The 72,089-nt window shown below is 42.9% G+C and overlaps 3 protein-coding genes across 3 annotated transcripts in view; all 3 read left to right on the forward strand.

The window, feature by feature from the left end:
* Positions 1-4,489: 4,489 nt before the first annotated feature.
* LOC115193068 (unconventional myosin-Vc) lies at positions 4,490-36,916 on the forward strand. Its single transcript, XM_029752053.1, has 43 exons — positions 4,490-4,702; positions 5,210-5,320; positions 5,996-6,167; positions 7,372-7,516; positions 7,817-7,973; positions 8,264-8,407; positions 8,642-8,723; positions 8,939-9,046; positions 10,269-10,375; positions 10,942-11,207; positions 11,386-11,467; positions 13,274-13,414; positions 13,738-13,860; positions 14,231-14,314; positions 15,326-15,457; positions 16,821-16,918; positions 17,059-17,145; positions 17,374-17,485; positions 19,138-19,349; positions 22,772-22,937; positions 23,068-23,214; positions 23,470-23,728; positions 24,111-24,174; positions 25,917-26,130; positions 26,732-26,825; positions 27,265-27,328; positions 27,418-27,498; positions 28,369-28,643; positions 28,900-28,963; positions 29,279-29,336; positions 29,553-29,687; positions 29,876-29,960; positions 30,058-30,156; positions 30,717-30,871; positions 31,115-31,204; positions 31,510-31,660; positions 31,883-32,061; positions 32,432-32,529; positions 35,161-35,332; positions 35,545-35,625; positions 35,797-35,910; positions 36,007-36,090; positions 36,165-36,916. The coding sequence occupies exons 1-42, from the start codon at positions 4,676-4,678 to the stop codon at positions 36,046-36,048; spliced, it is 5,277 nt and encodes a 1,758-aa protein (XP_029607913.1). The 5' UTR covers positions 4,490-4,675; the 3' UTR covers positions 36,049-36,090; positions 36,165-36,916.
* Positions 36,917-37,856: 940 nt separating this feature from the next.
* LOC115192893 (guanine nucleotide-binding protein subunit beta-5a) lies at positions 37,857-47,551 on the forward strand. The gene is made up of 11 exons (XM_029751824.1): positions 37,857-38,086; positions 41,082-41,218; positions 41,681-41,722; positions 42,513-42,589; positions 43,051-43,183; positions 44,770-44,913; positions 45,334-45,425; positions 45,573-45,621; positions 45,818-45,914; positions 46,158-46,324; positions 47,259-47,551. The coding sequence occupies exons 1-11, from the start codon at positions 37,951-37,953 to the stop codon at positions 47,268-47,270; spliced, it is 1,086 nt and encodes a 361-aa protein (XP_029607684.1). The 5' UTR covers positions 37,857-37,950; the 3' UTR covers positions 47,271-47,551.
* Positions 47,552-58,684: 11,133 nt separating this feature from the next.
* ap4e1 (adaptor related protein complex 4 subunit epsilon 1) overlaps positions 58,685-72,089 on the forward strand; it is an 18,607-nt gene continuing 5,202 nt past the window's right edge. The window contains exons 1-17 of the mRNA XM_029751826.1: positions 58,685-59,040; positions 61,979-62,050; positions 62,370-62,493; positions 64,519-64,592; positions 64,712-64,833; positions 65,205-65,364; positions 65,853-66,019; positions 66,292-66,365; positions 66,491-66,613; positions 66,777-66,886; positions 67,363-67,502; positions 68,462-68,574; positions 69,203-69,318; positions 69,573-69,757; positions 70,200-70,320; positions 70,536-70,647; positions 71,349-71,499. Of these exons, the coding sequence (XP_029607686.1) occupies positions 58,900-59,040; positions 61,979-62,050; positions 62,370-62,493; positions 64,519-64,592; positions 64,712-64,833; positions 65,205-65,364; positions 65,853-66,019; positions 66,292-66,365; positions 66,491-66,613; positions 66,777-66,886; positions 67,363-67,502; positions 68,462-68,574; positions 69,203-69,318; positions 69,573-69,757; positions 70,200-70,320; positions 70,536-70,647; positions 71,349-71,499 (2,105 nt within the window). The 5' untranslated portion in view covers positions 58,685-58,899. The remainder of the gene's footprint in view (positions 59,041-61,978; positions 62,051-62,369; positions 62,494-64,518; positions 64,593-64,711; positions 64,834-65,204; positions 65,365-65,852; positions 66,020-66,291; positions 66,366-66,490; positions 66,614-66,776; positions 66,887-67,362; positions 67,503-68,461; positions 68,575-69,202; positions 69,319-69,572; positions 69,758-70,199; positions 70,321-70,535; positions 70,648-71,348; positions 71,500-72,089) is intronic.

A 72,089-nucleotide genomic window follows, 5' to 3' on the forward strand; every position in this document is an offset into this window, starting at 1 on the left:
CATCTCCCAATTTTTTTGTGAGGTTTGCCCCACCATGATTTACATGCTAAAATCGCCACTGGTTGTTTTTTGGCTTACATATTCATTTGTAGATGGTGAAAATTAGCAATACTTTTGATTGACATGACAATCAAATAGTCTGGCTCCACCTCCTCAGGGCACTGACGCTGCGAAATGGTGTCAGACGATGCTAACAAGCTTGTAGCTACCTACCTACAGTAAATTGTCAGACCGAAAACATGCAAGGAAACGTGATCAGGTGAAATTATGAAAGCGAATGGAAAGAAAAATACAGCTTAAAAAAAAATATATATATATATAAATAAAAAATATATAAAAATAAATAAAAATAACTAAAGGAAAATACATTTAAAAAAAATAATTATAAAAAAATAACAAACGACTGACTCAAAGACAGTACAGTGTGGTTTATAAACTGTGACTGACTGACATGAGACGCTTGCTGGTACCCGAAAATAACTTATTTTATTTCCCGATCACGGATAATTACAACAACAAAAAATATTCGGATCATAATCGTATCCAGAAAATGTCCCATATCCGTTAGGATATTATTTTTGTCCGACTACTCAGCACACCTCTGCTGAATGTATCTCACCGGGAAAGCATCCGAACGAGTCTCAGTATGTGTAGCCTCCATCTATCTGATGCTGTCTGGTCAAAAACAGTATGACACTGTTGTCGCCCATAGCATTAAATCCACGGGGAGTCAGCGAGCATTTTAGTTGTCACTGTATTAGACTAAGCATAGTTGGTTAGTCCGAAAATGTCGGAAACATTAACGTGCTTGTGTAAAGGATGTCACGCTGCTTGCACCACTGCCTTCGGATTTGTGCCATATACTTGCCGTGAACTCGTAACCTCTGCCTTGCTAGCACACGTGAAGAGTCCTACCACTGCTGCCCCCATGTGCTACACTTTGACCATGCAGCGGCTCACGGAACGATTTATACTTTGTGGACTTCACTGGACAATTTTGTGTTGATACAATGGTGTGGTCGAATTTCTTCTTCTTATTGTCTCAGCCTTTAGGCCTATATATATCACGCTGTCAAGGCATATGAACTAACAGGTTCTAGAGCAAACAACGTAATTATCACAACACATAGATTGTAATATGCCTTCCCTGGTGATGTGAGAGAGAGAGAGAGAGAAGAGAGAGAGAGAGAGAGAGAGAGAGAGAGAGAGAGAGAGAGAGAGAGAGAGAGAGAGAGAGAGAGAGAGAGAGAGAGAGAGAGAGAGAGAGAGAGAGAGAGAGAGAGAGAGAGAGAGAGAGAGAGAGAGAAAAGCGAATGATGCGTGCATATTGTAATGAAACAGCAAGGGAGCAGGCACACGCACTGTCGTGGATGCAAGGTCCGATCACTTCTGACACCAGTGTAATGAAACAGCAGGGAGCAGGTCTCGAACCCTCGACCGAAGTCCAGCGCCCTATCGATTGTGCCCCAAAAGCATGCTCATGCGGCAGACTCGATATCCGTGCTAATAAACTCAGGGTCGTTACAATATCTTCAATAGCAGGTGATTTTATCTTTGTCATTTTTGTATTAATTAAGGCAGTTATATACAATAACAAAAAAAGTGTGTGCCCTCAGGCCACTACTCTACTTCCACATATTTACAATGCAAAATCCACGTGTACGTGTGCGTAGAGTGCGTGTGTCTGTACCTGTGTGTGTGTTTCTTCACAGTCCCCGCAGTCATTTTGTGGGCTGAGCAAGTAGCCTATAAAGGGTTTATACAGACATTAGCAAGAGTGCGAATTACACCATGACGTTCGGGGCTGTCGCGTGCACTTCATTTTTTTTATATGGGCCTAATAATAAGCCGGAATTCAAACGGTAAAAAATATTTACTTTTTAATGAACACAACCAGTTATGATATTTTCATCGGATTGTCATCCAAATCACTTCAAAAAGTAGACTACCTGTGCATGTTCGTCTACTCCAAAACAATTCCAGCATCCAAACTGCATGTATACATGCGCCATTTGTTGAATGGAAAAAAAACTAAAATTCTAATGACGTTTAGCTATTGCTATTGATTAGGCCTACATTAATTGATGCGTCTTGCAGACACATTTAGGGTACTAAGGGGTAACTAGAACAATGTCTATTTGCTGACACCAAAAAAAGCAACATTTGGAAAATAATTAGTATGTGGATGAAGGTCGTGCTTAGACAAATAAACTATAAAGGGAAATAAATGGCTACAGTTAACACTTTCTTGACCCCCCCCCCCCCAAAAAAAAAAGAAAAATCGGTCTTCTCATGAGAACGTCTGTATCACCGGAAAGGTTTGGCCTACTAACTAATATGACCACTCTATAGAAAGGGGAGACTCTTACGAACACGATGGTTGTTCTCCATTTTGCTCTACGGGACTCGTCAGAAGTCGGTGTAACGCTGATGCAAGGGCGCATCCCCCCAAGTTCTGAAATTAAATGTTTGTTCCCCCACCAGTTTTATCATTGCACTGTGATACAAAAAAAAATGTCTTCGGTGTGCTTTAGGACCATGCGGCCGCCTCAGAGCGGTTGAATGGCTGTTTGGAGGTTTCAGGTTTGCTGCTGCTACTGTCTATCCTGTTGCCTAGTCACTTTACCCCTACCTATATTTCTATTTCTACATTTTTATTCAACCTTTATTTAACTAGGCATGTCAGTTAAGAACAAATTCTTATTTATAATGACGGCCTAACCAAAAGGCAAAAGGCCTGCATCAACGGCATCAACGGGAGATGGGATTAAAAATAATACATATATATAAATATTGGACAAAACACACATCACCACAAGAGAGACAACACTACATAAAGAGAGACCTAAGACGACAACATAACAAGGCAGCAACACATGACAACACAGCATGGTAGCAACACAACATGACAACACAGCATGGTAGCAACACAACATGACAACACAGCATGGTAGCAACACAACATGACAACAACATGATAGCAGCACAAAACATGGTACAAACATTATTGGGCACAGACAACAGCACAAAGGGCAAGAAGGTAGAGACAACAATATATCACGCAAAGCAGCCACAACTGTCAGTAAGAGTCTCCATGATTGAGTCATTGAATGAGGAGTCCAGTTTGAGTGTTTGTTGCAGCTCGTTCCAGTCACTAGCTGCAGCGAACAGAAAAGAGGAGTGACCCAGGGATGTGTGTGCTTTGGGGAACTTTAACAGAATGTGACTGGCAGAACGGGTGTTGTATGTGGAGGATGAGGGCTGCAGTAGATCTCACATAGGGGGGAGTGAGGCCTAAGTGTTTTATAAATAAGCATCAACCAGTGGGTCTTGCGACGGGTATACAGAGATGATCAGTTTACAGAGGAGTATAGAGTGCAGTGATGTGTCCTATAAGGAGCATTGGTGGCCGAATTGTGAAGAACATCTAGCCGCTCGAGAGCATCCTTACCTGCCGATCTATAAATGATGTCTCCGTAATCTAGGATTGTCATCTGAATCAGGGTTAGTTTGGCAGCTGCTGAGTTATTCTGACACTGTTGTCCTCAGGCCCCCCCCAGGCAGTGGAGAATATCCAGATACCAAGCTCTCTCAACCTAGGGTTCCTCACATAGGTCTAAACCCTTCTGGGAGGGTATCCGGGAAGGTTTGTCTTGATTTAGGGTTTATTTTTGTTTCCTTCATTATTTATATTTCTGTTTTGATACATCCACTTAGGTTTTTTTTGGTGTGTCCATTCTGTTTAAATGCATGTATGTTAAAAAGGGAGTGAGTTCACCAATCTGATTGTTAACTTGGGCACATGATTATTTTTAACCACAATAAAACCTATTTGAAACATAGTGCGTCACAGTGGTTGTTTTAGTTACTCATGACTTTAATTCAATAAATTTGTTTGTGTTTGTCGACCATGCGGCAGGTAGTCTAGTGGTTGGAGCGTTGGACTAGTAACCGGAAGGTTTCGAGATCGAATCCCTGAGCTGACAAGGTACAAATCTGTCCTTCTGCCCCTGAACAAGGCCGTCATTGAAATTAAGAATTCGTTCTTAACTGACTTGCCTACTTAAATAAAGGTAACATTTGTAAAAAATGACACGTCACCTTAAACAGTGTTTTCTCATGCACCTTTATATTGTGGGTTTGCAGTTGGATATAAAATATGGTGAACGTTATTTGGAAATACAATTTAAATAAATATGCTATAAATACTGAGATCAACTTTTTTTAAAGTGGTGCTTAAGACACGCGTGATGGATTATTATCACACAACCACGTACTATGAAAAAGTTTGGGAGAAATGTAGGCTTCATTTGCGTCTGTGTCCCATGCCCTGAGGAAACGCAAGGCGCATGCGCCGTAGAATCACCCTCACAATTTAAAGCTCGCGGCGGTATAATGTATCCTGTTTATATTATCGTCTTGAGTCTTTGTTCAAATGAACACGCCTGTAAATCTGCTGTCACAAGACTGATGGGCGGGACGAGCAAGACAATGTCCACCTCACCTGAGGAAGTTGTCTACTTTCACAAATCGTTCTGCACCGGCGCACTGGGCTTCAATATGTTGTGGACATAAGGAACCTCATGTTGACAATAAAGGGATGTACAGTATCGATTCGCACTTGACTGTATATAAATATGTTGTAGGCTAAACGCACGGATTATTATGCGTTACCATGGCTTTGTCGGAACTCTATACGAAGGTGAGGAAATTATATGAAAGAAAAAGTGATAACGTGTTTTTAACTCATTTAATCTTCCTACAGAATCTCCATCGCTTTGTTGACACACCTGTTCAAAATGGTGACAGATTCATTTTACACTATACTCTGCTTTCGGTTGAGCGTCTGTTAAACGAATGAATGACCGGCATTTTTAATTCTACATGATGACAATAAAACCCGCATGAAATCCATTACAACTGACGTATGGCACAGTACACACTGTAATGATGACGTCACGTAAACCTTGGGAGAGTTTGGGATATTATTATGGTAAATTAGCTTCACACTTCTCTTTGTTGGACATCTTGAAAATAATACATTGCAAATGCATTACAAACAACTAATACATGACAAAGATGGTGTTACATAATGTAGCCAGTTTGTAGGCTACTGTAATTGTATTTAGCAATTGAAAGGGAATGGGTCACATAAATGTCACATGACATAGAAATGCAAATTCATGCATTAATTAATTTTCTCCTTCAGTACAACAGAGTGTGGATACCGGATGCAGAGCATGTCTGGAAGTCAGCAGAGATCCTGAGAGACTTCAAACCTGGAGATGATACTTTAAAACTGCAGCTTGAGGATGGCACTGTAAGTACTGAACACAGAGACTATTAACTATAGATTATACAGTGCTCTGTCTGCACTGAACACAGAGACTATTAACTATAGACTATACAGTGCTCTGTCTGCACTGTAAGGAACACAGAGACTATTAACTATAGACTATACAGTTCTCTGTCTGCACTGTAAGTACTGAACACAGAGACTATGAACTATAGATTATACAGTACTCTGTCTGCACTGTACTGTATGTGCGATCTCAGTCAGAATGGCGATATACTCTTGCATTATAATTCATTTATTGGGAGAATCTTTAATTTATCTCTGAACTCATTACTTTCATTTACATTTTTTTTTTTTACATTTTAGTAATTTAGCAGACACTCTTATCCAGAGCAACTTACAGTAGTGAATGCATACATTTCATACAATTTCATACATTTTTCTTTTCTGTGCTGGCCCCCCGTGGGAATCGAACCCACAACCCTGGCATTGCAAACACCATGCTCTACCAACTGAGCTACAGGGAAGGCTTTCACACATCTTCTATCTGTCAGTGACAAGAGTAGGAATTGTGAAAGGCCTAAAAGTCAGCATTTCAACATGTTTTTTTTAGTCCAGGACCAGGCTTAGTCTATGTCTGGGAAACTGTCCATAGACCCTTTACATCTCCAGTATCACACTGTTTTTTTTCCTCTGTAGGAGATGGTGTACCCCCTGGACAAATCCAGTCCTAAGCTCCCTCACCTCCGCAACCCTGATATCCTGGTGGGAGAGAATGATCTGACAGCTCTCAGCTATCTCCACGAGCCTGCCGTACTACACAATCTCAAAGTGCGCTTCGTGGAGTCCAACATTATCTACAGCTACTGTGGTACTAAAAAGGAAATGTTTCCCCAGCTGTCTAATGAGGCATCTTTGTTTTACCGTTCGTCTGCTGTCTTTACTGAACGTAGAGAGGGAACTGGAAATGTCATGTCTGGGGGATGAGTTGTGGTTTGGCGTTTGTGTAAAATGCCCATGCCGAGTTGTGAAAAGTAGTATTCTTCTCGGAGTATAATACACCTATTGTATTGTATTGTATTGCATTTTATTGTATTATATGGTATTTTATTGTATTGTATTGTATTGTATTATATTCTATTGTATTCTATTGTATTCTATTCTTTGCTATTCTATTATATTCTCTTATATTCTATTATATTCTATTCAAATCAAATCAAATTTATTTCTATAGCCCTTCTTACATCAGCTGATATCTCAAAGTGCTGTACAGAAACCCAGCCTAAAACCCCAAACAGCAAGCAATGCAGGTGTAGAAGCACGGTGGCTAGGAAAAACTCCCTAGAAAGGCCAAAACCTAGGAAGAAACCTAGAGAGGAACCAAGCTATGAGGGGTGGCATTCTATTCTGTTCTATTGTGTTCTATTATATTCTGTTGTATTCTATTCTATTGTATTCTATTATATTCTGTTGTATTGTATTGTATTCTATTGAATTCTATTCTATTATATTCTATTGTATTATATAGCATTCTATTGTATTCTATTGTAGTATATTCTGTTGTATCCTTTTGTATTCTATTGTATTCTATTGTATTATCTTATATTCTGTTGTATTCTATGCTATTCTATTGTATTCTATTATATTCTATTGTATTCTATTATATTCTATTGTATTCTATGCTATTCTATTGTATTCTATTTTATTATATTGTATTCTATGCTATTCTATTGTATTCTATGCTATTCTATTGTATTATATTCTATTCTATTGTAGTCTAGTGTATTCTATTGTATTGTATTATATTCTATTGTATTCTATTCTGTTGTATTATATTATGCTATATTGTAGTCTAGTGTATTCTATTGTATTGTATTATATTCTATTGTATTCTATTGTATTCTATTATATTATGCTATATTCTATTATATTCTGTCAAATCAAATCAAATTGTATTTGTCACATGAGCCGAATACAACAGGTTATATTGTATATTAGAAAGATACTATGTGAAAGCAAGTAGGATAACTCTGACTGTACTGTATGCCCTGATAGTTTCCTTCACTCCCTTTCAGGAATCATCCTGGTGGCTGTCAACCCATACAAGCAGCTTCACATCTATGGAGATGCAGTCATTCAGGCGTACTCTGGACAGAACATGGGAGCTATGGACCCTCACATATTCGCTGTGGCAGAGGAGGCTTACAAACAGATGGCCAGGTAAGAATGAGACAGACTGTCCCCGGGGGGGGGCTGGTTTTGTGGTAGTGATGCCGTCCCCCGGACCAACGCTATGCTCCTGGAGACAGCGGTTCAATCCCTGAGCCCCCCCCCCCACTAACTTCCTATTCTATAGCCTTTAATCTATCTTACCATCATACATTTTTGCCCTTTGGGCCTATCTGTCAATAGAACTTCTCCTTAAAATGAGATCAACTGTCCAATGTTACACAAATGAGAAGCAACGAGTGTGACTATTCTATATATTCCTACTCAGATACATACATCTTTCTTTCTCAGGAACAATAAGAACCAGTCTATTATAGTGAGTGGTGAGTCTGGAGCTGGAAAGACTGTGTCTGCTAGGTATGTCATGAGGTACTTCGCTATGGTTAGCAAGTCTAGCAGCAAAACACGCGTGGAAGACAAAGTTCTGGCATCCAATCCAATAACTGAGGTATGTTTTTGGAATCCACGAGTCCTAGCAGTGAGTCCACGTTACGTGTAACCTCACAGTATGTCAATGAGTAATCTTAGGTAATCTGTGGATTTGATAATCTGTCGATAAAGAAAAGAAAGGCTCACAGTTCTAACGTGATAATCGGACAGATCATGTCCGGTGTGCCACAGAGTGTTCGAGGCACAGATTGGCCTCATCAGCCACCGTACTTCCCATAAATTTTAATCTACAATGTGTGTTGATTATCATCAACTACGTATGTAACCTGTGTTTTTTGTTGTTGTCAGGCTATAGGAAATGCCAAGACGACCAGGAACGACAACAGCAGTCGCTTTGGGAAGTACACAGAGATCAGCTTCGACAGGAGATATCAGATCATCGGGGCCAACATGAGGACGTATCTCCTGGAGAAATCTAGAGTGGTTTCCCAGGTCATACGTCACACACTTGATTCTCTGATTATATGTGGGGTTGTTAAGCTACCGTATAGTTGGGTCATGTTTAAAATTATCAAGGCTTCAGTGAATCATTCTAGCTTGGTTCCAGATCCGTTTGTGTTGTCTTGCCATCTCCTTGCCATGACAACGACCATAGGAGTTGGCAAGACGACACAAACAGATCTGGGACCAGGCCATCAGACAGTAATACCACATTTTACTTTTCAGTCAGAGAACGAGAGAAACTACCACATCTTCTACCAGATGTGTGCCTGTGCAGAGCAATCTGAGTTCAAGAGCCTGAGATTGTGTGAGTTTCATTGAACCATTCTTTTCTAAAGGTTATTCTCATTGAGGGTTAGACCTGTGTAGTGACTGGAGAAAGAAGGAACAGTCCACTGTTACTGTATTTACACGATAGGCGCATCATACAGCCATAAATAGTCCATGAATGTCATCATCTTATTTATTTAATCTTTATTGAATCAGGTGAGTCAGTTAAGGACTCTTATTGTGTGTGTCCAGTGAGTGCAGATGAGTTCAGGTACACCTGCATGGGCGGGGAGACAGGTATCGAGGGGGTGGACGACAGGAAGGACATGGAAGAGACGCGCAGGACCTTCTCGCTGTTGGGTAAGAGTCATCACTTTGTTCATCCCTCTTTAGGTCAACATACTGCTGTGTGAAGCAAGATCAAGTTTTATTACACATATGTATACACAGTGGTGGAAAAAGTACACAATTGAGTCAAAGTAAACATACGTTAATAGAAATTTACTCAAGTAAAAGTGAAAGTCACCCAGTTAAATACTACTTGAGTAAAAGTCTAAAAGTATTTGGTTTTAAATATAGTTAAGTATCAAAAGATAATGGTATTTGCTAAAGTATACTTAAGTATCAAAGGTAAAAGCAAAAGTATAAATAATTTCAAATTTCTTATATTAAGCAAACCAGACAGCAGAATTTCTTGTTATTTACATTTACAGACAGCCAGGGGCATGCTCCAACACTCAGACATCATTTATAAACGAAACACTTGTGTTTAGTGAGTCTGCCAGATCAGAGGCAGTAGGGATGACCAGGGATGTTCTCTTGATAAGTGTGTGAATTGGACAGTTTTTCTGTCCTGCTAAGTATTCAAAATGTAACGAGTACTTTTGGGCTGTCAGGAAAAATGTATGGAGTAGAAAGTACATTATTTTCTTTAGGAATGTAGTGAAGTAAAAGGAAAAGTTGTCAAAAATATAAATAGTAAAGTACAGATATCAAAAAAAAAAAAAAACTTAAGTAGTACTTTAAAGTATTTATACTTAAGTACTTTACACCACTGTATGTACAGGATGCACATGGTGTACATAGTCCAATGAAATGCACACTTGCAGATTCCCTCTCGATAATTAAACAACAAGTAAGACATAATAAAAGATAAGAATAAACAATACAATTATATTGAAGTCCTACATAAGGACATATTCATAACATGTTGTCGCTACATAAGGACATATTCATAACATGTGGTCGCTACATAAGGACACATTCATAACATGTTGTTGCTACATAAGGACACATTCATAACGCGGTTTCTACATAAGTGTTTATCGAATCCTTATGAATGTGTTATGTCCTTATGTAGGTACGTCTGCAGGATACTGTCTCATCCTCCTGTCCTCTGTCCTATTGTAGGGTTAACGGAGGACTTCCAGTTATGTCTTTATGTAGGGACATCTGCAGGATACTGTCTCATCCTCCTGTCCTCTGTCCTATTGTAGGGTTAACGGAGGACTTCCAGTTATGTCCTTATGTAGGTACGTCTTCAGGATACTGTCTCACCCTCCTGTCCTCTGTCCTATTGTAGGGTTAACGGAGGACTTCCAGTCAGACGTGTTCAAGGTGCTGGCTGGGATTCTACACCTGGGGAATGTAGAGATCAGAAACGTTGGATCAGACAGATCATCAGTTAGTGTATGCAGTACTCAGATTTTACTTTGGTTTAAGTTTTACTAAGGGTTTGACTTGAGCTAGACTGACTACTTCAGATAAGATTGATCATATTAGTAATGGTCCTTCGAGCCAGATTAGGGCATCATATTTTACAGAATAATCTCTCTCTCTCTCTCTCTCTCTCTCTCTCTCTTTCTCTCTCTTTCTCTCTTTCTCTCTTTCTCTCTCTCTCTCTCTCTCTCTCTCTCTCTCTCTCTCTTTCTCTCTTTCTCTCTCTCTCTCTCTCTCTCTCTCTCCCTCTCTCTCTCCCTTTCAATTTAATTTAAGGGCTTTATTGGCATGGAAAACATATGTTAACATTGCCTAAGCAAGTGAAGTAGATAATAAACAAAAGTGAAATAAACAATACAAATTAACAGTAAACATGACACTCACAGAAGTTCTAAAATAATAAAGACATTTCAAATGTCATAATATGTCTATATACAGTGTTGTAACGATGTGCAAATAGTTAAAGTACAAAAGGGAAAATAAATAGACATAAATATGGGTTGTATTTACAATGGTCCCTCCCTCCCTCCCTTCAGTCCAGTGATCAACACCTAGCTGCTTTCTGTGACCTTCTCGGGGTCAGTCCTGATGGTGTTACCCGTTGGCTGTGCCATCGCAGGATAGCCATGGTGGCAGAGACGGTGGTGAAGCCGGTGCCCAGTGAACGGGCTGTGAACGCCAGAGATGCCCTCGCCAAGCAGATCTATGCCCACCTGTTCGACTGCGTCATCCAGAAGATCAATGCAGCCATGCAGGTGCCAGGGAAACAGCACTCCTTCATAGGAGTACTGGACATCTATGGGTAATTTGGATTCATGACATTACTGTACATTTCAGTTGTTTAGTTGTTTGTATATTCAACTATACAATCACATGTTGCGATCACGATCATTGCAAGTAAAAACTTCTTCAAAAATATATTAAACATGAAAATAAAAAACATGTCTGTTCTTTTTGGCTATTTATTCTCCTCCTCTCAGATTTGAAACATTTGACATCAACAGTTTTGAACAGTTTTGCATCAACTATGCCAATGAGAAGCTTCAGCAACAATTCAACTTGGTATGTAACCTCACCAAGTCCAACTTGGTATGTAACCTCACCAAGTCCAAGTCCAACTAGGTATGTAACCTCACCAAGTCCCAGTCCAACTAGGTATGTAACCTCACCAAGTCCAACTAGGTATGTAACCTCACCAAGTCCAACTAGGTATGTAACCTCACCAAGTCCCAGTCCAACTAGGTATGTAACCTCACCAAGTCCAACTTGGTATGTAACCTCACCAAGTCCCAGTCCAACTAGGTATGTAACCTCACCAAGTCCCAGTCCAACTTGGTATGTAACCTCACCAAGTCCCAGTCCAACTAGGTATGTAACCTCACCAAGTCCCAGTCCAACTAGGTATGTAACCTCACCAAGTCCAAGTCCAACTAGGTATGTAACCTCACCAAGTCCCAGTCCAACTTGGTATGTAACCTCACCAAGTCCAACTAGGTATGTAACCTCACCAAGTCCCAGTCCAACTTGGTATGTAACCTCACCAAGTCCAACTAGGTATGTAACCTCACCAAGTCCCAGTCCAACTAGGTATGTAACCTCACCAAGTCCCAGTCCAACTAGGTATGTAACCTCACCAAGTCCCAGTCCAACTAGGTATGTAACCTCACCAAGTCCCAGTCCAACTAGGTATGTAACCTCACCAAGTCCCAGTCCAACTAGGTATGTAACCTCACCAAGTCCAACTTGGTATGTAACCTCACCAAGTCCCAGTCCAACTAGGTATGTAACCTCACCAAGTCCCAGTCCAACTAGGTATGTAACCTCACCAAGTCCAAGTCCAACTAGGTATGTAACCTCACCAAGTCCAAGTCCAACTAGGTATGTAACCTCAACAAGTCCAACTTGGTATGTAACCTCACCAAGTCCAACTTAGTATGTAACCTCACCAAGTCCAACTTGGTATGTAACCTCACCAAGTCCAACTAGGTATGTAACCTCACCAAGTCCAACTAGGTATGTAACCTCACCAAGTCCAACTTAGTATGTAACCTCACCAAGTCCAAGTCCAACTTAGTATGTAACCTCACCAAGTCCAACTAGGTATGTAACCTCACCAAGTCCGAGTCCAACTAGGTATGTAACCTCACCAAGTCCAACTTGGTATGTAACCTCACCAAGTCCCAGTCCAACTAGGTATGTAACCTCACCAAGTCCCAGTCCAACTAGGTATGTAACCTCACCAAGTCCAAGTCCAACTAGGTATGTAACCTCACCAAGTCCAAGTCCAACTAGGTATGTAACCTCAACAAGTCCAACTTGGTATGTAACCTCACCAAGTCCAACTTAGTATGTAACCTCACCAAGTCCAACTTGGTATGTAACCTCACCAAGTCCAACTAGGTATGTAACCTCACCAAGTCCAACTAGGTATGTAACCTCACCAAGTCCAACTTAGTATGTAACCTCACCAAGTCCAAGTCCAACTTAGTATGTAACCTCACCAAGTCCAACTAGGTATGTAACCTCACCAAGTCCGAGTCCAACTAGGTATGCAACCTCACCAAGTCCAACTTAGTATGTAACCTCACCAAGTCCAACTAGGTATGTAACCTCACCAGGTCCAACTAGGTATGTAACCTCACCAAGTCCAACTAGGTATGTAACCTCACCAGGTCCAACTAGGTATGTAACCTCACCAAGTCCCAGTCCAACTAGGTATGTAACCTCAACAAGTCCAACTATATTTGCCGTACTGTATGTACTAAATACATTGGAATCTTACTCACTAGAGCTCTTACAACGAAAACAGCCGTATGGAAAGGTTGAAACAATAAAGATTTGAAAAAAATAAAAATGGTTTCCTCTCAGCATGTGTTCAAGCTGGAGCAGGACGAGTACATGAAAGAGGATATTCCCTGGACTCTGATAGACTTCTATGACAACCAGCCGGTCATTGACCTGATTGAAGCTAAGATGGGCATCCTGGACCTGCTGGATGAAGAATGTCTGGTGAGACCAATGATGTATATAACAAGGATGTTCATAGTTTTTTTTATGACAGGACAGTGGGGATGTAAAATGGATTATATACAAGGTGGAGGGTGTCTCTCACACACACACACACACACACACACACACACACACACACACACACACACACACACACACACACACACACACACACACACACACACACACACACACACACACACACACCCTTCACCGGAGACTTTATGCATTCCAGAGTCGGTAGCTCTACTACTAGGCCAGACCTGTTGTTATGTATTTCTAACACTGTTCATGTATATTGGAATCCATCTCTCTCGCTCCAGTTCCCCCAGGGTACAGATCAGAACTGGCTTCAGAAACTGTTTAACTACCAGGCTGACAACCTTCTGTTCGAGAAGCCCAGGATGTCCAACGAGGCCTTCATCATTCAACACTTTGCTGACAAGGTAAAATCACAGTCACAGACACTGTTGAGTTTTACTCTGGTAAAATCACAGTCACAGGCCCTTTGCGTTACTGTGGAACTCAGTAGGGTTGGACTGAATTCTATTTCAATTCAATCATTTCAGGAAGCAATTGTATTTTGAGTTTTATTTCCCGAATTGACTACATTTCAATGGAATTCAATGGAACCCAACCTTGCTTCTCGATTTTACATCAATGTATAATGTTTTTATAGTTCATAGTTATATTTTCAGGGATTTGTAAAGAAAATATATTTTCTAATAACTGATTTGAACAGTCTAGTACACCTGTTCACCAACACACACCTCAAATCTGTGGCTTTGCTTTGAAATGTGTTTTGTACCGTTACAGGTAGAATATCAATGCTGGGGTTTTCTAGAGAAGAACAGAGACACACTGTATGAAGAGCTGGTGGATACCATGAGAACCAGTAAGGTATTGTCTGCTGTTCCATTCCCATAGTGTTTATTAACACACTGTTGCATGCTTAGTACATTTATATTGTTGTTTAGTACGTGTACATAGAGTGGCAAGAAAATGTATGTGAACCCTTTGGAATTATCTGGATTTCTGCATACATTTTTCATACAATTTGATCTGATCTTCGTCTAAGTCACAACAATAGACAAACACAGTCTGCTTAAACTAATAACACACGAACAATTGTACGTTTTCATGTCTTTATTGAACACACCGTGTAAACATGTCTAGAAATGGCTAGTTAGTTAGCGGTGGTGCGCGCTAATAGCGTTTCAATCAGTGACGTCACTCGCTCTGAGACTTGAAGTAGGGTTTCCCCTTGCGTTGCAAGGGCCGCGGCTTTTGTGGCGCGATGGGTAACGATGCTTCGTGGGGTGTCAGTTGTTGATGTGTGCAAGGGTCCCTGGTTCGAGCCCAGGTTGGGGCGAAGAGAGGGACGGAACCTACACTGTTACACAAGTCAACAATTCTTAATCTTAGGTCTGATATCTCTTTTGTTCGAGACATGGTTCACATCAGGAAATGCTTCTTGTGAATTGCAAACTCAGATTTTGTGAGTGTTTTTTTATAGAGCAAGGCAGCTCTAACCAACTTCTCCAATCTCGTCTCATTGACTGGACTCCAGGTTAACTGACTCCAGACTCCAATTAGATTTTGGAGAAGTCATTTTCCCAACCTACACTGTGAATGTTTTAATGATGTATTCAATATAGACAAGAAAAATACAATAATTTGTGTGCTATTAGTTTAACACACTGTGTTTGTCTATTGTTGTGACTAAGATGAAGATCAGATCAAATGTTATGACCAATTTATGCAGAAATCCAGGTAATTCCAAAGAGTTCACATACTTTTTCTTGCCACTGTATATATGAATAAAGATTAAAATAAATCCTGATTTCTCTTTTCCCTTGTTTGACCCATACTGGACTGTTATGTTTGACTCCTACTCCTGAACTTTATCAGTTTCCTCTCCTGGCCAACTTCTTCCTGGAGGTGGAGCCAGCTGGTTTGGGCACTAAAGGCATCAAAGTGAGGCCTGCCCGGCCTGGGGTGAAACCAGCCAATAAGAACCACAGGACCACTGTGGGAGAGAAGGTAGGTGACCAACCATGTTTACATAGCTAAGAGGTACATAGCTAAGAGGTACATAGCTAAGAGGTACATAGCTAAGAGGTACATAGCTAAGAGGTACAAAGCTAAGAGGTACAGAGCTAAGAGGTACAGAGCTAAGAGGTACATAGCTAAGAGGAACATAGCTAAGAGGTACATAGCTAAGGTACATAGCTACTGCAACTCGCTGTTGGCTGGGCTCCCTGCCTGTGCCATTAAACCCCTACAACTCATCCAGAACGCCGCAGCCCGTCTGGTGTTCAACCTTCCCAAGTTCTCTCACGTCACCCCGCTCCTCCGCTCTCTCCACTGGCTTCCAGTTGAAGCTCGCATCCGCTACAAGACCATGGTGCTTGCCTACGGAGCTGTGAGGGGAACGGCACCTCCGTACCTTCAGGCTCTGATCAGTCCCTACACCCAAACGAGGGCACTGCGTTCATCCACCTCTGGCCTGCTCGCCTCCCTACCTCTGAGGAAGCACAGTTCCCGCTCAGCCCAGTCAAAACTGTTCGCTGCTCTGGCACCCCAATGGTGGAACAAGCTCCCTCACGACGCCAGGACAGCGGAGTCAATCACCACCTTCCAGAGACACCTGAAACCCCACCTCTTTAAGGAATACCTGGGATAGGATAAAGTAATCCTTCTAACCCCCCCTAAAAAGATTTAGATGCACGATTGTAAAGTGGTTGTTCCACTGGATATCATAAGGTGAATGCACCAATTTGTAAGTCGCTCTGGATAAGAGCGTCTGCTAAATGACTTAAATGTAAATGTAAATGCTAAGAGGTACGTAGTTAAGAGATTAGTGATTAGATACTATTTTAGTGACTGTACCCCATTTGCAATCATACGTGTGAAGATTAAAATATATTTAGCAACTCTCGGTAGTGGGACAATGGAAGTTTGCTTAAACAATATATTGTTAAAACACATTTCGCTGATTGTCTTCATCAGGGTTGTGTAATAATGGCATGTATAACAGGGTCTGTATATTGTGTAATGTTTTGTGTATCCCCTCTCTCTCTCTCTCTCTCTCTCTCTCCCTGTGTCTCTCTCTCTCGCTCTCTCCTCTCTCTCTCTCTCTCTCTCTCTCTCCTCTCTCTCTCTCTCTCTCTCTCCCTGTGTCTCTCTCTCTCTCTCTCTCTCTCTCTCTCCCTCTCTCCCTGTGTCTCTCTCTCTCCCTCTCTCCCTCTCTCTCTCTCCCTCTCTCTCTCTCTCTCTCCCTCTCTCCCTCTCTCTCTCTCTCTCTCTCGCTCTCTCTCTCTCTCTCTCTCCCTCTGTCTCTCTCTCTCTCTCTCTCCCTCCCTGTCTTTCCTTCCCTCTCTCTCCCTCCCTGACACTTGTGTAGTTCAGCAGTTCTCTGTACCTGCTGATGGAGACTCTGAACGCCACCACCCCTCACTACGTACGCTGCATCAAGCCCAATGAGAAAAAGATGCCGTTTGAGTAAGTAATCAACCAGGATATCTTGCTAAATGTGTAACATGGGCCTTAATGTATATTACAGTTTCATTCTGAAGTTTCCACTTTGTGTCATTCTGGACCTGGATATTAATAACCCTGAGTGTGCCATTATGTCTCGTCAGCTATGACTCAAAGCGGGTGGTCCAGCAGCTGAGGGCGTGTGGAGTCCTGGAGACCATTCACATCAGCGCTCAGAGCTACCCCTCCAGGTGTTACTGACCAGCATCCACACTTCCATACTTCAACAATAACACAACTCTATTTCAACAATAACACAACTCTACGGGCCAGTTTCCCGGATACAGAGGAATAATTCCTGAACTAAATGTTTTATAGAATCATTACATTTTGTATTGCGGGACTGGGCTTTTATCCGTGTCCAGGAAATCGTCCCTACAAGCTAAACCTTGTATTCACTTACTGTTTTTGATTGTCAGGTGGACGTACATAGAGTTCTACAGCCGGTACAGTATACTGATGAGTCAAGAGGAGCTGGTCCTCAACCACAAGAAACTGGCCTGTAAGACAGTGCTGCAGAGGCTAATTCAGGTGAGGGTGTTAGCCGATGTGTAGCTGGTTCAAATCGCAGTCCGACAGAGGAACATCTGGTGGGGATTGAATGAGCCGGCAATGGGAAAGTTTGTGGACTAAGTAAGGCACTTAACTCCTAAACTCCTCCAGGGGTGTTGCGCTGAATTTAATGATGTTGGTGTTTATAACCAGGTTGATCTGTTGATGTTTATAACCAGGTTGATCTGTTGGTGTTTATAACCAGGTTGATCTGTGGTGTTTATAACCAGGTTGATCTGTGGTGTTCATAACCAGGTTGATCTGTGGTGTTTATAACCAGGTTGATCTGTGGTGTTTATAACCAGGTTGATCTGTGGTGTTTATAACCAGGTTGATCTGTGGTGTTTATAACCAGGTTGATCTGTGGTGTTTATAACCAGGTTGATCTGTGGTGTTCATAACCAGGTTGATCTGTTGGTGTTTATTACCAGGTTGATCTGTGATGTTCATAACCAGGTTGATCTGTGGTGTTCATAACCAGGTTGATCTGTTGGTGTTTATAACCAGGTTGATCTGTGGTGTTTATAACCAGGTTGATCTGTGGTGTTTATAACCAGGTTGATCTGTTGGTGTTTAAAACCAGGTTGATCTGTGGTGTTAATAACCAGGTTGATCTGTTGGTGTTCATAACCAGGTTGATCTGTGGTGTTCATAACCAGGTTGATCTGTGGTGTTTATAACCAGGTTGATCTGTTGGTGTTTATAACCAGGTTGATCTGTGGTGTTCATAACCAGGTTGATCTGTTGGTGTTTATAACCAGGTCGATCTGTGGTGTTTATAACCAGGTTGATCTGTGGTGTTTATAACCAGGTTGATCTGTTGGTGTTCATAACCAGGTTGATCTGTGGTGTTTATAACCAGGTTGATCTGTTGGTGTTCATAACCAGGTTGATCTGTGGTGTTTATAACCAGGTTGATCTGTGGTGTTCATAACCAGGTTGATCTGTTGGTGTTTATAACCAGGTTGATCTGTGCTGTTCATAACCAGGTTGATCTGTTGGTGTTTATAACCAGGTCGATCTGTTGGTGTTCATAACCAGGTTGATCTGTTGGTGTTTATAACCAGGTTGATCTGTTGGTGTTCATAACCAGGTTGATCTGTTGGTGTTTATAACCAGGTTGATCTGTGGTGTTCATAACCAGGTTGATCTGTTGGTGTTTATAACCAGGTTGATCTGTTGGTGTTCATAACCAGGTTTATCTGTTGGTGTTTATAACCAGGTTGATCTGTGGTGTTTATAACCAGGTTGATCTGTGGTGTTTATAACCAGGTTGATCTGTGGTGTTTATAACCAGGTTGATCTGTTGGTGTTTATAACCAGGTTGATCTGTGGTGTTCATAACCAGGTTGATCTGTGGTGTTAATAACCAGGTTGATCTGTTGGTGTTCATAACCAGGTTGATCTGTGGTGTTCATAACCAGGTTGATCTGTTGGTGTTCATAACCAAGTTGATCTGTGGTGTTTATAACCAGGTTGATCTGTGGGGTTTATAACCAGGTTGATCTGTTGATGTTTATAACCAGGTTGATCTGTTGGTGTTCATAACCAGGTTGATCTGTTGGTGTTTATAACCAGGTTGATCTGTACTGATATGGGCTCTTGTCTGATGTCACCCACCTACCCTCCAGGACTCAGACCAGAACAAGTTTGGCCGGACCAAGATCTTCTTCCGAGCGGGTCAGGTGGCCTACCTGGAGAAGCTTCGATTGGACCGTCTCCGAAAGGCATGTCTGACCATCCAGAAGCACGTGAGGGGGTGGAGCCACAGGAGGAAGTTCCTACGCATGAGGGAGGCGGCCATCGTCCTCCAACAGTACGTCCGTGGACAGCGGCAGATATGGTGAGTGGGAATGTACATCTACTACGGCAGGCAGGTACTACTACAGCAGACAGGTACTACTACAGCAGGTACTACTACAGCAGACAGGTACTACTACAGCAGGTACTACTACAGCAGACAGGTACTACTACAGCAGGTACTACTACAGCAGACAGGTACTACTACAGCAGGTACTATTACAGCAGACAGGTACTACTACAGCAGGTACTACTACTACAGGTACTACTACAGCAGATAGGTACTACTACAGCAGACAGGTACTACTACAGCAGACAGGTACTACTACAGCAGACAGGTACTACTACAGCAGACAAGTACTACTACAGCAGACAGGTACTACTACAGCAGACAGGTACTACTACAGCAGGTACTACTACAGCAGACAGGTACTACTACAGCAGGTACTATTACAGCAGACAGGTACTACTACAGCAGACAGGTACTACTACAGCAGATACTATTACAGCAGACAGGTACTACTACAGCAAATAGGTACTACTACAGCAGACAGGTACAATTACAGCAGGTACTACTACTACTACAGGTACTACTACAGCAGGTACTATTACAGCAGACAGGTACTACTACAGCAGGTACTACTACAACAGGTACTACTACAGCAGATACTATTACAGCAGACAGGTACTACTACAGCAGATAGGTACTACTACAGCAGGTACTACTACAGCAGACAGGTACTACTACAGCAGACAGGTACTACTACAGCAGATACTACTACAGCAGACAGGTACTACTACAGCAGGTACTACTACAACAGGTACTATTACAGCAGACAGGTACTACTACAACAGGTACTACTACAGCAGACAGGTACTACTACAACAGGTACTACTACAGCAGACAGGTACTACTACAGTAGATACTACTACAGCAGACGGGTACTACTACAGTAGGTACTACTACAACAGGTACTACTACAGCAGATAGGTACTACTACAACAGGTACTACTACAGCAGACAGGTACTACTACAGTAGGTACTACTACAACAGGTACTACTACAGCAGATAGGTACTACTACAACAGGTACTATTACAGCAGACAGGTACTACTACAGCAGATACTACTACAGCAGATAGGTACTACTACAGCAGACAGGTACTACTACAACAGGTACTACTACAGCAGACAGGTACTACTACAGCAGGTACTACTACAGCAGACAGGTACTACTACAGCAGGTACTACTACAGCAGACAGGTACTACTACAGCAGGTACTACTACAGCAGACAGGTACTACTACAGCAGGTACTATTACAGCAGACAGGTACTACTACAGCAGGTACTACTACTACAGGTACTACTACAGCAGATAGGTACTACTACAGCAGACAGGTACTACTACAGCAGATAGGTACTACTACAGCAGACAGGTACTACTACAGCAGACAGGTACTACTACAGCAGACAGGTACTACTACAGCAGACAGGTACTACTACAGCAGACAGGTACTACTACAGCAGGTACTATTACAGCAGACAGGTACTACTACAGCAGACAGGTACTACTACAGCAGATACTATTACAGCAGACAGGTACTACTACAGCAGATAGGTACTACTACAGCAGACAGGTACAATTACAGCAGGTACTACTACTACTACAGGTACTACTACAGCAGGTACTATTACAGCAGACAGGTACTACTACAGCAGATACTACTACAGCAGACATGTACTACTACAGCAGGTACTACTACAACAGGTACTACTACAGCAGATACTATTACAGCAGACAGGTACTACTACAGCAGATAGGTACTACTACAGCAGGTACTACTACAGCAGACAGGTACTACTACAGCAGATACTACTACAGCAGACAGGTACTACTACAGCATGTACTACTACAACATGTACTACTACAGCAGATAGGTACTACTACAGCAGGTACTACTACAGCAGACAGGTACTACTACAGCAGACAGGTACTACTACAGCAGATACTACTACAGCAGACAGGTACTACTACAGCAGGTACTACTACAACAGGTACTACTACAGCAGATAGGTACTACTACAGCAGACAGGTACACCTACAGCAGGTACTACTACAGCAGGTACTATTACAGCAGACAGGTACTACTACAACAGGTACTACTACAGCAGACAGGTACTACTACAGTAGATACTACTACAGCAGACGGGTACTACTACAGTAGGTACTACTACAACATGTACTACTACAGCAGATAGGTACTACTACAACAGGTACTACTACAGCAGACGGGTACTACTACAGTAGGTACTACTACAACAGGTACTACTACAGCAGATAGGTACTACTACAACAGGTACTATTACAGCAGACAGGTACTACTACAGCAGATACTACTACAGCAGATAGGTACTACTACAGCAGACAGGTACTACTACAACAGGTACTACTACAGCAGACAGGTACTACTACAGCAGGTACTACTACAGCAGACAGGTACTACTACAGCAGATACTACTACAGCAGAAAGGTACTACTACAACATATACTACTACAGCAGACAGGTACTACTACAGCAGATACTATTACAGCAGACAGGTACTACTACAGCAGACAGGTACAATTACATCAGGTACTACTACTACAGCAGGTACTACTACTACAGCAGGTACTACTACAGCAGACAGGTACTACTACAGCAGGTACTATTACAGCAGACAGGTACTACTACAGCAGGTACTCTTACAGCAGACAGGTACTACTACAGCAGGTACTACTACAACAGGTACTACTACAGCAGGTACTACTACAGCAGATAGGTACTACTACAGCAGATAGGTACTACTACAGCAGACAGGTACTACTACAGCAGGTACTACTACAGCAGGTACTACTACAGCAGGTACTACTACATCAGACAGGTACTACTACAGCAGGTACTATTACAGCAGACAGGTACTACTACAGCAGGTACTACTACAACAGGTACTACTACATCAGACAGGTACTACTACAGCAGATAGGTACTACTACAGCAGACAGGTACTACTACAGCAGGTACTACTACAGCAGGTACTACTACAGCAGGTACTACTACATCAGACAGGTACTACTACAGCAGACAGGTACTACTACAGCAGGTACTGCTACATCAGACAGGTACTACTACAGCAGGTACTATTACAGCAGACAGGTACTACTACAGCAGGTACTATTACAGCAGACAGGTACTACTACAGCAGGTACTACTACAACAGGTACTACTACAGCAGGTACTAATACATCACCTTAGTTATCACATGCTGTGATGCATAGACTGTAGTTGTTGTTATGGTTTCCCTCCTCTTCCTCCTCTTCATCTTCCTCCTCTACAGAAACAGGCCGGCTTCATGTCATGCCTATAGCACATGGGAATTTTGGGATCAGTATAGCAATGATCTCGATCGTCTCTCTGTCTCTCCAGTAAAACGGTGACGGCTGCAGCGTTGAAGCAAGGCTGGGCTGCTGTGGTCATTCAGAGGTACTGGAGAAGTTATCTGACCAGACTGATCTATAGAATGGTTCGTTCCTCCTCTATCATCATCCAAGCCTTCACTAGAGGCTGGATAGCCAGGAAACACTACAAAAAGGTATTGTGCCTTAATCTCAATTGATTTTATATGACTGTGTCAATCTACAAACATTTGTTGAGTGTTGTATGTGTGCGTCTGTCTCCGTGTCTGCATGCGTCTGTGTATTTGTGTGTGTAACACCTCTCAGATGGTGGAGGTGCAGAAAGCCCTGGTGTTGCAGAAGTATGCCCGGGCTTGGCTCGCCAGGAGACGCTTCCAGAGCCTGCGCCGCCTGGTACATAACGTACAGCTCTCCTACAGGTGCCAGCAGCTCAGGAAGAAACTGGAAGATCAGGTAAAAATTGCCCCGACACCGGTACTGACTGAACGTCCCCTAGACTAGGGTTGTGTTCTGTAGGTACAAAAGAAGAAAATACTTTTAAACGGTGTGAAACAAACACGGAGGTACTATCTGTATTAGTCCAATCAGAAACACCAATTTTTGTTTTTCATTTCAAAATGTTTTGAAACGTTTTCTCTTGCGTGCCCTTATGGACATGACCCAGTACTGACCTATGTTTGATTGATGCCCTGCTGTATGTCTCCCGAGGCCAAAGAGAACCGTGGGCAGTTGGAGAGGCTGACAGGTCTGGCCGGTGCTCACGCCCAAGGTCTAGACAAGCTGCGCTGTCTGGAGGCCCAGCTGGGGAAATCAGCCACTGAGAAGGCTTCGCTAGAGGAGCGAGAGAAGAAGAGCAGGGAGGATGCCACGAAGACGATAGCTCAGCTTCAAGAGGAAAAAGACAAATTAATCGTTGAAAAGCAGAACTTGGAAAAGAAGCTTGCAGATTCAGCAACAGAGATGAAAGGTGATGGCTCAGATTGTTTAGAGAGGACATGATGGCTCAGATTGTTTAGAGAGGACATGATGGCTCAGATTGTTTAGAGAGGACATGATGGCTCAGATTGTTTAGAGAGGACATGATGGCTCAGATTGTTTAGAGAGGACATGATGGCTCAGATTGTTTAGAGAGGACATGATGGCTCAGATTGTTTAGAGAGGACATGATGGCTCAGATTGTTTAGAGAGGACATGATGGCTCAGATTGTTTAGAGGACATGATGGCTCAGATTGTTCTATCCTCTTTTTAAACCTCATAAAAGTGTGGTCTGTGGTTTAGATCAGGATTGCACTGACATACAGTATATAGTCAATCATTTTACACTGTGATTCACTTCTTTCATTTCCAGACAGCTTTGATCAAATCAAGACAACTCTGAAAGAAGATCTGGAACGAGAAGAAAGATTGAGGAAGTAAGAGTTGCTTCATGTACCTATACTTTATTCAGACTTCTGAGCCGAGCCGAGCTAAACCAAGCCAAGCTGTACTGGGCTGACCTGGTTACACATCCACCATAGTAGCAGGACCAGTTCTGGTCAGAACAATGTGAAGGGGGAATATCTGAGCCAGTACAGTCAGCAGCAGTACAGTATGGTTCAGGTCCAGTACAGTATGGTTCAGATCAGCACCAGTACAGTATGGTTCAGGTCCAGTCCAGTGTGGTTCAGATCAGCACCAGTACAGTATGGTTCAGGTCTAGTCCAGTATGGTTCAGGTCCAGTACAGTATGGTTCAGGTCCAGTCCAGTATGGTTCAGGTCAGCACCAGTCCAGTGTGGTTCAGGTCCAGTACAGTATGTTTCAGATCAGCACCAGTCCAGTATAGTTCAGGTCCAGTCCAGTATGGTTCAGGTCCAGTCCAGTATGGTTCAGGTCCAGTCCAGTGTGGTTCAGGTCCAGTCCAGTATGGTTCAGGTCCAGTCCAGTGTGGTTCAGGTCCAGTCCAGTGTGGTTCAGATCAGCACCAGTCCAGTATGGTTCAGGTCCAGTCCAGTATGGTTCAGGTTCAGTCCAGTATGGTTCAGGTCCAGTACAGTATGGTTCAGGTCAGCACCAGTCCAGTATGGTTCAGGTCCAGTCCAGTATGGTTCAGGTCAGCACCAGTACAGTATGGTTCAGGTCCAGTCCAGTCCAGTATGGTTCAGGTCAGCACCAGTCCAGTATGGTTCAGGTCAGCACCAGTCCAGTATGGTTCAGGTCCAGTCCAGTATGGTTCAGGTCCAGTCCAGTATGGTATGGTTCAGGTCCAGTCCAGTACAGTGTGGTTCAGGTCCAGTCCAGTGTGGTTCAGGTCCAGTACAGTGTGGTTCAGGTCCAGTACAGTATGGTTCAGGTCCAGTACAGTATGGTTCAGGTCCAGTCCAGTGTGGTTCAGGTCCAGTACAGTGTGGTTCAGGTCCAGTACAGTATGGTTCAGGTCCAGTACAGTATGGTTCAGGTCCAGTCCAGTATGGTTCAGGTCAGCACCAGTACAGTATGGTTCAGGTCCAGTCCAGTATGGTTCAGGTCCAGTACAGTATGGTTCAGGTCAGCACCAGTACAGTATGGTTCAGGTCCAGTCCAGTGTGGTTCAGGTCCAGTCCAGTGTGGTTCAGGTCCAGTACAGTGTGGTTCAGGTCCAGTACAGTATGGTTCAGGTCCAGTACAGTGTGGTTCAGGTCCAGTACAGTATGGTTCAGGTCCAGTACAGTATGGTTCAGGTCCAGTCCAGTGTGGTTCAGGTCCAGTACAGTGTGGTTCAGGTCCAGTACAGTATGGTTCAGGTCCAGTCCAGTATGGTTCAGGTCAGCACCAGTACAGTATGGTTCAGGTCCAGTCCAGTATGGTTCAGGTCCAGTACAGTATGGTTCAGGTCAGCACCAGTACAGTATGGTTCAGGTCCAGTACAGTATGGTTCAGGTCAGCACCAGTCCAGTATGGTTCAGGTCCAGTCCAGTATGGTTCAGGTCCAGTCCAGTATGGTTCAGGTCAGCACCAGTCCAGTATGGTTCAGGTCCAGTACAGTATGGTTCAGGTCCAGTCCAGTGTGGTTCAGCACCAGTCCAGTATGGTTCAGGTCCAGCACAGTATGGTTCAGGTCAGCAACAGTCCAGTATGGTTGAGGTTGGCACAATAGTGTGAAATGGGCACAAGATTGATCTAGTTTTGTTTCTCAGGATTGCAGAGAACAACCTTGAGCTGCAGAAGGAGGACCATGAGAAGGAGGTGGAGCTGCAGAAGGAGGACCATGAGAAGGAGATGGAGGTTCTGAGGGAGGAGAACAGGAGGCTGAAGGAGGAGAGAGTTGGCCTACAGAGACAGACAGAGGAAGAGGCGCAGGTCAACACTGATCTACAGGACCAGGTCATACAGCTCACCAGGCACATCAAGGTGAGGGTTCATAGGTCATACAGCTTACCAAGCATGTCACGGTGAGGGTTCATAGGTCATACAGCTTACCAATCATGTCAAGGTGAGGCTTCATAGGTCATACAGCTTACCAATCATGTCAAGGTGAGGCTTCATAGGTCATACAGCTTACCAAGCACGTCACGGTAAGGGTTCAAAGGTCGTACAGCTTTCCAAGCAGGTCGAGGTGAGGGTTCAAAGGTCATACAGCTCACCAAGCAGGTCAAGGTGAGGGTTCAAAGGTCATACAGCTCACCAAGCAAGTCAAGGTGAGGGTTCAAAGGTCATACCAAGCAGGTCAACGTGAGGGTTGAAAGGTCATACCAAGCAGGTCAACGTGAGGGTTGAAAGGTCATACCAAGCAGGTCAAGGTGAGGGTTCAAAGGTCATACCAAGCAGGTCAAGGTGAGGCCGCAGGGTGAAGGGTTAATAGACTGATATACACTGAAGGCATACATCTTACAAATTATAGTTCTTAAGAAAAGGATCTAATACTGGTGAGCAGAGGCTTAGAATCCATTCTTATTTTGAAGATGGCCTTTTTTTTTTTTTTTTTAGGTAGCAACTGTGTTTCTCTTTCCAGGTGATACCCGAGTTACGTAAAGATCTTCACAATCTCCAGACCCAGAGAGATGATCTGGGCAGGAAGATGAAGAAGCAGTCAGAACAGGCCAGAGGTAGCTTTCTATATTCTATTATAAAACTGAGTGGTTCCAGCCCTGAATGCTGATTGGTTGACAGCCGTGGCATATCAGACCGTATACCACGGGTATGACTAAACATTTATTTTTTACTGCTCTAATTACGTTGGTAACCAGTTTATAATAGCAATAAGGTACCTCGGGGGGTTTGTGATATATGGCTAATATAGGGCTGTATCCAGGCACTCTCCGAATTGCGTCATGCATAAGAACAGCCCTTAGCCGTGGTATATTGGCCATATACCACACCTCCTCGAACCTTATTGCTTAAAAAATACTCTCTGTAATGTATTGTGTTATGGGTATATTTCTATTCATGCCAACAGTGTCTTTGTGTGGATTGATGAATGCTTTACAAATCCAGATTATTTTGTTGTCACTTCTCATACATGATTGTTTGTGACTCTCCGTATAGCCAAGATGAGTGTGATCACAAGACAACTTCTTTGTGGCGTGGTTGAAGACGAGGTCATTTCCAGGTAGTCTAATGGCATTATGCATTTCCTAACATTTGTGAGAAGAAAAGTTCACTTTTAGCTTTAAGCGTTACACATGTTTCCGTTGAAAGGTTGATCTTCGACAGTCCAGACCAGATCTATGAAGTTGGGGATTTGTTGACTGAATTTGATGGACTGCAGAAAGCTACCAGGTTTGAGACAACACCTGTACATTTACTGACTAAAGTATGCTGCTTGTTTAGCTAACTAAGGCAGTGTTTCCCAACTCCGGTCCTCCAGTACCCCCAACAGCCCAACCCTGGTCCTCTAGTACCCCCAACAGCCCAACTCCAGTCCTCCAGTACCCCCAACAGCCCAACTCCAGTCCTCCAGTACCCCCAACATCCCAACTCCAGTCCTCCAGTACCCCCAACAGCCCAACTCCAGTCCTCCAGTACCCCCAACATCCCAACTCCAGTCCTCCAGTACTCCCAACATCCCAACTCCAGTCCTCCAGTACCCCCAACAGCCCAACTCCAGTCCTCCAGTACCCCCAACATCCCAACTCCAGTCCTCCAGTACCCCCAACAGCCCAACCCTGGTCCTCCACTACCCCCAACATCCCAACCCCAGTCCTCCAGTCCCCCCAACAGCCCAACTCCGGTCCTCCAGTACCCCCAACAGCACACATTTTTGGTGTAGCCCCCAGACATGTAGAATCAGGTGTGCTTAGCTGGGTTCACAACAAAAATATGTTCTTTTGGAGGTACTGGAGGACCTGTAGTTGGGAAACACTGAACTAAAAGATGCTGACCAATAATGGTCCTGCGTGGTTCAGTTGGTAAGAGTGTGGTGCTAGCAGTGTAACGGATGTGGGTTCAATTCTCCCAAATGTACTCACTGTACTAGAAGTAGCTTTGGATAGAAACGTCTGCTAAGTGTCACACATATCCTTATTATTACTGTAAGGATCCAGCTGCCTGTTTTGTGTCCGTGTGAATGACAGACCTTATTCACACTTCGGCCATGATTGTTCAAAATCCAGGCTAGTGAATAAGGTTGATCGTTTCCTCTGCCGGCAGAGTGCTGGAGAGACACCAGAAGGAACAGAAGGAGGGTTATGACAGCCAGATGGAGGGGCTGACGTTCAAGGTGGAACACCTGCAGAACCAAAACAATCAGCTGCAAAAACTGTTCCAGGAGAAAACGTCTGTCAACGACAGCATCAGCCAGGAGGTGGCCAGGCTCAACACTGAAAACATGGTCATACCTGAGCTGAAGAAGCAGGTGTCAGAGCTACAACGACATAAACAGGAACTGGAAGTTCAACTGGAAGAGCAGGCCAGAAAGATGACAGGTAGATACAGTACACTACACCATCACTTCAAATGTATGTAGTTCTGTCCTTGAGCTGGTCTTGTCTAATGATGTTCTGTATTATGTTATTCTGTATCATGTTTCATGTTTTGTGTGGACCCCAGGAAGAGTAGTTGCTGCTTTTTCAACAGCTAATGGGGATCCTAATAAAATACCAATACTTATATCTAGAAGTTTGGGCTCAATCACATTGTTATTCAGTCAATTCCAATCATTTATCTCCTTCTTTTTATTAGAAGAAATTGAGGAGATTTCAAAAGAGCTTCAGATGAATGTTGAAGAGGAAGGCTCCCGTAGCAGGTACAGTATTATATCCTCAAGCCATGAAATCATATAACAATATGTCATGTATGCATTCACTACTGTAAGTCGCTCTGGATAAGAGCGTCTGCTAAAATGCTAAAATGACAACAACAACAAAAAATCCAAAGCTACTTATATTAAAGTGAATACATACATTTTCAGTATGTTTGTGATCCCTGTAAGAATTAAACCCACAATCTTGGCATTGCTAGCACCAGGCTGTTATCGGTTTAGCCACAAACGACAACAATCAAAGCTTTCATTGATAATCTAACCACATATTTGACATCTAACCTCTGTGTTTGGGTTCAGGCTGTTGGAGGAGCATGCTGAGGAGGTGGAGAGGGAGAAGCAGGAAGTGGAGAGAGAGAAGCAGGAAGTGGAGAGGGAGAAGCAGGAAGTGGAGAGAGAGAAGGGGGAAGTGGAAAGGGAGAAGGAGGAGGTGGAGAGGGAGAAGCAGGAAGTGGAGAGAGAGAAGCAGGAAGTGGAGAGGAAGAAGCAGGAAGTGGAGAGAGAGAAGCAGGAAGTGGAGAGGGAGAAGGAGGAGGTGGAGAGGGAGAAGAAGGAAGTGGAGAGAGGGAAGGAGGAGGTGGAGAGGGAGAAGGAGGAGGTGGAGAGAGAGAAGGAGGAGATGGAGGTGCTCAGGAAACAGAAGAACACAGAGAGTGAGGCCAAGGCCAGATTCAGTCAGGAGGCATCACGACTCACTGCAGAGAACATGGTGAGTGTGTGTGTGTGTGTGTGTGTGTGTGTGTGTGTGTGTGTGTGTGTGTGTGTGTGTGTGTGTGTGTGTGTGTGTGTGTGTGTGTGTGTGTGTGTGTGTGTGTGTGTGTGCGATCGTGCGCGCCAATGTGTGTGCGTGTAATTCACTTGCAATTCACTCCTTATGATACTTAAATGTTATTCCAGGACTTTGAAGAGCAGCTCGACATGAAGGACAGGTTGATAAGGAAGCTACAAAACCAAATCAAGAGCCTTCAAACATCCGAGGAAGGTAACATGATTACAACAAGTCATCAACTTTTTATCACAGTTGATTCTCAGCTCTCTACTCATTTCCTGTATTTCATTTCATGTGTTTTCTTCCCCAGCCAATCAAACACCAGCGCCCACTATTACCAACGAATACCTTGGCATGTTGGAGTACAAGAGGGAGGATGAAGCCAAGCTCATTCAATACGTCATTCTGGGTACTACTGTGGTTGCTGGAGTTATTAGTGCTGGTGTTTTTACTGTTGGATTTGACACGGTTTGTATTGCTGTCACATGACCACACAAGACTACATAGCCTAAGAAAATAGAACTTTGATGACCAAACAACTAGCTCTCTCGATGATAGTGTGCAGCCCCCCCCACACCTCTCTGATTCAGAGGGGTTGGGTTAAATGTGGAAGACACATTTCGGTTGAATGCATTCAGTTGTACAACTGATTAGGTATCCTCCTTTCCCTTCCCAATGTTTGGCTCATGTCTAAACTGGATTATGTTCATTAGGAACCAAATGGAAGACAGACTGAAACAGGGAGGGGCTATCTGGACTTGACTAATAAAAAAACGCTAATTTTCATTTTCTGTTGCAAAACGTTTTCCGTTGTGTTCTAATGAACATGGCACTGTCCTATCCTCGTGTCAGACCTGAAGCCCAGATGAGTACTGGTTAACATGATCCCCAACATGGCTGCCCAGTTTCTCTTCATGTGTGCCAATTAAACTTGCTCATGTTTGTAACTGTCCTCTACTCTCCTGTCAGACCTGAAGCCCAGAGGGGTACTGGTTAACATGATCCCCAACATGGCTGCTCAGCTTCTCTTCATGTGTGTCCGTCATGCTGACTACCTTAACGACGGAGCCAAGCTCAAGTCTCTCATGAACGCCATCATCAGTGGGGTTAAAAAGGTCATCACGGTAAACTGTGGCAATGTTTTGACAATCCAACTGTCTGTGCTGACATGTCGGAATCTCTACAAATAATAACTGACTTTCTTCTTGTTCTTGTTATTTTTCTTGTTCTACTTTTTCTTCTTCCTCCCTCGGAGGAATGAATGACCTTGTTTATATTGACATGCTCATTCTCTCAGAGCTCACACTTTCAACGTTATTGTGGTTGTTAATAGTTTTGTTGTTGTTGTTATTTGTTACCTGTCTCAGGATCACCAAGAAGACTTTGAGTTGGTATCGTTCTGGCTGTCCAACACGTATCACATGCTCAGCTGCCTGAAGCAGTACAGTGGAGAAGAGGTGGGAGGGTTTTTTCTAGCATCACACCATCACCATCCGCAGAGATCCTTATTGTTTGTGATCGACACAGAGATTGTAATTGAGATTAAGGAGTCAATTCTATTCCACTAATTATCTTGTACAGTGTTTATTTAATTTATTATTATATTTGTTTTACCTTTATTTAACTAGGCAAATCAGTTAAGAACAAATTCATTCGTTTTTTAAATTATTCAGTGTATGAAGTAAATATATAAATACTTTCTTCTTCTCCATCTTCTCACTCTGTAACTAATGTTAGTTTTCCTTTGTACATTCTGTCGTAGGAGTTTATGAAACAGAACACTCCGCGCCAGAATAAGAACTGCTTGCAGAACTTTGACTTGTCTGAACACAGACAAATCTTCAGTGATCTGGCCATCCGTATCTACCACCAGTTTATATCTGTTATGGAGAAGGCTCTTGTGCCCATGATCGGTAGGTTTCTCTCATAAGATAACATGATATACATTGATATGATGTACATTGATGTGTAGTCACTTTCCAATCCATTAAATATTTGTTTACAATAAATTATTTCTATCCTCAAGATTATTATATTTAAAGGTAATAAATAACGCTAAATAAAGTGTTTCAATCATTCATCTATTCATACCTGTTCTAGGTAGTGTGTGTTTACACGTCTCTGTTTTCCTCCAGTTCCTGGTATGCTGGAGTATGAGAGTCTCCAGGACATCTCTAGTACAGGTTTCCGTAAGCGTTCCAGCAGCATCTATGAGGACCAGGAGGTCTGCACCATCTACTCTCTCCTCCAGCAGCTCAGTCTGTACCACAGCACTATGAGTCAGCACGGCATGGAGGAGGGGCTGGTTAGACAGGTAGGGAGGGGGGGAGGGAGGGGTCAGAGGTGGGGAGGCGGTTCAGACTAGTGGCGATGGGGGTCAGACAGGTAGCGTTGGGGGTCAGTGTGTGTGTTTTGTGTGTGTGTGTGTCTTTGTTTGTGTGTGTGTGTGTCTTTGTTTGTGTGTGTGTGTCTTTGTGTGTGTGTGTGTGTGTGTGTGTGTGTGTGTGTGTGTGTGTGTGTGTGTGTGTGTGTGTGTGTGTGTGTGTGTGTGTGTGTGTAAAGGAAAGGAGTAAACTTCTTCTTGGGATCAATTGTGGTGTTTCACAGGGATTGATTCTTGGACCTTTGTCATTTCCAGTTTATATTAAACTCATCTAACTGTGTGTATGTGTGTTGTCCAACAGGCTGTGAAACAGACCTTCTTCCTGGTGGGTGCGGAAACACTCAACAGCATCCTGCTACGCAAAGACATGTGTTCCTGTAGGAAGGGAATGCAGATTAGGTAGGTGACAGAGAGAGAGAGAGAGTGTGTGTGTGTGTGTGTGTGTTGAACAAGAAGAGAGGAAGGAAAAGAGAACCAGGGAGAGAGAGAGAACCAGGGAGGGAGAGAGAACCAGGGAGGGAAAGAGAACCAGGGAAGGAGAGAACCAGGGAGGGAGAGAGAACCAGGGAGGGAAGAGAACCAGGGAGGGAAGAGAACCAGGGAGGGAAGAGAACCAGGGAGGGAAGAGAACCAGGGAGGGAGAGAGAACCAGGGAGGGAGAGAGAACCAGGGAGGGAGAGAGAACCAGGGAAGGAGAGAACCAGGGAGGGAGAGAGAACCAGGGAGGGAAGAGAACCAGGGAGGGAAGAGAACCAGGGAGGGAGAGAGAACCAGGGAGGGAGAGAGAACCAGGGAGGGAGAGAGACCCAGGGAGGGAAGAGAACCAGGGAGGGAGAGAGAACCAGGGAGGGAAGAGAACCAGGGAGGGAAGAGAACCAGGGAGGGAGAGAGAACCAGGGAGGGAGAGAGAACCAGGGAGGGAGAGAGAACCAGGGAGGGAGAGAACCAGGGAGGGAGAGAACCAGGGAGGGAGAGAGAACCAGGGAGGGAAGAGAACCAGGGAGGGAGAGAGAACCAGGGAGGGACGAGAACCAGGGAGGGAGAGAGAACCAGGGAGGGAAGAGAACCAGGGAGGGAGAGAGAACCAGGGAGGGAGAGAGAACCAGGGAGGAAGAGAGAACCAGGGAGGGAGAGAGACCCAGGGAGGGAGAGAGAACCAGGGAGGGAGAGAGAACCAGGGAGGGAAGAGAACCAGGGAGGGAGAGAGAACCAGGGAGGGAAGATAACCAGGGAGGGAGAGAGAACCAGGGAGGGAGAGAGAACCAGGGAGGGAGAGAGAACCAGGAAGGGAGAGAGAACCAGGGAGGGAGACAAAACCAGGGAGGGATAGAAAACCAGGGAGGAAGAGAGAACCAGGGAGGGAGAGAGAACCAGGGAAGGAGAGAGAACCAGGGAGGGAGAGATGGAAAGCAAAATCCTACTCAACAAACAGTGAAAGTTCCTACAGTGTATGTTAGGTAACGTAACAACATGTTTCAGTTACCTGTCTGTGTGTTAGGTAACTTAACAACATGTTTCAGTTATATGTCTGTATGTTAGGTAACTTAACAACATGTTTCAGTTACCTGTCTGTGTGTTAGGTAACTTAACAACATGTTTCAGTTACCTGTCTGTGTGTTAGGTAACTTAACAACATGTTTCAGTTACCTGTCTGTGTGTTAGGTAACTTAACAACATGTTTCAGTTACCTGTCTGTGTGTTAGGTAACTTAACAACATGTTTCAGTTATATGTCTGTATGTTAGGTAACGTAACAACATGTTTCAGTTACCTGTCTGTGTGTTAGGTAACTTAACAACATGTTTCAGTTATATGTCTGTATGTTAGGTAACTTAACAACATGTTTCAGTTATATGTCTGTATGTTAGGTAACGTAACAACATGTTTCAGTTACCTGTCTGTATGTTAGGTAACTTAACAACATATTTCAGTTATATGTCTGTATGTTAGGTAACGTAACAACATGTTTCAGTTACCTGTCTGTATGTTAGGTAACTTAACAACATGTTTCAGTTATATGTCTGTATGTTAGGTAACGTAACAACATGTTTCAGTTACCTGTCTGTATGTTAGGTAACTTAACAACATGTTTCAGTTATATGTCTGTGTGTTAGGTAACGTAACAACATGTTTCAGTTATATGTCTGTGTGTTAGATAACTTAACAGCATGTTTCAGTTACCTGTCTGTGTGTTAGGCAACTTAACAACATGTTTCAGTTACCTGTCTGTATGTTAGGTAACTTAACAACATATTTCAGTTATATGTCTGTATGTTAGGTAACGTAACAACATGTTTCAGTTACCTGTCTGTATGTTAGGTAACTTAACAACATGTTTCAGTTATATGTCTGTATGTTAGGTAACGTAACAACATGTTTCAGTTACCTGTCTGTATGTTAGGTAACTTAACAACATGTTTCAGTTATATGTCTGTGTGTTAGGTAACGTAACAACATGTTTCAGTTATATGTCTGTGTGTTAGATAACTTAACAGCATGTTTCAGTTACCTGTCTGTGTGTTAGGCAACTTAACAACATGTTTCAGTTACCTGTCTGTGTGTTAGGTAACTTAACAACATGTTTCAGTTACCTGTCTGTGTGTTAGGTAACTTAACAACATGTTTCAGTTATATGTCTGTATGTTAGGTAACGTAACAACGTGTCCAGGTGTAACATCAGTTACCTGTCTGTGTTTTCCAGGTGTAACATCAGTTACCTGTCTGTGTTTTCCAGGTGTAACATCAGTTACCTGTCTGTGTTTTCCAGGTGTAACATCAGTTACCTGTCTGTGTTTTCCAGGTGTGACATCAGTTACCTGTCTGTGTTTTCCAGGTGTAACATCAGTTACCTGTCTGTGTTTTCCAGGTGTAACATCAGTTACCTGTCTGTGTTTTCCAGGTGTAACATCAGTTACCTGTCTGTGTTTTCCAGGTCTAACATCAGTTACCTGTCTGTGTTTTCCAGGTCTAACATCAGTTACCTGTCTGTGTTTTCCAGGTGTAACATCAGTTACCTGTCTGTGTTTTCCAGGTGTAACATCAGTTACCTTGAGGCGTGGCTAAAGGAGAAGGACCTAGTGCAGGGTACCATGGCTACTCTGAAGCCTCTGTCTCAGGCTGCCTGGCTGCTGCAGGTCAACAAGACCACTGATGACGACATCAAAGATATCACAGAGCAATGCTCAGAACTCAGCCCTGTACAGGTACTGAAGCGGCAGGTAGCCTAGCGGCGAAGTGCGTTATGCCAGTGTACCCAAAGATCGCTGGTTCAAATCCCCTAGAAATAATCTACCGATGTGCCCTTGAGCAAGGCACTTAACCCTAATTGCTCCTGTAAATTGCTCTGGATAAGAGCATCTGCTCAAATGTAATCGAAAGCATGTTTTAATGAATCTTGTTTACTGCCCTGTTCTAGATTGTCAAGATTTTGAACTCTTACACGCCCACTGATGATTTTGAGAAAAGGGTGGCACCGTCATTCGTCCGCAAAGTTCAGGTAAATCTCAATCCTATGACAAGGATTAGGAGCACCTGCTTTTTTACACAGTTTGAATTATCATTACATTTGAATTATTATTACATTTGAATTACTCGAAATTATATCATTTTAATCACAACGTCTCTATGAACTACATCTATGAAAGTCATTTATTTCCCTTGTCCCCAGGGCTTGCTCCAAGACCGTGAGGGAGGGTCCTCCCAGCTGATGCTGGATACCCAGTATCGTTTCCAAGTCACCTTCCCCTTCACCCCGTCCTCTCAGGCCCTGGAGCTACTGCAGATACCATCCAGCCTCAGACTGGGCTTCCTCACCAGGATCTAACCTCTAACCCCTGACCCCTTCACCCCGTCCTCTCAGGCCCTGGAGCTACTGCAGATACCATCCAGCCTCAGACTGGGCTTCCTCACCAGGATCTAACCTCTAACCCCTGACCCCTTCACCCCGTCCTCTCAGGCCCTGGTGCTACTGCAGATACCATCCATCCTCAGACTGATCTAACCCCTGACCCCTTCACCCCGTCCTCTCAGGCCCTGGAGCTACTGCAGATACCATCCATCCTCAGACTGATCTAACCCCTGACCCCTTCACCCCGTCCTCTCAGGCCCTGGAGCTACTGCAGATACCATCCAGCCTCAGACTGATCTAACCCCTGACTAGAGAAGCGGTCCAGTAACCTAAAGGTGTCTGTTTTTTAATCCCAGTGATAACAGGGGAAAAGCTGGCAGGAGTGAAGTTGCCACTTTCTTCTAGAGTCTCAGGTGGCTCCGACTGCCATTGTGTCCTTGAGCAAGGCACTCCTAACCAATCAATCAATCAATCAAATGTATTTATAAAGCCCTTTTTACATCAGCCGATGTCACAAAGTGCTGTACAGAAACCCAGCCTAAAACCCCAAACAGCAAGCAATGCAGATGTAGAAGCACGTTGGCTCCAGGGACGCTCTGCTCTAAAACCAACCTTTTACAATCATCACAGTAATTATGGATCCAAATAACCAAAGATCATTTTGAAAGAATGAGTGTTTTGATGTATACTTGTTATACAGTTTGATAGAAATACTAAGATGACTCCTGACGAATGTCCGATGTACAGTAAAAATGCAGATGCTGTTGCAGAGTGATTGTCTAATGCTTGGTGGTATAAGGAGAAACATTACTTCTCAGGTCAGATGAGATGACACATGTGAACTGTGTTGTTTTTTTATATTGTCTGTGTAAATTGAGAATGTTTCCACTCAATGTTATTGAGTACCATACACAGTAAATAAAATATGGCTTGTCTCTTGTTTTGAAGATATATTTTTGGAGGGGTATTATGCCACATATAAGAATTTAATATTTAAATTATAAAAACATGTGCCTAAAATTCATTATACAACAAAATATTGTATTAGTTGATAATGTTTCTATTTGTAAGCATTTATTTTAAACAACTGCAAATTTATATACAGGAGCACTTTAGACCTGCAAATGATACAGTAGGACCAGTGTTAGTCCAAACCTCTCTTTTTGATACAGTAGGACCAGTGTTAGTCCAAACCTCTCTTTTTGATACAGTAGGACCAGTGTTAGTCCAAACCTCTTTTTGATACAGTAGGACCAGTGTTAGTCCAAACCTCTTTTTGATACAGTAGGACCAGTGTTAGTCCAAACCTCTTTTTGATACAGTAGGACCAGTGTTAGTTTAAACCTCTTTTTGATACAGTAGGACCAGTGTTAGTCCAAACCTCTCTTTGATACAGTAGGACCAGTGTTAGTCCAAACCTCTTTTTGATACAGTAGGACCAGTGTTAGTCCAAACCTCTTTGATACAGTAGGACCAGTGTTAGTCCAAACCTCTTTTTGATACAGTAGCACCAGTGTTAGTTCAAATCTCTCTTTTTTTTTTACTTTATTCACAATATTAGTGGTCATGGCTGTTTAATAAATGTATCGTAGCTATTCGTGCAGTGGAGGATCTAGCACCACAGCCAGAGGCAGCTTCCCTACTAGAGGCAGCTTCCCTACTAGAGGCAGTTTCCCTACTAGAGACAGCTTCCCTACTAGAGGCAGCTTCCCTACTAGAGGGAGTTTCCCTACTAGAGACAGCTTCCCTACTAGAGGCAGCTTCCCTACTAGAGACAGCTTCCCTACTAGAGACAGCTTCCCTACTAGAGACAGCTTCCCTACTAGAGACAGCTTCCCTACTAGAGGCAGTTTCCCTACTAGAAAACTGGGAGATCATCTTTTATCTGACGTCATGACAGCTGAATCAGCTGCGAGCCTTCAGTTTGCAAAGAGCCTTTTTGCCGCCCCGACGCTGCTCTGACGACGGGAATATATGAGATTTTACATAAACCCTGAAATGGCTACACAGGAGGTACAACCGAATGAGACTCTCACTAACCTAAAAGCAGAATCGGATACGTTGAAAACGAAGCTGGAGGACGAAAGAGCGAAACTGCACGATGTCGAACGTGAGTGGTGCTGAAAATGAGAGGAGAAGGGAAGGGAAGGCCCCGCGAATTAAAACATAGTCTGCCTTCCAAATAGGATTGCATGACACATGTAAACACGACCATAATATCAGAATATATATATAATAGATATATATTGTGAATTTGTCATATTGCTATTATTAGGCCACAGTGCATTGAATCGGTAATTTGAAGAAAATGTATTATTTTTGCATAAATTGTAAATGGTTTATTTGTAGCCACTTGCTCGTCCATGTTTTATTATTTTAACTTGTCGTATTTGTTCAGATGACAAAATGCATAGAATGGCTATGTGTCTATTTCCATCTGCAATTAGACATATAGCCTAGGCTGTGGTTGAAATTTCTCCTTGTATTTTCCATTTTGCCATTGACGCTCAAAAAGCACCGTTTTAATATAGACTAGCCCAGATGGTGGTTTGTAGCATTATTCATATTCATCCTTGATTTATGCTTGGCTGGTCGATCTGGTTGAGATCAGAGAGATTAATGGAACATCTCTAACCATTTACTGCGCGTTCATCCCCAACACGGATCAGATGGATTATTGCTAGAACACATTAAGACCGCGCGCGTGCTATGATAACCACAGGCAAACGTCGGATTTTCGTCCCTATAACAACAGTACACTAACGTTAGCAAATGCTAGTCCCCTATAATTTACAACTCTAGATGAGTTAGATTGATTCCTACAACATTTGATTGATCCCTACAACAGTGCCCTAATGTCTGATATTGGTCCAGAACTAACCACTTTAACGTTGGATCTTGGTCCCTAATACAGTACACTAACTTAGGATCTTGGTCCCTACTACAGCACACTAACATAGGATCTTGGTCCCTACAACAGTACACTAACTTAGGATCTTGGTCCCTAATACAGTACACTAACATAGGATCTTGGTCCCTACTACAGCAGACTAACGTAGGATCTTGGTCCCTACTCCCTACAACAGCAGACTAACGTAGGATCTTGGTCCCTACTCCCTACAACAGCACACTAACGTAGGATCTTGGTCCCTACTCCCTACAACAGTACACTAACATAGGATCTTGGTCCCTACAACAGTACACAAACTTAGGATCTTGGTCCCTACTACAGTACACTAACTTAGGATCTTGGTCCCTACAACAGTACACTAACCTAGCATCTTGGTCCCTACAACAGTACACTAACCTAGGATCTTGGTCCCTACAACAGTACACTAACGTAGGATCTTGGTCCCTACTACAGTACACTAACATAGGATCGTGGTCCCTACAACAGTACACTAACATAGTGTACTGTTGTAGGGACCACGATCCTATGTTAGTGTACTGTTGTAGGGACCACGATCCTATGTTAGTGTACTGTAGTAGGGACCAAGATCCTACGTTAGTGTACTGTTGTAGGGACCAAGATCCTAGGTTAGTGTACTGTTGTAGGGACCACGATCCTAACTTAGGATCTTGGTCCCTACAACAGTACACTAACTTAGGATCTTGGTCCCTACTACAGTACACTAACTTAGGATCTTGGTCCCTACAACAGTACACTAACCTAGGATCGTGGTCCCTACAACAGTACACTAACCTAGGATCTTGGTCCCTACAACAGTACACTAACGTAGGATCTTGGTCCCTACTACAGCACACTAACATAGGATCGTGGTCCCTACAACAGTACACGAACTTAGGATCTTGGTCCCTACAACAGTACACTAACTTAGGATCTTGGTCCCTACTACAGTACACTAACCTAGGATCTTGATCCCTACTCCCTACTACAGCACACTAACTTAGGATCTTGGTCCCTACAACAGTACACGAACTTAGGATCTTGGTCCCTAAAACAGTACACTAACGTAGGATCTTGGTCCCTACAACAGTACACTAACATAGGATCTTGGTCCCTACTCCCTACAACAGCACACTAACTTAGGATCTTGGTCCCTACAACAGTACACTAACTTAGGATCTTGGTTCCTACTACAGTACACTAACCTAGGATCTTGGTCCCTACTCCCTACTACAGCACACTAACTTAGGATCTTGGTCCCTACTCCCTACTACAGCACACTAACTTAGGATCTTGGTCCCTACAACAGTACACTAACCTAGGTTCTTGGTCCCTACTACAGTACACTAACCTAGGATCTTGGTCCCTACAACAGTACACTAACCTAGGTTCTTGGTCCCTACTACAGTACACTAACCTAGGTTCTTGGTCCCTACTACAGTACACTAACCTATGATCTTGGTCCCTACTCCCTACTACAGCACACTAACTTAGGATCTTGGTCCCTACTACAGTACACTAACTTAGGATCTTGGTTCCTACTACAGTACACTAACCTAGGATCTTGGTCCCTACTCCCTACTACAGCACACTAACTTAGGATCTTGGTCCCTACTACAGTACACTAACCTAGGTTCTTGGTCCCTACTACAGTACACTAACCTAGGATCTTGGTCCCTACTCCCTACTACAGCACACTAACTTAGGATCTTGGTCCCTACTACAGTACACTAACTTAGGATCTTGGTTCCTACTACAGTACACTAACCTAGGATCTTGGTCCCTACTCCCTACTACAGCACACTAACTTAGGATCTTGGTCCCTACTACAGTACACTAACCTAGGATCTTGGTCCCTACTCCCTACTACAGCACACTAACTTAGGATCTTGGTCCCTACTACAGTACACTAACCTAGGATCTTGGTCCCTACTCCCTACTACAGCACACTAACTTGGGATCTTGGTCCCTACTACAGTACACTAACCTAGGATCTTGGTCCCTACTCCCTACTACAGCACACTAACTTGGGATCTTGGTCCCTACTACAGTACACTAACCTAGGTTTATGGTCCCTACTACAGTACACTAACCTAGGATCTGGGTCCCTACTCCCTACTACAGCACACTAACTTAGGATCTTGGTCCCTACTCCCTACTACAGTACACTAATTTAGGATCTTGGTCCCTACTACAGTACACCAGGTGGCAGAGAAGGTGGATGGACTGGGACAGTTTATCATGAAGACCCGGCGTACTCTGAAGGGACATGGCAACAAAGTTCTCTGCATGGACTGGTGTAAGGACAAGAGGAGGATTGTCAGCTCATCACAGGTGAGTGTTGGATTAATGTAACATTTTCTGAAGTCCTAAACAGATGCATTCATGTAGTCGTCACTCCAGGCAGTCACTGTCCATGGTCCTGAAATGGATTGTAAGCTTGTCATCGGGGAATTTGAGGTTTGGTAAGGTCCTAAACAGATGCATTCATGTAGTCGTCACTCCAGGCAGTCACTGTCCATGGTCCTGAAATGGATTGTAAGCTTGTCATCGGGGAATTTGAGGTTTGGTAAGGTCCTAAACAGATGCATTCATGCCAGTCGCCACCCTTGATATACTGACGGTCCATGACGTAGATTTTTTTTTTTTTTTTTTGGGGGGGGGGGGGGGTTTGTTTCAACTAATATGCACTGCTTTCAGTGGTTATCAAATGAATGCCATATTTTGTTGGAAATGTAGAGAATCTTACGCTTGTGTGCTACTTCTAATGTTTTTCCCGGTCTATCTTATTTTCAGGATGGGAAAGTGATTGTATGGGATGCCTTCACCACTAACAAGGTAGGGAATCTTTCTTCTCCCTCCAGAGAGGCTATAGAGTTGACAACTGGTTGGAGAAATAGTAAGACTTCTGTAGTTCTTTGAGCTGATATTTTTAGTGTACATTCCAAATGGCGCCCTATTCTCTACATAGTGCGCTACTTTTTGACTAGTGCCCTATTGACCCTAGTCAAAACTAGTGGACTATATTTGTATTTATTTGACCTTTGAATCCCATTGAAACCAAGGTCTATTTTACGACGGAGCCCTGCATCTCACAATTACACAACAAACACAGTCCCGGAAGCACATTGGTTATAGGTTGCCGTCTGGGCCGCAGACTGGTTTTCATAGCAAGTTTTATTTTTTGCCTTTCCTTTGAAGCGTGCCAACATTGGGAATAAGAAGAGACAATATTTCCTTGGCAGATTTTGAATTCTGTTGTTATTGTTGTTGTTGTGGTTGCATATTTCTGTAAGCAGGAAGTTTCCCCACTGAGTTTGATGATGTCATGGTGTTGAGTCTCCCTCGTGCATTTTGAGATGGATTTTACATTGCAGTTGTGCAGAATCACTGATCAAATCACCTTGCATCCAAAAATAACTATTATGTGATCAAGATCAGAGATTCGGCGCCTCGTCGCCTTGCTGAATACTTATGCCTTCAAACATGCCGATTGTTTTCTAGGAGCACGCAGTGACCATGGTGTTATATTGCTGATTGTACCTTTATAATGTGGTGTTTTCTAGGAGCACGCAGTGACCATGGTGTTATATTGCTGATTGTACCTTTATAATGTGGTGTTTTCTAGGAGCACGCAGTGACCATGCCGTGCACCTGGGTGATGGCCTGCGCCTACGCCCCCTCTGGATGTGCAGTAGCCTGTGGGTAAGTCTCTGTACTCCTGGATGTGCAGTAGCCTGTGGGTAAGTCCCTGTACTCCTGGATGTGCAGTAGCCTGTGGGTAAGTCTCTGTACTCCTGGATGTGCAGTAGCCTGTGGGTAAGTCCCTGTACTCCTGGATGTGCAGTAGCCTGTGGGTAAGTCCCTGTACTCCTGGATGTGCAGTAGCCTGTGGGTAAGTCCCTGTACTCCTGGATGTGTAGTAGCCTGTGAGTAAGTCCTTGTACTCCTGGATGTGCAGTAGCCTGTGAGTAAGTCCCTGTACTCCTGGATGTGCAGTAGCCTGTGAGTAAGTCCCTGTACTCCACCCAGACGCTCCATTTCTCCACTGTGCCACTGTGCTTCTGCTTGCCCTTTGGGGTCTATGCCCGGTTACTGTAAAACACAACTGTTGACGTTAAAAACGTTCGAAATAAAATGTCATTGATCGATTGATTGGATTTCAGTGGTCTGGACAACAAGTGCTCTGTGTACCCTCTGTCCTTGGACAAGAATGAGAACCTGGCAGCGAAGAAGAAGTCTGTCGCCATGCACACCAACTACTTATCTGCCTGTAGCTTCACCAACTCAGACATGCAGGTTAGACGAGACACCTCTTCATCTTCTACCTTCGTCTGATGTAATGATTATTTGTCGTACATTTGTATATTTTGTTATAGTCTTTATCAAGGTTTCTGTATTTGTTCCTTTCTATAACTCATTGAATTACTTGATTACTGCTAAATCAGTTGACTTTCCTATGGCAGGTGAGTTATGGGAAATCACAGCCTGTCATACTGTACTGTACCTGGAAAGAACTTCCATGCTTGTTTAATAATTCACAACAGTCAAACGTTCCCCATTGGATATAGTTAGTCACATGCTTTAGCCTCGGCCAAGACTCTTCTATTTATGGGTCCGTGTCAGAGAATTCTGAATCTGAATAATGACTTCACTCTGACCCTACTATTGGTAGTAGTGTGGTTGTAGTTTGCTCTCTGGGAGCCGTTTTCCCTGACATATTCAATATAGAATCTGCAGAAATATTTATTTTAGTCCTGAAATGAGACTAATATAGGTTTGTGAAACCAGTCCTGGATGTAGATTATGCTGGGAAACCAGTCCTGGATGTACAATATGCTGGGAAACCAGTCCTGAATGTACAATATGCTGGGAAACCAGTCCTGGATGTAGATTATGCTGGGAAACCAGTCCTGGATGTACATTATGCTGGAAAACAAGTCCTAGATGTAGATTATGCTGGGAAACCAGTCCTGGATGTACATTATGCTGGGAAACCAGTCCTGGGTGTAGATTATGCTGGGAAACCAGTCCTGGATGTAGATTATGCTGGGAAAACAGTCCTGGATGTACAATATGCTGGGAAACCAGTCCTGGATGTAGATTATGCTGGGAAACCAGTCCTGGATGTAGATTATGCTGGGAAAACAGTCCTGGATGTAGATTATGCTGGGAAACCAGTCCTGGATGTACAATATGCTGGGAAACCAGTCCTGGATGTACATTATGCTGGGAAACCAGTCCTGGATGTACATTATGCTGAGAAACCAGTACTGGATGTAGATTATGCTGGGAAACCAGTCCTGGATGTAGATTATGCTGGGAAACCAGTACTGGATGTAGATTATGCTGGGAAACCAGTACTGGATGTAGATTATGCTGGGAAACCAGTACTGGATGTAGATTATGCTGGGAAACCAGTCCTGGATGTACATTATGCTGGGAAACCAGTACTCGATGTAGATTATGCTGGGAAACCAGTCCTGGATGTACATTATGCTGGGAAACCAGTCCTGGATGTAGATTATGCTGGGAAACCAGTCCTGGATGTACAATATGCTGGCAAACCAGTCCTGGATGTACATTATGCTGGGAAACCAGTACTGGATGTAGATTATGCTGGGAAACCAGTCCTGGATGTACATTATGCTGGGAAACCAGTCCTGGATGTAGATTATGCTGGGAAACCAGTCCTGGATGTACAATATGCTGGGAAACCAGTCCTGGATGTACAATATGCTGGGAAACCAGTCCTGGATGTACATTATGGGGTGAATCCTAACCTTACGTCTAAATTTCATTGACATTCAATGGATGACTGAGTGGCAGTTAGTATTATGTTGCGATCCCAAGATGCAGTTTGTGATGAACCCCTTGTCTTCCAGATCCTGACGTCGAGCGGAGACGGAACCTGTGCATTATGGGATGTGGAGAGTGGTCAGCTGTTACAGAGTTTCCATGGACACGCCGCCGATGTTCTATGTCTCGACCTAGCTCCTTCTGAGACTGGCAACACCTTCGTCTCTGGAGTGAGGAGACAACTAGTAGTATTTCACTTTGTCTCACAATGAGAAATTGTGAGAAAAAAAACCAGCATGACTGCTCCTATAAGCCTTCTTTCTCCCTCCGCTTTTCACTTAAAAGAAATTATACAAAAAACAACATTCCTTTCATATTTTTATTTTATTCCAAAATATAGATTTTAAGTGATAAGAGGAAACAGATGAAAGGACACCATAGTGACGAAATAGTGGCGGGCTTGAGATTCCAACCCCTGCCTCTAGGGGACTGCAGAGAAACTGGGTTACATTTTGCATAATGTGGATATTTTCCATTTTTATTTAACCCTGAAATGCCCTTGAGGTTAAACCCTCTTTTGCGAGGGCGACCTGCCAAAAAGGTCAGCATTAATGTGTGAATCCAGAATCCTTTATGTGTGTCTCATGCAGGGCTGTGACAAGAAGGCCAATGTATGGGACATGCGCTCAGGCCAGTGCATCCAGTCCTTCGAAACCCACGAATCAGACATCAACAGTGTCAGGTGAGGTCACAAGATATGACTTTATTCAAAGCGACTTATAGCACTTGTCAACACTGACATATATTAATGTTAAGTAGGAGTACTCTACCCTCCCGTTTGCATGGTTTTCTTATATTACCTGGCGTTTGTCTCCTTCCTTGGCATCAGGTACTACCCCAGTGGAGATGCATTTGCTTCAGGCTCCGATGATGCTACAGTAAGTTGTCATCCATATCATTTACTGCTTGATCGCATGTTGATCACATGTTGATCGCATGTTGATCACATGTTCATCGCATGTTGCCTTTCGATGTCAAAGTTCATGAAGTCATTTCTTTGTAGAAAAAAATGTAAAAAGAATTCACCCCATTTGCAAAAAAATAAATCTTTAAATAAAGCATTGTTTGTTTCAGTGTCGTCTCTATGACCTGAGGGCAGACAGAGAAGTGGCCATTTATTCAAAAGATAGCATCATATTTGGTGCCTCCAGTGTTGACTTCTCTCTCAGTGGTAAGACGCAATGCCCTTAGGGATCGATTCAATCCGTAGCAAATAAATCCTTTATTCTACTGGCCATATAAAACATGATTTGACTGATCAATTTCACTAATTAAACTCATAATGATTCATACTAAATTAAACTCATGTTATTTGCTGTTGAATAAGAATAGCTTACTTTCACATTAACCTTCTCATCAAAAATGATGTGTTACGTTTATATTGTTGAAAGAGGACATGTTTTTTCTTCTCCAGGCCGGCTACTGTTCGGTGGCTACAACGACTACACCATCAACGTGTGGGATGTCTTGAAGGGGACGAGGGTGTCCATCCTGTTTGGACATGAGAACCGTGTCAGCACTCTGCGTCTGTCTCCTGACGGAACGGCCTTCTGCTCAGGGTCATGGGACCACACTCTCAGGGTGAGGGATAGGGGATATCACCTGGGTTACATTCCCAAAAGGACCACACTCTCAGGGTGAGGGATAGGGGATATCACCTGGGTTACATTCCCAAAAGGACCACACTCTCAGGGTGAGGGATAGGGGATATCACCTGGGTTACATTCCCAAAAGGACCACACTCTCAGGGTGAGGGATAGGGGATATCACCTGGGTTACATTCCCAAAAGGACCACACTCTCAGGGTGAGGGATAGGGGATATCACCTGGGTTACATTCCCAAAGGACCACACACAAAATGTTGTCATTCACAGAAAGTCACTTTGACAGCTAAATCAAAACAGAAATGGCTTTCAAAAGGGGTTTCTGAAAGACACCCACTGAAAGTTGGCAAGCAACTAATTAGGGGTTTATAAGAGACACACACCATGAGTGCCCACAACATTTGTCTCAGATGTAAAAGTAAAGAAAAGCAACCCACTCCAATTTAGGATAGGGAGTAAAATGAATATGGAGCCAAACAAACGGGAAAACACAAAACTATTTTTGGCTAACTAAAGTGGAAGCGCTAATGTGAGGTGTAGCTTTGCCAACATATCCTCTCTGATGCACTGGGCCAGCGGGTCCTAACTACCAGCTGGGCCAGCACAAGTGAAACTCATCCTGAGTAACGAGATCACTCTCTGGGCCAGCACAGGTGAAACACATCCTGACTAACGAGGTGACTCCAATCAGTGTGCTAAAAGCTAACATGCTAACCAACCTAGAACCTTTAACACCTGCAACTGTCTTATCCTAGTTTCTTCTTCATCTTCTTCTTGTCTATCACTGATGCCCGTGCCCTCTCCATTCTATTTCCTTAGAACATCATTATTTATTACTTTTGGTCCATAATTTATATAATTGTCTATTTTTTACATTTCAGTAATTTTATATTTCTGTTTTTACATTTTAGATCTGGGCATAAAGAAGAAGAAAATGACACAGAAGAGGAAGTGAATTCCGTGGTAGATAGATCGAGCCAGTTGTAAATAAGAGACAGACATGTTCCACTCTGCTTGAGTACAATCATAGATGTCATAAACTATGGCGACAAGATTTTCAATGCGAATATTCTAAAATCCGCATGAAGAAAATATACCCATTTTCCCCACCAGTGGGGTTTCCACCAAATTGACTTGTTGTGGATAAAAATTAGTGCGTGATGACGTAGTGCACACTATGTACTTTTTAGCTTAAGTTTTCATGTACTGAATAAAAACAAATCTACAGTTCAATGTGTTTCCATCTTTTTTTCAACTCTACTGATTTGTTTTGTTACAACAACAAAAAAACTGTTGCGTTAAATAGCAAATGTGTCTCCTCTGGTCATGGCACATGCGCTCCAGCAAACAGCTCGCGGATACAGTGCGGTTAGGCTAGTTTACGTGATAAGATTATTATGGATAAGAGTGAGAATATTTTAACATATCATCATGTCACCAGAATAGCATCAAGCTCATCACCGTGCACTTTCACGAGACAGTGAAGTTCATTTATTTAATCTGTAGCCTAATAAACGACCTAGCTAACGTGATGTTCCCATGACAGACACTAGATAACACCTAGCTAACATGATGTTCACATGACAGACACTAGATAACACCTAGCTAACATGATGTTCACATGACAGACACTAGATAACACCTAGCTAACATGATGTTCACAAGACAAACACTAGATAACACCTAGCTAGCATGATGTTCACATGACAGACACTAGATAACACCTAGCTAGCATGATGTTCACATGACAGACACTAGATAACACCTAGCTAGCATGATGTTCACATGACAGACACTAGATAACACCTAGCTAACGTGATGTTCCCATGACAGACACTAGATAACACCCAGCTAACATGATGTTCACATGACAGAGACTAGATAACACCCAGCTAGCATGATGTTCACATGACAGACACTAGATAACACCTAGCTAACATGATGTTCACATGACAGACACTAGATAACACCTAGCTAACATGATGTTCACAAGACAGACACTAGATAACACCTAGCTAACATGATGTTCACATGACAGACACTCGATAACACCTAGCTATCATTATGTTCAGATTACAGACACTAGATAACACCTAGCTAACATGATGTTCACATGACAGACACTAGATAACACCTAGCTAGCATGATGTTCCCATGACAGACACTAGATAACACCTAGCTAGCATGATGTTCACATGACAGACACTAGATAACACCTAGCTAGCATGATGTTCACATGACAGACACACACTTTGTGATTTGTCACAGTCTTTGCACTGAAACGGTTTCTCTCCATTGTGAGTCCTCATATGCAGTTTCAGTAGGTACCCACTTATTTAAATTCTTAGACTCATGTACTCCTGTTCATGCAATTGTTCTGATTATCGTATTTTGATACGTTTGTGTATATTCATTATATTGTAGTTTAGTGTATATACAAGTTACATTATACCAACAACTATTTACCTACACCACACCAAGGTAACAAAATTAATTTTGACTATCGATTTTATTATGTTGTCGTTGTTGCCTTATTTGGGATTTGTCTGTGATTTGAAGTAAATACAAAAATAAACCGCATAATATGTTTTTACATACTGTATGTCAATGATGTCTATGATGATTGGACGATTGAAGTTGTGTAGAAAAAAACAAGAAATGGAATCACCAATCGGATTTTCCTGAATCGAAAACAATAGCTTGTGGTTCATGAGCGGCATAGTTAATTACAATAATTTCTCCCACCTTCTATCCCTTTCCTCCCTGAAATGTCTCAACTACTGCTGCTTAATGTGATTATCAATGAACACTTTACCGCAAATCATTTGGAGATATCCGTAGTTGTTAAAAAAAAAAAAAAACACGATCGCAGAGTAACGTTACCAGGAAGAAATCTCCCGTTTGAAACGGGCAAATGCACGTTTACGAAGAGTACTGGATTTGTTTTTTAAACCGGAGAGAAAGGCGCATAGATTAGTAAAAGTATGTTTGTGACTACGTCTCCGGTATATGACATAAGTAGATACCCTATGTCTTGTCTCTTTTCAGCCTTTAGGTTTTCATCAAACGTTTTTCTTCGTTCCAAACCTCCAGCAGCTCGCTGTCACTCAAGAGGTTAACACACCATTGAGTTGCCTGATCTGAAATGTCTACGGAAAATGCTTGGTGACAAGGCATGGTTTGAGAAGGAAGGCATCGGCACCTCTGGCACAGTGAAGAGAGATCATACATGTGCGAAACGGGGACAATCTTTTGCCATGAACTGCTGCCTGAGGAAACATGAAGATTAACACCGGGGAGAAATAACGATGCTGTACTGCAGGGTTCGTCAACTAGGTTTGGCTTCGGGACAATTTATTTTGAATGAATAGTTGGCGGGACAGAACATAGTTAGCATATAATATTAGAACAATTAATAGGCCTACACTAAAAATTTAACAACATTTTTAACACAATTGATGAGTACATAATACATTCATTGACAATAAAATAATTTCAATCTGATTTAAGTTAATAAAATCACCAATATCTCTTCAATTATTATTTTTGGGTTTATTTCTCTGCGTTGATTGGTGGGGAAAAACAGGTCTTTGTAGCCTACTGTAGTCCACTACTTTTTTAATGTCAACATTCGTTCAGAACAATTAGCTTGATAGCAAGAGAACATGTCGCTCTCAAAAATTATCAAAAGAAAGGTGGATAATGAAAATCGAAGTTTCAGGGAAGAACGGACAGAGAGATATGCATTCATCTTACCATCTTTCTCAAATGCCAAGCCAATGTGTTTTATTTGCAATGAAAATGTCGCTATTTACAAAGAATTCAATCTCAGACGGCATTATGAATCTAAGCATGGTACTTTCAAAGTGGCCTTCCCGCCCCAGACAGAGGCCCAAAGCAGAAACACTGAAAACTACAAGCTACAAACACGGCAGCAGAATCCTCCTTTGTGGCCTGACCCAACAACAGAAGGGCACACGTGCCTCCCTAAAAGCATCCTGGGTTCTAACCAAACACAACATGCCCTTCACAGACGCTGGAGTTATTTAAAAAGTGCATTGTGTCAAGTTTTGGAGGAATTGGCTACAGACAAGCCTATGGATAGCATAATTGCATCTGTCAAACAGGTGTCCCTGTCTGCATCAACAGCCGGACGCTGTGTCCATGCACTGGCGGATGATGTGCATAGGATTGTTCTGGAGGGGCTCAGTCAGACTGAGCATTTTTCACTAGCTATTGATGAGAGTACTGACAACACCGAGTAGCACAGTTGTGTGTGTATATGTCTGTTATTTTCATGGAAATTACTTTAAAGAAGAGCTACTGGCACTGATTCCCCTCGACACACCACCGGGGGACATCCTATTCACAAAGCTGGAAGAATTGTTTACGCAGCATGGCTTGTCATTTGAAAAAGTCAACTTTGTGGTCACCGACGGGGTTCCTGCTATGGTGGTCAGACACAGGGGCCTGGTCAGCAGGTTGAAGGAAAATGCCCCCCACAAATGAATGGCTTGCATTGTCTCATCCACCAGAGTGTGCTGTGGGTCAGACTAAACGCTGAGCTGAAAGATGTGATGGATAAAGTAATGCGCATAATCAACTTTGTCATGGAGACATCAAGCAACACAACACCGTCTTTTCCACAAGCTGGTGACAGAATCAGAGGAGGCCATCCACGATGATCTCCTGCTTCACAACAATGTGTACTGGCTGAGTAAAGGAAAAGCTACTTAGACATTCTGTGAGCTGCATGACCAGGTTGCGGATTTTGTCAGAAAAAGCTAAATGAGGGCAGCAGCTGACCACCTTCATATACTGGAAATTGAGGAATTCCTCTCAGATGTTGCTTTTTTTTGGCTGACATATTTTGTAATTTAAACGGGTTAAATCTGCAGTTCCATAGAAGAGGGAAACCAGTCGTGGACATGGTGGAAAGGCCTTTACTAGGAAGTTTGAGTTGTTGGATTTGGACTTGTCCTCTGGAAGGCTACTACACTTCAGCACACTGAAGAAACGACAGGCAGAGGTACCAGGCCGCAGCGGTGATGGAACATTTCATCAAGCAGCTGAGGGACAACTTCTCCAACAGATTTGAAGACTACAGCATGCCCAAAGATATTGCGTTTGTACGTGACCCTTTCACAGTCCGCCCAGGTGGGGAATTCTCCTCCCTTGCTAAGAAAACGATACCCTCGTGTAACAGTTTAGGTTCCGTCCCTCTCTTCGCCCCAACCTGGGCTCGAACCAGGGACCCTTGCACACATCAACAACTGACACCCCACGAAGCATCGTTACCCATCGCGCCACAAAAGCCGCGGCCCTTGCAACGCAATGGGAACAACCACTTCAGGTCTCAGAGCGAGTGACGTCACTGATTGAAATGCTATTAGCGCGCACCACCGCTAACTAACTAACCATTTCACATCGGTTACACTCGCTTAATGAGGCCGCAATTCAAACTGAGCTGATTGTATTCCAAACATCGAGCCAAATCAGGGATGCGCTCAGTTGTGCTGAGTCCTTGTGTGCGTTTTGGGTGGCATGCTAAGAGGAATACAGCACAATAAAGATACATGCCTTTTATGTGCTAACAATGTTTGGATCGACTTACACCTGTGAGTCGTCCTTTTCCTCTATGAACACAATGAAGACTCACGACAGGAACCGGCTTTCACATAAGTCAATGGAGGACTGCCTGCGCATCAAAATCACATCCAGCTCACCCGACATCTACAAGATCGTGTCCGAGGGGAAATGCAACTTTTCCAATAAGTAAAAAACGTAGTATTTAATAAAATGTCATATAGGCTACTAACATTATTGTGATTATTATTATTAGTGCTTATCCATGACTATTTTAACTACTTATGCTGACAGTATTTTCTGTTTGTTTTGTCGTTACAGGAGCAGATTATCCCGAGACTCCCAACACAAGGATACGGACACAGACATCGCCTTTTTTTCTTTAAATGATTGTTTTATGTAGGATGCTACCATTTTGGCCATGATGCAATTGTAAGTAGGCCTAATAAATAAATACAAATCCCACTTCTATTAGGCCATTTAGTTTCTTGTGGAAGATGCTGTTCAGCCACATAGCCTACCTCAGTCAGTTATTTTATATGGGCCTTCGCTCGGAAGAAAGACTCCAATTAAGCCCTCTTGTTGTTTGTAAAGTCAAATTAAAATGAAGATTATTGTTGAAATTAATTACTCGACTGGTGTAGTTTTTCCCCATCTGTTGCTAGGCAACACTTGCATAACAAGTTAGCTATATTTTCAGCACCAGGCGCTGTTCACCTCCTATTGATTGCAGCTTTACATTTCAGCACCTAAAAAAAAATGGTCCGCTGCCTGCTTTATTAGTTGACTGTCTCCTGCATTCTCTCTCCTCATGAAGGAAGTTAAAATGTAACCTTTGCATTATTTAGGTTGGGTCACTTTCTTCTTGGGACATTGCATTTGGGACTTTTTGCATATCAGGTCCAAGATAAAAAAACGTTAAAAAAAATTATGAACAAAAATATTCATCATTAATTTGGGGGGCTTTGGGGTGCCAAATAATATTGCTGGCGGGCCAGATGTGGCCCGCGGGCCGCCAGTTGGGGAACCCTGCTGTAGTGAATGTGGCAAACGTTTCTTTCACAAGGAAAGCCTAAAAATGCATATGGTACATACTCATACTGTTTTTACATGTGATTTTTTGTGGTAAATGTTCATATGCAAGTCTGAAACTGCATATGAGGACTCACACTGGGGAGAAACCATTTCAGTGCAAAGAATGTGGCAGATACTTCAGAGTGAAAGGATACCTGACAGTTTACAGGACTCCCTGGGAAAGGAGTTCAATGTAATTAAAAGTGTGAAAGGACATCTGCGAACATGTGATGTGATGTAACAATGCAGGGGCCGCCCTCGACCGAGACAAAGCACAGGTGGAGCTTAGCCCCGGTACTTTTGGTTAAGTCAATTCTGCCTACAACAATATCTGAAATGAAAATTTGTTGTCCACATTTAAAAAAATTCTCAGGCAACAACAACACGAGTAAACAACAGCAAAAGCAGAACGCCCCCATAGTAAAATAGTTTGCATTTTCAATTGGTCAGCTTGTCGCATTCTATGCGGTCTATTCACCTACACTACACCAAGGTAATACAACATTTTTTGTTTCTTTATTGATGTTGTTGTAGTTGCTCAATTTGAGGTTGATGTGTGATTTTAAAGTAAATTGTATAAAATGCTTAAAGGTCCATCATTGGATTTCCTTTGGATTAAAATACATATTGGGCTTATTTGAGGGGTAAGTTGAAAGCAACCGACTGTTGACAAGTCGCAGAGTGGCGTCGGGGGAGGTGCTTTTGGGACAGCCGGAAGTCGCACACTGAAGGGGTTTTCCAACATTAAGGCGCCATGCAACATGGAGGTGTTGCCGTAGTTTATAAAAGTTTTTCTTTATAATGTCAAAATAAAAATGTCTCCAATCCCCATATCACACAATGGCAATATACAGTACACAATCCATGTCTCAAAGGGCTTCAAAATCCTTCTTTAACCGGTCTCCTCCCCCTTTCTACACACTGATTGACGTGTATTTTAAGTGACATCAATAAGGGATCATAGCTTTCACCTGGATTCACCTGGTCAGTCTGTCATGGAAAGAGCAGGTGTCCATAATGTTTTGTACACAGTGTATGTGTATACATTGTACAATCAATTGGTGAGAGAGAGGGCCTCAAATCACATTCAATTTGACATATCTACTGTATACATGTGGAAAAGTTGGTTCCTGTTTCAGTCACGTCTTTGTCACATTCGCCTGGTTCAAACAAAAAAACCCTAACGATTGGTTGACAATAGAGCCTCACAATGCAGGCGATCAAAGTTTATTGGTCACGTACACAGATGTTATCACAGTTGCAGCAGAATGTTTGTTTCTAGCGCAGACAGTGCAGTAATACCTAGCAATAAAAAAGTAATACACACATAATCCAGAAAATAAATTAAGAAATATCAGAACGAGCAATGTCAGAGTTCGGAATAAATATATACAGAGTGTCTTCAGAAAGTGTCATACCCTTTGACTTATTCCACATTTTGTTGTGTTACAGCCTGAATTCAAAACGGATTAAATATATTTTCCTCCCCACCACCCATCGACACACAATACACCATTATGAAAAAGTGAAAACATGTTTTTAGAAATGTTTGCAAATATATAGAAAATTAAAATACAGAAATACAGTATCTAATTTACATAAGTATTCACACCCCTGAGTCAATACTTTGTAGAAGCAACTTTGAAGGTGATTATAGCTTTGAGTCATCTTGAGTATGTCTGTATCAGCTTTGAGTCATCTTGAGTATGTCTGTATCAGCTTTGAGTCATCTTGAGTATGTCTGTATCAGCTTTGAGTCATCTTGAGTATGTCTGCATTAGCTTTGCACATCTGGATTTGGGGATTGTCTCCCATTCCTTGCAGAGTTTCTCAAGCTCTGTTAAATTAGATGGGGAGCTGCGGTGACCAGCAATCTTCAAGTCGTTCCACAGATTTTCAATGGGGTTCAAGTCTGGGCTTTGGCTGAGCCACTCAAGGACTTACACATTCTTGTTTTGCAGCCATTCCAGCGTTCCTTTGGCTGTATGCTTAGGGTCATTGTCCTGTTGGAACATAAATCTTCAACCCAGTCTAAGGTAGTTTGTACTCTGAAACAGGTTCTCATCAAGGAATTGCCTGTATTTGGCTCCATTCATTGTTCCCTCTATCCTTACCAGTCTCCCAGTCCCAGCTGCTGAAAAGCATCCCCATAGCATGATGCTGCCACCACCATGCTTCACGGTAGGGATGTTGTTAGACGTGTGATGTGTTGTGCCTGCTTTTCTCCAGACATAGCGCTAGGCATTCAGGCCAAAGAGTTACATTTTTGTCTCATCAGACCACAGAATCTTTTGACTTTCACGTGCCTTTTTACAAACTTCAGTTGTGCTGTCATGTGCCTTTTTCTCAGGAATGGCTTCCGTCTGGCTACTCTCCCATAAAACCCAGATTGGTGAATTGCTGTAGAGACTTGTTTGTCTGGCAGGTTCTCCTATTTCAGCCAAGGAACGCTGAAGTTCTGTTAAGAGTGATCATTTGGTTCTTGGTCACCTCCCTGATCAAGGTCATTCTTGCCCGGTTGCTCAGTTTGATCGGACGGCCAGCTCTAGGCAGAATCTGCTTAGTTCCATATTTCTTCCATTTCCCAAATGATGGAGAACACTGTGCTCTTGGAAATGTTCACCACTCTAGAAATTCCCCAGATATATGCCTCATCATAATTCTATCTCTGAGATCAAGAGACAGTTCCTTGGACTTCATGGTATAGTTTCTGCTCTGACATGAACGTCTTCCTTGAGGTTTATTGCCGGACTAACACTCATAAGATGTATTGTCACCACCTACTGTAAGGGGTAGTAAAAAAATACCCCAAAAACAAAATATGTTTTGGATGAACAAATTCATACTAATTACCAAAAACACGCACGAAATTCACACTACTACCCTGAATTTCAAACAAAAACCTGTACTTCTTCAGTCATATTTGAATGTATATTCAGATCCCTACACAGGCTCAGGAACCTGGGAGGGGGAACCTCGTCATTCAGTACTCCCTAGAACCTTTTGGCTGTAAAGTCCTGAAGATCCAGAAATCTTCACAATGATGTCTAACTTCTTAGATTTTTAAAAAATTAGTTTGACTAGTGCAATTTATCATTTGCGAGTGGCTCAGTTGGTAGAGCATGGTGTTTGCAACGCCAGGGTTGTGGGTTCGATTTCCACGGGGGACCAGTATGGAGAAAAAATGTATGAAATGTATGCATTCACTACTGTAAGTTGCTCTGGATAAGAGCGTCTGCTAAATGACTAAAATGTAAATGTAAACGCCTCTTAAAATAAAATAAAAAAATGACAGCCAAGGAAACACACAACTGAGCTGCCTGATCTGAAATGTGAAGTCCACCTTCTTCACTGTCAGTGTGTCAGGATCCTACTAGCTGAACAGCAGACTGTGGGACATCTACCACCATCCCCTCTACTTACTGCTTCAGGTATTTTAACATCACAGGAGGGGAGAACGGCTCATAATAATGGCTGGAACGGAGCAAATGGAATGGCATCAAACAGCTGGAAACCATGTGTTTGATGCATTTAATACCATTCCACTAATGACGCTCCAGTCATTACCTTGAGCCCGTTCTCCCCAATTAAGCCTCCTGTGTTTCACATAGGAGACCTGCTGGATAGCCCTGATTCCAGCTACTACACCTCCTTCATCGTTACAGGGCACTCCGGGAACGCGGGAACGTGATTCCCATCACAATTACAGCAACATGCTTCATCCGACTCTTCAACTACGACATATTTATTCCTTCGACATACACTTGCCACGTGTCCAAACCTTTTACAATTGTAACACTGCAGCGGCTTCTGTACATACGGTCTCACCTCATATACCCAAGTTTTACATAAGACGGGAGAACCACCTCATCAAACAGTAAAAAACCGATCGGCTTTGCTCCTTCTTTCCATCCATCATTCAATTCAAGCGACGTGCGTCTACCACTCCTGGAATGATATCCCTAAACCACACAGCCTCTGTGTCCAACGAGACACCAGAGATGACACCTTTAACCACACAGCCTCTATGTCCAACGAGACACCAGACATGACACCTTTAACCGGTGCCCTACTCTGAAAATCATAGCTTTCCACATCATACGTCAACATTTTGTAGAGCCACAGAGTTTTCTCCTTTTGCGCTTTTGACACACAATTCGTCCTTCACCATCTTCGAGACCGCAAACGGGTCATCCAAAAAAAAAAATCCTTGCCTATGAATTGAATCGCACTCCAACCATAAACTGCTGTTCATTTCCAATCTTAGCCCTTCTTTACTAAATTTTTCTTCACCATCGTCCACTCATTCTCACCAATAGTCCTCACACCGAGATAACTGCACAATACTTCCACCATTGCTTCCAAGGCTCTTTCGTCTCTGACATGAACTGTCAACTGTGGGACCTTATATACACAGGTGTGTGCCTTTCCAAATCATGTCCAATCAATTGAATTTACCACAGGTGGACTCCAATCAAATTGTATAAAGCATCTCAAGGATGATCAATGGAAACAGGATGCACCTGAGCTCAATTTCGAGTCTCATAGCAAAGGGTCTGAATACTGATGTAAATAAGGTATTTCTGTTTTTTTATTTTTAAGAAATTTGCTAAAAATTCTAAAAACCTGTTTTCTCTTTGTCCTTATGGGGCGTTGTGTGTAGATTGATGAGGAAAGAGTTTTATTTAATCCATTTTAGAGTAAGGCAAAATGTGAAAACAGTCAAGGGGTCTGAATACTTTCTCGAATGCACTGTATAAAGTGTCCAGTGTTCAATGACTCTATGTACATAGGGCAGTAGTCTCTAAGGTGCAGGGTAGGGTATTGGGCGGAGGCTGGCTAGTGGGGACTGTCAGTCTAATGGCCTGGATATAGATGCTGTTTCTCAGTCTCTCAGCTTTGATGCACCTGTACTGTCTCCAGCTTCTCGATGGTAGCGGGGTGAACAGCCCGTGGCTCGGGGGGACAAGCCAAATTGTTTCAGCCTCCTGAGGTTGAAGAGGTGCTATTGCGCCTTCTTCACCATGCTGTCTGTGTGAAGGGACCATTGCAGGTTGTCAGTGATGTGCTGGTCCAAGGAACTTGACGCTTTTGACCCTCTCCACTGTGGCCTCGTCGATGTCTGCAGGATGTTGGTGAAAGTTGGTGAAAGGAAAAAGGTAAAAGGGATACCTAATCAGTTGTACAACTGAATGCATTCAACTGAAAGGTGTCTTCTGCATTTAACCCAACCCCTCTGTATCAGAGAGGTGCGGGGGGCTGCCTTAATCGACATCCACGTCATCAACGCCCAGGGAACAGTGGCTTAACTGCCTTGCTCAGGGACAGAACAAAATATGTTTTACCTTGTCAGCTCTGGGATTCAATACAGCAACCTTTCAGTTACTGGTCCAATGCTCCTACCCGCCAGGCTACCTGCCACCCCCAAGAGTAACTGCAAAAATTTGCAGTCACAGTCAAAACTTCATGACCTTTGATCACATGGTTTTTGTAAGTTCATGCAGTCCACATGCAAGTCGGACAATTTTTATCACCATAATGCAACACACTTTGAAAGGCAGTGACCAACGATGGTCATCGACTTGACTAAACTGATCCACACGAACTTTCCATTTACTGAAGGTAGGCGGTTGTTGACGCTTGGTCGATTCCAATAAAGTTTTGTAGAAAAGACCGGAAGTGACATCACCGAACGGAACTTGCTGAATCAAAACAATGGCCGACTGGAGCTAGCTAACGTTACCTTTAAAAAAAACATGAACACTAGTTTCAACTGTAGATAAACAGGTATGCATTATTTTTAAGACAATATCAGTGTTATGAGCAAAGGATTTACTAGGTGTACTTTACGAGCAAGAAGCTAGCTGTTTGCGGCCTGCTTTGAGCGTCGCCATGAGTGATGTTGTCGAGAAGACTCTGTCTGCTCTCCCGAGCCTCCTTTCGCTAGACTCGCAGGCAGGAGCTGGGAAACTTTCCCCCTCCTCCAAATTAGGGAATCTGATCAAAGGAATCACTGAACTGACATCCAAACATGTGAGTACCGTAGCCAGCTCTTTGGCCAGTTGCCTTACACATTATGGTCAGCATCGATGCTGACAGGAGTAGTATAGCTAAAATTAGGTGGCTAGCTATCTGTACACTTTCGCTACAATTTGTGGTGTATTAACTAGTGCCCACAGCTACCTGTCTAGCCACAATGAACCACTCTGAAACAAAACTGTAATTATTTACTAGTGTCCACGGATCCCCCAAATTCTCTTCAACGTCAAGCCTACGCCGTATGCTTGAGACAGCGAGTCGAATTGATGTTGATTTATTAGGATCCCCACATTAGCTGACGCCAGTGGCGACAGCTAATACTGGGGTCTGACAACGAAAAAGACATTGCAGACAAAATACTTTACAATTTATATTAAACACATTAGTGCGTATGTCAGTTACACAAACATGTCTTTGCAGCTTTTGACCATATGACTGGACAATAATCAAAATAAGATAAAACTAGAGCCTGCGGGACCTGCTTTGTGGAGTGTGATGTCAAAAAAGTAGAGCATCTCTTTATTACAGACAAACCTCTCCCCATCTTTACAACCATTGAATCTATATGTTTTGACCATGACAGTTTACAATCTAAGGTAACACCAAGTCATTTAGTCTCCTCAACTTGTTCAACAGCCACACCATACATTACCAGATTCAGCTGAGGTCTAGAACATAGGGAATGATTTGTACCAAATACAATGCTCTTAGTTTTAGAGATGTTCAGGACCAGTTTATTACTGGCCACCCATTCCAAAACAGACTGCAACTCTTTGTTAAGGGTTTCAGTTACTTCACTAGCTGTGGTTGCTGATGCTGATGCGTATATGGTTGAATCATCAGCATACATGGACACACAGGCTTTGTTTAATGCCAGCGGCAGGTCATTGGAAAAATAGAACAGAGTAGAACACCTAGAGAGCTGCCCTGCTGTACACCACACTTTACATGTTTGACATTAGAGAAGCTTCCATTAAAGAAAACCCTTTGAGTTCTATTAGATAGATAGCTCTGAATTCATGATATGGCAGAGGTTGAAAAGCCATAACACATACCTTTTCTCAACAACAGGTTATGGTCAATAATATCAAAGGCTGCAATGAAATCGGTACAGCTCCCACAATCTTTTGATCAATTTCTTTCAACCAATCATCAGTCATTTGTGCCAGTGCAGTACATGTTGAGTGCCCTTCTCTGAAAGTCTATTAATTTGTTTACAGAGAATAGCATTGTATTTGGTCAACACACAATTTTTTCCAACAGTTTGCTAAGAGCTGGCAACAAGCTGATAGGTCTGCTGTTAGAACCAGTAAAGGCTGCTTTACCACTCTTGGGTAAAGGAATGACTTTAAATTCCCTCCAGGCCTGAGGACAAAGACTTTCCTCTAGGCTCAGATTAAAGATATGACAGATAGGAGTGGCTATAGAGTCAGCTACCATCCTCAGTAGCTTTCCATCTAAGTTGTCAATGCCAGGAGGTTTGTCATTATTGATCAATAACAATACTTTTCCCATCTCTTTCACACTAACTTGACAAAATTCAAACTTGCACTGCTTTTCTTTCATTAATTGTTTTTTTTATGTATGAATACAATTTCTCACTGTTCGTTGTTGGCATTTCCTGCCTAAGTTTGCCCACTTTGCCAATGAAGTAATCATTAAAATAATTGTCAATATCAAATGGTTTGTGATGAATAAGCCATCTGATTAGATGAAAGATGGAGTTGAATTTGTCTTTCTGCCCATAATTTCATTTAAAGTACGCCAACGTTTTTTTCCATCATTCTTTATATCATTGATCTTGGCTTCATAATACAGTTTCTTCTTCTTTTTGTTGAGTTTAGTCGCATCATTTCTCAATTTGCAGTAAATCAGATATGCAGCCAGACTTATTAGCCACTCCTTTAGCCCCATCTCTTTCAACAATACAGTTTTTCAATTCCTCATTAATCCATGGAGCCTTAACAGTTCTAACACTCAGTTTCTTAACAGGTGCATGTTTATCAATAATTGGAAGAAGCAATTTCATAAATTCATCAAGTGCAGCGTCTGGATGCTCCTTATTAATCACATCAGACCAACAGATATTTTAACATCATCCACGTAAGAGTCACTGCAAAATCTATTGTATGATCTCTTATACACTATTTTAGGCCCAGCTTTTGGAACTTTGGCCTTCCTGGATATAGTCACTATATTGTGATCACTGCATCCAATGGGTACCGATACAGCTTTAGAACAAATTTCTACAGTATTAGTAAACATGTGATCAATACATGTAGATGATCTTGTTCCTGTAGTGTTTGTAAACACCCTGGTAGGTTGATTAATAACCTGAACAAGATTACAGGCACTGGTTACAGTGAGAATCTTACTCTCAATATTCAGGTCCCCAAGAAAGTAGACCTCTCTGTTTACATCACATACACTGTCAAGCATCTCACACATTATTTAGATACTGACTGTTAGCACTTGGTGGCCTATAGAAACACCACAAAAGAAAAGGCTTTAGATATTCCCGGTGAACCTGCAACCACAACATTTCAATGACACTTGACATAAGATCTTCTCTAAGCATTACAGGGATATGGCTCTGAATATATACAGCAACACCTCCCCCATAAGCATTCCTCTCTTCTATAGATGTTATGTCCTTGTATTGCTAATGCTGTATCATAAAATGAATTATCTAAGTGAGTCTCAGAAATGGCTAATATATGAATGTTATCTGATATTAGCAAGTTATTGATTTCATGAACCTTATTTCTAAGGCTACATATATTACTATGGGCTATTTTTCAGTCCTTTCCTGGGTAGCTTATCAGAGATGGACATAATATGGAAAAGAGCAAAACAAAGACCAGAGCCTATGCAGGCCCCACTACACCTGGCCCTCACTCTATACAAACATTCCCATTGTCTTTATTTCCAGGAGGAGGAAAAGCTTATTAAAAAGGAACTGGCGTCTATCAAGGAGCAGGTAGCATCTCCCAACACCACCATGGTAAGTCTCACTTCATCTTCCCATCAGAGAGCATTGCAATGTGTCCGTAAAAAAAATATCTAATCATTCTGACACTCCGTTTGTCTTTGACGACAAAGACATGAATCTGTCATCACTGAGGCAGATTTATAGATCTGTTTACTTGTATTATTTGTGGAGTGTGTTACTAGTACCGTGGCAACAGCTTTCTTAATAAGTGCACCAGAGGGGAACCAAAACACTGTATTTTAACACTGTATTGAATTGAATATTTGGACATTCTTCTCAGTCAAATGGTTGCCACGTGAAGTAATGTTGACGTATAATAATGTAATTTCAGCGTCAGATGAAGGAAATAATGGTGAGAGCCATCTACTGTGAGATGCTGGGTTACCAGGCGTCCTTCAGTTACATTCACGCCATCAAGCTGGCCCAGCAGGGCAGTGTCCTGGAGAAGAGAGTGGGTACGTTCTGTAGACACACACATTCATAGGATGGGTACGTTCTGTAGACACACACATTCATAGGATGGGTACGTTCTGTAGACACACACATTCATAGGATGGGTACGTTCTGTAGACACACACATTCATAGGATGGGTACGTTCTGTAGACACACACATTCATAGGATGGGTACGTTCTGTAGACACACACATTCATAGGATGGGGACGTCCCATAGACATACAGTACCAGTCAAAAGTTTGGATACGCCTACTCATTCAAGGGTTTTTCTTTATTTTTACTATTTTCTACATTGTAGAATAATAGTGAAGACATCAAAACTATGAAATAACACATATGGAATCATGTACTAACCAAAAAAGTGTTAAAAATATTTAAGATTATTCAAAGTAGCCACCCTTTGCCTTGATGACAGCTTTGCACACTCTTGGCATTCTCTCAACCAGCTTCAACTCTTCCAAAACCATCTCAATTGTGTTGAGGTTGGGTGATTGTGGCGGCCAGGTCATCTGATGCAGCTCTCCATCACTCTCCTTCTTGGTCAAATAGCCCTTACATAGCCTGGAGGTGTGTTGGGTCATTGTCCTGTTGAAAAACAAATGATAGTCCCACTATGCGCAAACCAGTTGGGATGGCGTATTGCTGCAGAATGCTGTGGTAGCCATGCTGGTTAAGTGTGCCTTGAATTCTAAATAAATCACTAACAGTGTCACCAGCAAAGCACCCCCACGCCATCACAACTCCTCCTCCATGCTTCACGATGGGAACCACACATGCGGAGATAATTCGTTCACCTTCTCTGCATCTCACAAAGACATGGAGGTTGGAACCAAAAATCTCCAATTTGGACTCATCAGACCAAAGGACAGATTTCCACCGGTCTAATGTCCATTGCTCGTGTTTCTTGACCCAAACAAGTTTTTTCTTATTATTGGTGTCATTTAGTAGTGGTTTCTTTGCAGCAATTCGACCATGAAGGCCTGATTCACGCAGTCTTCTCTGAACAGTTGATGTTGAGATGTGTCTGTTACTTGAACTCTCTGAAGCATTTATTTGGGCTCAATTTCTGAGGCTGGTAACTCTAATGAACTTATCCTCTGCAGCAGAGGTAACTCTGGGTCTTCCTTTCCTGTGGCGGTTCTCATGAGACAGTTTCATCATAGCGCTTGATGGTTTTTGCGGCTGCACTTGAAGAAACGTTCAAAGTTCTTGAAATGTTCCGTGTTGACTGACCTTCATGCCTTAAAGTAATGATGGACTGTCGTTTCTCTTTGCTTATTTGAGCTGTTCTTGCCATAATATGGACTTGGTCGTTTACCAAATAGGGCTGTCTTCTGCATATCACCCCTACCTTGTCACCACACAACTGATTGGCCCAAACACATTAAGAAGGAAAGAAATTCCACAAATTAACTTTGGAAATGGCACACCTGTTAATTGAAATGCATTCCAGGTGATTACCTGATGAAGCTGGTTGAGAGAATGCCAAGTGTGTGCAAATCTGTCATTTAAGGCAAAGGGTGGCTACTTTGAAGAATCTCAAATATAAAATATATTTTGATTTGTTTAACTTTTTTTGGTTACTACATGATTCCATATGTGTTATTTCATAGTTGATGTATTCACTATTATTCTACAATGTAGAAAATAGTAAAAATAAAGAAAAACCCTTGAATGAGTAGGTGTGTCCAAACTTTTGACTGGTACTGTACATATTCATAGGATGGGTATGTTCCATAGACATACATATTCATAGGATGGGTATGTTCCATGGACATACATATTCATAGGATGGGTATGTTCCATAGACATACATATTCATAAGATGTTATGTGTTCATATGATATTTATATAAATAATCGGTATGTTATATTCTCCTGGAATTACTTACTATACCATTTTATCATTTTGATTTGTTAACGATTCAGAAAGCCTAGCTTTACTGTAACATATTTTATTAAAATTCAAACTATTAAATATTTTTAACGTGTCCAATAGTTGTGTTGATTTAATCTGTGTCTCCAGGTTACCTTGCTGTATCCTTGTTCCTTAATGAAACGGATGAGTTTCTGCTACTCCTGGTGAACACAGTCTTAAAGGTGCATTTCCAACCCTGATTTGTTGTCCTTGGGTTTCCACATGCAGTAGTTGAATGAATATTGCAAGACGTTGTTGTTGATGTTGTTTTATAGACTTGGTGGTGTTGTTGTTTTGACAGGATTTGCAGAGTACCAACCTGATCGAGGTGTGCATGGCTCTAACTGTCGTCAGTCAGATGTTTCCCAAAGATATGATACCTGCCATCCTGCCAGTGGTGGAGGAGAAACTCACACATCCAAAGTAAGGACTTTAATATTACATACGGATTCTTATACTTTGCTCAGTCTCACTTTATGGGCAAACGTGACTTAAAGTGCAGTGAGTGAGTCATTAGTTTGGTGTGTGTGATCTCTGTAGGCATTGAACCCACAACATTGCTGTTGCTTGTGTTATGACAACGCTCCGATTTAGGGCTCTTTACCCATTTTCAGAAACCTTTTTTATTTTATTTTTTAGATTATGAACTTTTAATGTCCTCAGAGAGGCAATACATCTTGCAGCAGTCATAAAACATATCACATCTAAAAATGTAAAATAAATAGCAAAGGATATTTATAATAGGCGTAGGGTAAGTGTTAAGAGCAATTAGTCCAACTTTTATCTGTCCACAGGGAGATCATCCGGAGGAAAGCAGTCCTGGCTCTGTACAAGTTCTACCTGATCGCACCTAACCAGGTGCAACACATCCACAGCAAGTTTAGGAAGGCCCTGTGTGACAAAGACCCTGGAGTCATGACAGCCTCTCTACACATCTACCTACAGCTCATCAAGGTACTTCCTGTCATAATTGCATCATTTCTTCATCCATATCACTGAAAAAAGACTTGGAGTTAACTAGGCTCTCGAGTGGCGCAGCGGTCTAAGGCGCTGCATCTCAGTGCAAGAGGTTGTCACTACAGTCTCTGGTTTGAATCCAGGCTGTATCACATCTGGCTGTGATTGGGAGTCCCATAGGGCCGCACACAATTGGCCCAGCGTGTTTGGCTGGGGTAGGCTGTCATTGTAAATAAGAATGTGTTCTTAAATGTTCTTAACTGACTTGCCTAGTTAAATTTAAAAAATAAAATCTTGGGTAATCAAATAGTCTTAACAGTAGCACCCAGCTACAGTGGAATTGTTCTACCAATTCATTTTCACATTGATTACATAAATCACAAACATATATTGTTTTTATTTGTGCCACGTAAGTACAGACTATACTAGCCAATGTGGTGTCCTATAAGACTATAAACAACTTGCTGTTTCCCCAATATCTCCAGGAGAACCCAGAGAGTTACAAGGATCTGACCGGGAGCATGGTAACCATCCTGAGGCAGGTGGTAGGAGGTAAACTCCCCCTGGACTTCAACTACCACAGTGTTCCTGCGCCCTGGCTTCAAATACAGCTGCTCAGAATACTGGCCTACCTGGGGAAGGAAGACCAGGGGTACAGTAGTATATCATATCATTCTACATATGTTTCTGTCCGACCCCACCCTACCCCCCTCACATTCTGGTGTCACCTGATTGAGTAGAACTCTGGGCCTGTTAACCCTGGATTAAGAAGCACTTTCTATGGAGATTGTCCATGAAGCTTTTTAGTTCAGCTGTTATCTGGGAGACTGGCCCTATAATCGTTGTCTATTTAGGTGAGAGTTTGTTGTAGTCTCAGAAGGGCAACTCTGTTTTCTAACTAAGATGTTCCTCTGGGTTTTACAGCACTAGTGAGGTGATGTATGATGTACTGGAGGAGTCGTTAAGAAGAGCAGAGATGAATCACAACATTACTTACGGTATGTCATGCGTGTACCTCACAAGGTGTCCTCTACGAGACTTGTCAGCACACATCTGCCCTTCATGCGCAGACATTGTTGCACCAACCCCTCCAATGCTTTTGGTTTAACTTGTTATTTTTCAGCCATTTTATTTGAGTGTGTGAAGACCATCTATACAGTTCATCCAAAGTCACAACTGTTGGAGAAAGCAGCGGAATGCATCGGGAACTTTGTCCTATCGCCTAAGATCAACCTCAAATATCTGGGTAAGATCCCTCCATGTTCAGTGTGGTCAGAAGATGGACCTAATCCTTTTTTTACATGACGTACAAAACACCACAACTGTTTTGTACGTCAGTTGTATTGACGTAGTTGAAAGAACTTGCCTGCTGGACACTCCTATAGTGAGTATTACACGTGTGATCTTAGGTCTGAAGGCTCTGACGTACGTGGTGCAGCAGGATGCTAACCTGGCCCTGCCTCACCAGATGACCATCATAGAGTGTCTGGACCACTCTGATGTCATCATTAAGCGCGAGGTGAGTCATCATAGTGTCTGGACCACTCTGACGTCATTAAGCGCGAGGTGAGTCATCATAGTGTCTGGACCACTCTGACATCATCTTTAAGCGCGAGGTGAGTCATCATAGTGTCTGGACCACTCTGACATCATCTTTAAGCGTGAGGTCAGTCATCATAGTGTCTGGACCACTCTGACATCATCATTAAGCGCGAGGTGAGTGAGGCAGGAGATACCATTGTGTGGCAGGGCTTTGGCATTTACTGTACTCATAGGTGGGGTTGCAAAATTCTTAACGTTTTTCCCAAAGTTCCCAGGTTTTCAATAGATCTCAGTTGGAGGATTCCCGGAATAAGTAGTGAGTGAACTTGGAATCCTCCTACCGGGATTTATGGAGAAAAAAAACTGGGAACTTTGGGAACGTTTCCAGAATTTGACAACCCTTCATGACGTGTCAATCAATATGCTCTCCCCTTCCCCTCCTCTCCCCAACAGACACTGGAGTTACTCTTCCGCATCACCAATGCCCAGAACGTTACAGTGATCGTCGAGAAGATGCTTGAGTTCCTCAGGCTGACCTGTGACGACTACAGCACTATAGACCTCGTGGGGAAAGTAGCAGAACTAGCTGAAAAATATCCTTTCATTATTGAGTCTTGACCATGGGAGCTGTGGACATCATGCTAATGGGAATGGGTTTACTTAGGACTAGCTAGTAGCTACAATCAAAGACGTTCATAATATTTCTGTTGGTTTCTCTCTGTTGATTGCAGGCCTGGTTTCTCTCTGTTGATTGCAGGCCTGGTTTCTCTCTGTTGATTGTAGGCCTGGTTTCTCTCTGTTGATTGTAGGCCTGGTTTCTCTCTGTTGATTGTAGGCCTGGTTTCTCTCTGTTGATTGTAGGCCTGGTTTCTCTCTGTTGATTGTAGGCCTGGTTTCTCTCTGGCCTGCAGGCCTGGTTTCTCTCTGTTGATTGCAGGCCTGGTTTCTCTCTGTTGATTGTAGGCCTGGTTTCTCTCTGGCCTGCAGGCCTGGCTAACAAGTGTATCAGTGAGATCTGGAGAAACCCAGAACTGCTGGACCTGAGACTATGATGATAATGGGACAGACAGTTTTGTATCTGTTCTTTTTTGTTGTTGTTGTAATTTGACCCCCTTTTTCTCCCCAATTTCATGATATCCAATTACGATCTTGTTTCATCGCTGCAACTCCCCAACGGGCACGGGAGAGGCAAAGGTCGAGTCATGCGTCATCCGAAACATAACCCTCAAGCTGCGCTTCTTAACACCCGCTCACTTAACCAGGAAGCCAGCCTCACCAATTTATTAGAGGGAACACCGTTCAACTGACGATCGTGGTCAGCTTGCAGGCGCCCGGCCCGCCACAAGGAGTCGCTAGAGCGCAATGAGCCAAGTCACGGCCGGTTGTGATACAGCCTGGGATTGAACCCCAGGCTGTAGTGACGTCTCAAGCGCTGCAATGCAGTGCCTTAGACCGCTGCGCCACTCGGGAGGCCAGTTTGTATCTGTTCTGTTGTTGCTCTTTCATTCATGACGCCAATCCCAATGGTCTGTTGTTCCTATAAACACTCTACGTATGCCCCAGACAATGTGTGGTTCATCCAGACTATGAACTCTGTGTTTTCTCTGGGGGGAGACGTGATGCAGCCTGACATCCCTAACAACTTCCTTAGATTACTGGCTGAAGGTAAGTAAACCAATGAACAGGCTGAACCTTCCTTAGACTACTGGCTAAAGTTAAGTAAACCAATGAACACGCTGAACCTTCCTTAGATTACTGGCTGAAGGTAAGTAAACCAATGAACAGGCTGAACCTTCCTTAGACTACTGGCTAAAGTTAAGTAAACCAATGAACACGCTGAACCTTCCTTAGATTACTGGCTGAAGGTAAGTAAACCAATGAACAGGCTGAACCTTCCTTAGATTACTGGCTGAAGGTAAGTAAACCAATGAACACGCTGAACCTTCCTTAGATTACTGGCTGAAGGTAAGTAAACCAATGAACAGGCTGAACCTTCCTTAGATTACTGGCTGAAGGTAAGTAAACCAATGAACAGGCTGAACCTGGCGCGTTGTGTTTTCAGATGATACTAGTGGTTGACATTAATTCCGTTTATGTCAGGTTGGGGTCAAGTCCATTTCAGTTCAGGAAGTAAACTGACTTTTACATTTTTTCACATAACTCACATTTTAATTCTAATTTCCCTAAATGTTTTTTTCTTCCCAAATGGACTTAATTGAATGTAATTGACCCCATCCATGGTTTACATGCAGTAATTGATTCCAGGTGTTAATGCCTGCCTCTGCTGCTCCAGGTGTTGATAATGTGGAGGACAGGCAGCTGAGGCTATTTGCTGTGGACTCCTACATGTCCTTACTCCAGGGGGAGACGGCCAAGCTGCCCCAACGCTTCCTACAGGTCATCAGCTGGGTCAGTACACTGTCTTGGATACTGCTAAAATGATTTAACTCTGTTTCCAGTTTCAAGGGAAGACATTTAAAGAGCCATTTTATTTAGATTGTTTCTTAAATGAAGCAGGGTTGTGATTTATTCCTGATGAATAATTAATTCCTACTTTCTGATATCAACATTCAAATAGACCTACCACAAACCAAAGAAATCTAACTTCCTGATCACCTCTGTGATTTTCCCCTGGTCCCTTCTTCTTCTCCCACCTACTGTAGGTGCTGGGTGAGTATTCCTACCTGAGAGAGGAGGACTCAGACCCAGGCAGCGTTATGAGACTGCTGGCCAGACTACTAGACCAGAGACACACCTCCACTGAGACCAGGAGCTGGGTACTGGGGGCCATGACCAAGCTGTGCTCCAGCCCAGTGTCTGTGGCCCTGGCCAGAGATGTGTGTGAGAGGTACATGTCTTCCCTGTGTCCAAAGTCTGTTTGGGCTAACATTCCACTCGGTGTCACATTTTGAGATTTTAGTCATTTAGCAGACGCTCTTTTCCAGAGCGACTTACAGGAGCAATTAGGGTCACGTGCCTTGCTCAAGGGCACATCAGCATGTTGTTTTTTTTACCTTGTCGGCTCAGGGAATCGAACCAGCGACCTTTCGGTTACTGGCCCAACGCTCTAATTGCTAGGCTACCTGCCACCCCTATATGACACAGAGTAGGAACGAATGTTAGCACAAAACCGGGCTGCATTTCAGGCTTATTTCCTACGCTCACACTTCTCACTAGATGGTTTTGCTAGTAGTGGATCTTCTGAAGATGTCAGAAGTGATATGTTATTTCTTTACCTGCTTTAGATGAATGCGCTAACTAAGTCACTCTGTAATTTGATGTAAATGCAGGTACTCTGGGTCTCTGAATACGGTGCTCCGGCAAAGGGCCCAGGAACTGATGATCCTTAGCCAGGATACAAAGCTCCGAGCCAGGGTACTGCCAGCCGAGGGCAGGCTAGAAAGCCTGGAGGTACACCGCCATCTATTGGCAAAACTTGCACTGCTACCCCACGGAACGTCATCGGCTCTATAAACAAAATGTTTATCTTCTTTATTTAAACTTTATTCAGCCAGGTTGTCTCTCTGGCCAAGAGCAGACATCCCAAAGTATTGATCTACTTAATATTTGCAGTTGATCTAATCATTTCCTGTCTGAGTTGGCTGTGGTGTTGTTTCATTCCTCAGGTAGACTCGTCCCTGTCCTTCCTGGATGGCTATGTGTCTGAGGCGTTGGCTGCTGGGGCAGCTCCTTACAAATCTCCTCATCAGAGACAGGAGGACCTGGTCCAGGAGAAAGGTAACACGTTGACATCCTCCACTTTGTTGTTTTACTAGAAAAGTATTTCTAATTATTTACATTTTTTTGTAATTACTTCCTGTGATCAAATGTTGGTAAAATGACTGGCTGGCTGGCTGACTGACACTGACTGTGACTGGCTGACTGACTGGCTGGCTGACTGACTAGCTGGCTGTGGCTGACTGGCTGGCTGACTGGATGGCTGGCTGGCTGACTGACTGACTGACTGACTGACTGACTGACTGACTGACTGACTGACTGACTGACTGACTGACTGACTGGATGGCTGGCTAAGTCGCTTTGGAAAAAGTGTCTCCTAAATGGAGTGAGTATGTATGTATGTATGTATGTATATATAGTTTTATGAAACTTATATATATATATTAGTTTTGTTTTTTTGACACAAAAGACATTTCACTACCCAGACAGTCAAATCCAGTCCATTTGACCCTCTACATATTCATTGTTATGGTCTGTTGTTTTTAATATGGCTGCTGGTAACATGGCTGCTGGTAACATGGCTGCTGGTAACATGGCTGCTGGTAACATGGCTGCTGGTAACATGGCTGCTGGTAACATGGCTGCTGGTAAACATGGCTGCTGGTAAACATGGCTGCTGGTAAACATGGCTGCTGGTAACATGGCTGCTGTATGACAAATGACTTGGGGATAAATAAAGTGTCTTCCCATCTCTTTCTCAGCTCTGAGCCTGGAGCCCTATGGTCTGTCCCTGCCTGTCAGTCTGTCATCCTGCAGCATCACAGACAGACTGACAGACAGACGGTCTCCTACTCTGCTCTCTATGAGCTCAGGCCTGTCTGGAATTAGCACTGAGCTATCTCACCAAGAAGGGTATGTTCTCATCACTCTCACAGTGTCCACTAATGATGATGAAATAAGACAACTGAATTTGGCTTCAACTATGCAAAGAAAAGTCTCTGTGGTTGTCAGTGTATAGCTCAGACGGACTAACTCACCACTGGTACTTTGTGGTTTTGGGTTATATTAGTACTCCATGTTATTTCAACCAAGAAGTTTCCTATATACTGAGTCTACAAAATATTAGGAACACTTTTCTAATATTGAGTTGCACCTCCTCCTTTTGCCCTCTGAACAGCCTCAATTAGTCAGGGCATGGACTCTACAAGGTGTCGAAAGCGTTCCACAGGGATGCTGGCCCATGTTGACTCCAATGCTTCCCCACAGTTGTCAAGTTGACTGGATGTCCTTTGGTTGGTGAACCGTTGATACACACGGGAGACTGTTGAGCATGAAAAACCCTGCAGCGTTGCAGTTCTTGACTATAGAATATTGATGATTTGTTAAAGTAGTAAAAAAAAAAAAGCTTCCTCTCTGTTCCTAACCTCAGGCTGCACACCCTCTTCTCTCATCAAGTGATCATATTCTCACCCATCAGACTATTCTCAATTTAATCTTGTATG

Source organism: Salmo trutta, chromosome 4, assembly GCF_901001165.1.
Source record: "Salmo trutta chromosome 4, fSalTru1.1, whole genome shotgun sequence".
Classification (NCBI taxonomy): domain Eukaryota; kingdom Metazoa; phylum Chordata; class Actinopteri; order Salmoniformes; family Salmonidae; genus Salmo; species Salmo trutta.

Coding starts and splice junctions, on each gene's coding strand:
- LOC115193068 (XM_029752053.1), top strand. CDS start 4,676: ATGGCTTTGTCGGAACTCTATACGAAG. Junction 16,919..17,058: donor GAGAAAAAGATGCCGTTTGA/GTAAGTAATCAA, acceptor ATGTCTCGTCAG/CTATGACTCAAAGCGGGTGG. Junction 32,062..32,431: donor AGGAGGGGCTGGTTAGACAG/GTAGGGAGGGGG, acceptor GTTGTCCAACAG/GCTGTGAAACAGACCTTCTT.
- LOC115192893 (XM_029751824.1), top strand. CDS start 37,951: ATGAGATTTTACATAAACCCTGAAATGGCTACACAGGAGGTACAACCG. Junction 41,723..42,512: donor ATGCCTTCACCACTAACAAG/GTAGGGAATCTT, acceptor GGTGTTTTCTAG/GAGCACGCAGTGACCATGCC. Junction 44,914..45,333: donor GCAACACCTTCGTCTCTGGA/GTGAGGAGACAA, acceptor TGTCTCATGCAG/GGCTGTGACAAGAAGGCCAA.